At 52.0% G+C, this 62,303-nt stretch overlaps 2 protein-coding genes and 1 long non-coding RNA gene across 6 annotated transcripts; 1 reads left to right on the top strand and 2 right to left on the bottom strand.

Annotated features, from left to right (window-relative positions):
- Positions 1 to 1,943: 1,943 nt before the first annotated feature.
- PCID2 (PCI domain containing 2) lies at positions 1,944 to 17,178 on the bottom strand. 4 transcript variants are annotated; one of them, XM_070380695.1, is made up of 14 exons: positions 17,043 to 17,178; positions 14,654 to 14,743; positions 13,189 to 13,262; positions 12,123 to 12,188; positions 10,981 to 11,022; positions 9,827 to 9,881; positions 7,714 to 7,817; positions 7,108 to 7,183; positions 6,375 to 6,516; positions 4,951 to 5,051; positions 3,962 to 4,035; positions 3,697 to 3,822; positions 2,573 to 2,723; positions 1,944 to 2,331 (listed from the first exon to the last, which is right to left on the bottom strand). In XM_070380695.1, the coding sequence occupies exons 1-14, from the start codon at positions 17,076 to 17,078 to the stop codon at positions 2,242 to 2,244; spliced, it is 1,227 nt and encodes a 408-aa protein (XP_070236796.1). In that variant the 5' UTR covers positions 17,079 to 17,178; the 3' UTR covers positions 1,944 to 2,241. The 4 variants fall into 4 exon arrangements, with proteins under 4 accessions (XP_070236796.1, XP_070236799.1, XP_070236797.1 ...); XM_070380698.1 differs by having other exon boundaries at positions 2,569 to 2,696; XM_070380696.1 differs by having other exon boundaries at positions 2,573 to 2,696.
- A 370-nt stretch (positions 17,179 to 17,548) lies between these two features.
- Positions 17,549 to 45,020, top strand: CUL4A (cullin 4A). The gene is made up of 19 exons (XM_070380694.1): positions 17,549 to 17,713; positions 18,304 to 18,419; positions 27,692 to 27,796; positions 28,543 to 28,611; positions 29,490 to 29,563; positions 30,433 to 30,595; positions 30,818 to 30,907; positions 31,893 to 31,975; positions 33,579 to 33,646; positions 34,098 to 34,216; positions 35,678 to 35,870; positions 37,038 to 37,142; positions 37,379 to 37,489; positions 37,565 to 37,650; positions 38,198 to 38,305; positions 39,503 to 39,616; positions 40,292 to 40,570; positions 42,675 to 42,827; positions 43,603 to 45,020. Exons 1-19 carry the CDS (start codon positions 17,560 to 17,562, stop codon positions 43,696 to 43,698), a joined length of 2,286 nt encoding a protein of 761 aa, XP_070236795.1. The 5' UTR covers positions 17,549 to 17,559; the 3' UTR covers positions 43,699 to 45,020.
- Positions 45,021 to 45,436: 416 nt separating this feature from the next.
- Positions 45,437 to 56,843, bottom strand: LOC138990224 (uncharacterized). Its single transcript, XR_011466342.1, has 3 exons — positions 53,033 to 56,843; positions 50,194 to 50,329; positions 45,437 to 49,984 (listed from the first exon to the last, which is right to left on the bottom strand). It is a non-coding gene; the product is annotated as an uncharacterized lncRNA (long non-coding RNA).
- Between the last annotated feature and the right edge of the window lie 5,460 nt (positions 56,844 to 62,303).

Below are 62,303 nucleotides of genomic sequence, written 5' to 3'. Positions count from 1 at the left end.
TTTCTCCTTTGCTTTTCACTTCTCTTCTTTTCACAGCTATTTGTAAGGCCTCCCCAGACAGCCATTTTGCTTTTTTGCATTTCTTTTCCATGGGGATGGTCTTGATCCCTGTCTCCTGTACAATGTCACGAACCTCATTCCATAGTTCATCAGGCACTCTATCAGATCTAGTCTCTTAAATCTATTTCTCACTTCCACTGTATAATCATAAGGGATTTGATTTAGGTCATACCTGAATGGTCTAGTGGTTTTCCCTACTTTCTTCAATTTAAGTCTGAATTTGGTAATGAGTTCATGATGAATCCTGCAAAAATGTCTGCAGTCTTGCTGCTGACACTAGTTTGCCATACAATCTGTATCTGCTGGAGGAGAAACCCTATCTGGAAATCATGGCAAACAGCGCGGGCAGACACAGGCCTCTCCCTGCAGCATTTACGGGCTGTGCTTCCTGGTGGCTCAGACGGTGAAGAATCTGCCTGCGGTACAGGAGACCTGGGTCGGGGAGATTCCCTGGAGAAAGGAATGGCTACCCACTCAAGTACTCTTGCCTGGAGAATTTCATGGACAGAGGAGCCTGGCGGGCTACAGTCTATGGGGTCACAGAGAGTCAGACACGACTGAGGGACTAACATTTTCACTTCCACTAAACACAAAGTCCACTGCTGAGAACACTGCAGGCCTGCAGGGCAGCTGAGACACAGAATGGAAGCTGCTCATCCACCACGTGTTAACCTGATAAAATGGTTACAAATCAGGTGAGGCAAGCAAATCAAAACAATAAAACTCGAGAAAAGGGAATGTGATTAGACGGCAGAGACTGTCTGCTTCTTTGGCATCAGTGTTCTCAAGGCCAGGCCAACACTCTGCACGGGCTTCCAGACCGGTGGGAACGCAGCACACACATGCCTGAGGTTGTTTCTTTCATCGTTTTGCCAAGTACGACGCTGACCTCATGTTATCGTTTGTTGGAACTCCTTGGTTTTCAGTGTCACTACTTACTGGTCAAGAAAGTACCTGCGAGTGTGGAGAACACCCAGCTTTCCACACTACGAGATGCAGGCACATTCACAGAAGTCCAGGGTCCCCCTACAGGTAGGACGCGGCTCTCATCCATGCTGGAGGCTGCTCCCGACTCTGAGGAGCAGGGATGCTGTGAGGACAGCACATCAGAAAACACGGAGCTACTGTCCCAGCCCAGCGTCTGCGCCTCCCCCAGGCCACGCTCTCCTGCTCAGGGGACTGGTGGGACCGGGGAGGCTGGTGGCCAGACACCGCGGCAGGCCGTCCCCAGCACGCCCCATCCCCACACCCGAGTCTGGACATGCCCAGGGCGGAGGTGACACTGTGACTCAGGAGACCGGCTCAGAGTGGATCCAGCTCCACTTGGTTCTTTGGGGTCCTTGCTCTTGGAACCTGGCTCCATCAGCCTGGAGAGGCCACCAAACACCAGGTGAGAGCCCGGAGCTGACACGCCTTCAGGGTGGGTCACACAGCACCGAAGAGCCCTCCAGATGGGCCAGACGGGCTGCATGGAGAAGCCGAGGACACGCTGCAGACTTCAGAGCAAACCGGGATGCGCGGTCTGGCTTCTGGAGGGGCAGACGCGGGGGCACAGACAGCAGGCCTCGGGCAGGCCTCAGGGACGGGGGTCTGTGTCCCACAGTGGCCCCTCTCCACACAAAGGCCACAGCCCCCTCCACACTCGGCACCTTTGCAAAGATGAGCCATTCTAGTCCATGAAGTTTTCTTCTTTAGTAAGTTTTGCATAAACAGAGGAAACGTGTGTAATCTGAAAAAAAAAATAGCTATAGTACCTGGAAAATTTAAATCAAATTCAGCTTGTAAAAAGAAATATTAAATTAACCAAACATTTTGATCACACAAAGTTTCAAATTTAACATAAAATTAAATGTATCCTGGATAATACAATAAAGAATACGCCATCTGTATAAACACTTTTAATAGAAACAATTACAAAGACGCCTTCACAAACAGTCCTCTTGAGAAGTAAACAGCAGCTGCCTGGGAGATGGAGTGGCCTTCGGGGGGTGTCACCAGCAGCCCGGCCAGCTGAGGCAGCAGCACTGAGGGCGAGTCCCAGGCCTTGGTGACGGGACGCTCATCAGCCGAGATGCCAGCAACATCATTCCCGGGACAAGACCCAAGAGGCTCCGCTGCAGAGCACGCGCTCCGGGCAGGAGGAGGACCAGGATCAGCCTGCTCTGTCCTCGGGCCGGGCCGTCAGCACACCGTGGACAGCGGGGGGAAAGGGTTCTGCTTGCTGACAACCAGCTTCTGGTGCTGGTGTGAGATATAGCCTTTGATGTGACCCTGGGGGACGGGAGAGACGGGGGCTTATGACTCTGAAGGTCAAGGCTGTCAGGGTGAATGAACTGGAGCCGGGGCACAGCACCCCCCACCCCCACCGCCCCAGCTATGGTGCGGTCAGCTCGCTGAGAGGACAACGAGCGTGTACACACACACACACACACACACACACACACCAGCCCCACCATGGCCTCTGGGGACACGGCGGGTACCAGATCCCCCAGCCTGGACGGAGCCCACACACCATGTAGATGAGGTTGGCCAGGATGCACTGGACCTCAGCGATGTCCACGTCCTCCACCTGCATGAACTTCAAGGCCACCAGGAATGCGTCCAGGGACAGCTGGTGGGTCTTGAGCAGCAAGTATCTGGAAGAGGCAGAGCTCAGGCTGTTGCTGGCGGGACACAAGGAGCAAGTGGGCAGGAGAACTTCTGCTCAGGAACACAGCATCTCCCGCCCGCCAGGAGCCTCAGAAAACAAAGCTTCCGGGTGTAACTGACTTTCCCATTTAAAGAGCCACCAATACAAGCACACTTGACTGAGTATTTCCTTGAATCTCAGATGCTTCCATTCTCACATTTCAACACCGCTCAAGTGGGGATGCGCCTGACAGGGACTGTCAGGGGTCTGATGACCTGCAGGCCTTGCTAACCTGGACCAGAAGTCTGACCGAGATCCTGCTGCGACCAGGCCTCGGACAAGAGCCCACTTCCGAGTTCCACAAAGAGACGAACAACTCCTGACGCACAGGAGAGGCGGGAGGGTCAGCAGGTCGGGAGTAACGGGAGAGGCGGGGAGGGTCACAGGAGAGGAGAGCGGGAGGGTCAGCAGGCAGGGAGTAACGGAGACGCAGGAGAGGCGCGGGAGGGTCAGCGGGCGGGAGTAACGGACGCACAGGAGAGGCGGGAGGGTCAGCGGGTCGGGAGTAACGGAACGCACAGGAGAGGCGGGAGGGTCAGCGGGCCGGGAGTAACGGAACGCACAGGAGAGGCGGGAGGGTCAGCGGGCCGGGAGTAACGGAACGCACAGGAGAGGCGGGAGGGTCAGCGGGCCAGGAGTAACGGAGACAGGCAGCAGTGCCACGCTCTGACCATCGTGTAGGTGCTTGCTCAGGGCTGGTGTCAGAACTCCTGCCAGAGTCCTCTCTTCACACAGCCTGAGCTTCTGCCCCCACTCCCTCAGCCTCACCTGCGTGCTCCCTCACCAGGAACTGTGCGCTCCTTCACCTGGGTGCGCCCTCGCCTGGGCCCTGGGCCACCCCTCCCTCATCTGGACCCTGTGCCCTCCCCCTGGACAGCACCAGCACCAAGGCCCAGGGCTGCAGATCAACTTCATCCCACGGAATCAGGAAGGAAGGCTGTGCTCACACTTTCTTAAAGAGATTCCTGTAGGTGATGATCTTCAGCTTCTCGAGGATGAGGAAGATGCCGCAGCGGATGAAGAAGGTCTCATGCGCGGCCAGGGCCTCGTTCAGAAGGAGGAGGTTCCCTTCGCTGGGCCACAGAGACGTGCAGACACAGGCAGGGCACCGCCCAGGACAGGAGACAGGACCCCATTAGTTCCCTCGCAACACGCGGGCCTCCGCACAGACTTTATATTCTAAGCGGTCCCCAGGGAAAGAGAAGAAACTACCTCACAGCTCGGGTCACCTCCGCAAACTGCATGAGATGGTACTTCCTCAGAAGCTCAATGGTTGGCATGTGGCCCTGAGACAGAGTAATTTTCCAGAGTAAGAACCTTCTCATTTTTAACAGAACTGTCTTTGATAAAACCCTTACCAAGTTTTAAAAACTTTTAACCTGTGTTTCTCAGACTTTCTTCCAAAGTAACTGAACAAAAAATGCTTCCTAGTCAACTGGAAACAAACAAACGCCGGTCCAGACATCAGAACACCTGGACCAACGCAGCTCTGCCGACAGTGACCTGTGACCCTGACCTCGACCTTCTTGTTCGCGATCACAGAGCAGTGGCCCCTGCGGGAACACCAGGCTAGGACTTAGGGATTCAGACCCAGCTTCCAGAACAACGAGCCGAAAGCCCGAGACTGGCTGTTCCACGAAGTCGGTGAGCCCTGGGGAGGGCTGTGCACCCTCTCCTCCCGCCACGCGCTGTCCGAGCTGGGCGAGCTTCCGCCGCGCCTGCTGCTTCGGTAGTTTTAGGGACTTGAGCGGAGGAAGGGGCTCTGTCACTGCTAGTCAGTTCACTTGCGAGTTACGTGTTTTTTTATACAAATACCAAAACAACCTTCAGTGAGCAAGTGAGACACCCAGACAGGCTGGAATGACCTTCTCTCTCTTGGTTAATCCAGCTCTATTATTCTAGGTTTTCAGGAGTAACAGACATAACATGCGTATTTTACCTGTCTCACGTATGTTAAACCTTTGAGTGAGGTAATCGTAGGAAAAAGGAAACAAAACCAGTCAAGTCTTTCCAGAAGGATCTGGAAATGTCAGTCACGGAGACAGTGGTTCGGGTCACACCTGAGGCTTGTTCCTCCTCTATTCTGGGGGTGCTCTCACATGTGGCTCTGTGCGAGACCCACCACACATGGGCTACGCTGTGAAATGACTACGCACTCCTTGTAGGGGACAGGCCCCCAGAGAGCTGGACAGACCACTTACCAGGAGCATCTTCACAGGAAGCAGGTAAATGAGGACCATTCTTTTGTTCTTCTGGCTGGAACGATGGCAGTGCTCAAAAGCAAAGGACAGGTACTCCTCAGCTGCAGAGTCAGCCACAGACATGGTCAGCCGTCCCCACCCTGTGCCTGGCGCCACACCCACCCTTACACAAGGGCCCAAAGGTTTCAGGGGCAACAGTGTCTCCCATCAACATTAACAGATCATTTTCCACAGGGTCGGCTATTCAAAAACATACAAGAGAGCACTCAGCGAAGATTCAGAGGAGAAGCAAACCAATGCCTTCTGAGACTTAACCGAGTGTACAGCCAACCTGAACGGGGCAGGTCTGCTCTGCACGGGTGCCCCGCACATGGGTGCTCTCAATGGGAAACACCACGATATCGCTCCGTCTGTGACTGCTGATCACAAATGCAGAGTAACCAAGGACACAGGACCGACCACGAGTCAACTGTGGATTAACTCTCTCGCTGTTCAGCTATTCCAACGCTTCATATTTTAGGGGAGAGAAAAAGGTAGGGGACCGATCAAGGAAAGTCCTCTTTCAAAAGTTATACGTATTGAAGGCAAGCTCTGGGACTTGGTGATGGACAGGAAAGCCTGGCATGCTGCACTTCATGGGGTCGCAAAGTTGGACACGACTGGGCGACTGAACTGAACTGATGTATTGAAAACTCTGTGAAAGGAAATGAAAAGTTGGTCTGCACAACCCCACGGAATAAGAAAACAGAGCTCTCATTATGAAAGAGCTGTTCTTTCTGTCATCAGAGCCTCTGTGGCTATTGACACGTGGAGTGAAAAGGCTCTTACGTCTCATATGGTGCCTGAAGTCACGTGGCTTCGCGTGTGAATAACTGTCAAGGAAGTGAGTTTTAAAAGTCTGATCTGAGAATAAGAGAAGAATCATAAAGGACCACCACATACTGGCCACTCCAAACTTTCAGAAAAATAAAATAAACAGCCTCCTGATCTTGAGAAAGAGAAGGACACAAACCACATAACGTGGTTTCGTGAAGGGGCAGCTCGGATGTGGCACTGATCCGCTGCCCCCAGCCACAGGCGCTGAGGCTGACACCAGCACAAGGGCACGTCCCCCGAGGCTGGAGCCGAGCCGCGAGCAGCCCAGCCCCCACGTGCTGTGCCGCCAGGACCCGCCGAGGCCGCAGGGAAGCACGGAGCACAGCCCACACGTGGGACAGACGTGCGTGGGTCCCTCCCCCAGGAAAGGACACAGCGGTGACGGGCTCGGACCTGGTGCCAAGCAAGAAACGCAAACGGGATTTTCCTTTATGAACCGACTTGGTGTCGGAGCAACGCTGCTTGGACGCGGTGGACACCACGTCCGCCTCCGCACCAGAAGGCGGGCAGGTGCTCTGGGCCCCCAGCTGCTGGCGGCAGTCACGCACCTTGCTTGAAGTCGCTGTCGAACATGGCCTTGCGCCCCACGTAGTACCTGTAGGTCACCCTCTGGGCAGTGCTGTAGTCGTCCTTCAGGTTGGAGCTGTCGATGGCTCTGATGAGCGGTTTACACAGATGGAGCTTGTTGATCTAGAACAAGCAAGAATCTACTCCAGACGGTCTTCCAGATAAACAGGCAGGACAGCCATCAACCCCTGGTCGCTAAGGACACGCCTCCTGAGGTGGGTTCACATGATCAGAACTGAGAGCTCACTAAGGACACAGCACACCGCTGCTCCGTCCAGGCCAGGCCACAGGGGACGCCCACCTGCAGGGGGCTGACTGGACACGCTCCCCACCTGACCACACCATCGTCACACCCGGACCTGCGTGAGGTGCCAGCACTTGGCTCCCTGGAGCCGTCCAGGCCAGGCCACAGGGGACGCCAACCTGCAGGGGGCTGACCAGACACGCTCCCCACCTGACCACACCATCGTCACACCCGGACCTGCGTGACGTGCCAGCACTTGGCTCCCTGGAGCCTCAGAGGGCGGAGGTGAACAGAGATGACGCATGCAGAGCACTGACAACAGTCCCTGCACCCAGAGGCCCTCAACCAACACCAGCCCCAGGACTGTGTGTGGCCAGTGGGGACTGACTCTCAAGCCAGGCCTGGCAGGCCGGCTGACAAGGGACAGAAACGCTCTCTGGGAAGACAGGCAGAATTCAAGCAGACTTTACCTTAAAATAAATCTTGAATAACTGATTCACCAGAAATAGCATTCCCCACTTCTTGGAATCCTCTATACCAGCACGACTGCAGGGAAAATAATGTTTTAAAGGTTACACAGGAAACAAAAATTTTATGTGCAAATCACAAAGCAAACTTCCAAAACGAATTCGCATCCTGAGATAAAACCCCACAGTTCAAGTCAAATTCATGAAAGAACCTAACACTACAAAAGAAGGCGTGTCCTCCGACAGGCAAACATGGAGAGATGCCCAGGAGTTCTGACACTGGCTGAGCATCTGGCGGGCGGCAGAGGAAAACTGCTCGGTCTGCAGCGATGCTGTGTAAGAGCGGACGGTTATCAAGCATTTGTGACACGTGGTGAAAGTACTTTCTCTTGTCATTACAACATCATGAACCACTGAGACACAACACACGAATTTCAGAAAGCTGAGACCCAGCGCGCCGGCCGTGTGGGCCCAGAGGTGCGGTGCCCGATGTGTGCTGAGCATGAGAGACGATTCTTTTCTCTTATCCCTTACCAAGCAACGGATTATTCAAAGCAGAAACGTCCGTGGCCGTGGGGTTACAGCCGCGGCCGCCCGCCCCAGACTCACGTGTCGCTGGCGCAGACGCGGAAGCAGCCCATCAGCAGCTCGGCCGCCTTCTCCAGCATGTCCCCCAGCTTGCTCTTCCCCTTCTTCACCAGCTGCTGGTCTGCCTGACAGGAAGCAGAAGCCTTCACTTTTCATCTCCTCTTGATTCTTAATTAGAAAGAAAATCACCACACAGCCAGAAGTGGAAACGGACAACCTAGGGGCAGCCCCCAGGCTCTGAAGAGACCCCCAGGCTGTGCTGCAGCTTCTCAAAACCGTGGTGTCTACTGCTCGTTCCAACTTCCTACAGGCCAAACCGCTCTTCAACCAGTCAAACCAGTGCACTGGTCACCGAGCTTTTAAGCCTGTGTTGCCCAAGCCACGTGCTGCTAAGAAGCCTTTTCTTACTTGTTACAAACGCCCTGACGACAGACGACACGGAGGGGGCGGCACAGAGAAGGCAGCAGGAGGCCTTGTGGGCACCCTCCCGCGGCCCCACCGCAGCTTGCCCGCTGCGTCCGCAGCACGCAGGCCTGCGTCCCCCTCCACCGACCAGCACAGCGAGCGTCTCTTCAGAGTCCGTGACGATGCAGTGAACGTGTCAGTGAGTCTTGGTCCCTGAATACTCACGTGGTGTTAGTGCTCCTCGTGATGAAGCAGGAAGCATGCACACAGCAAGTCTGCTTTTTAAGGTAAAGCGCCAGGGCCACTGTTTGGCCTGCGAGCTGGATGGGGAACAGACAGCCGTAGAGCCTGGCCGGCCAGCGTGGGCCCCCAGCCAGCACAAGTCTCTGGAAGGTGAAGGAAACAGGCCTGTCCCCCAGGAAACACTGACAGTACTTGCCAATGACAACATCTGCACTTTCAAGAACAACTTAGACTTTTGGAACACTCGTACTGACCACCAAGAGCCTGGCAGCTTTTCGTTATTTCAAAACGTCTCTGAGGAGGTCACGGGAGAGACTGACAAGTGTAGAGTTTTCCTGGCTTCTGTTTTTTACATAATGAAATACGTCAACATTTGGAATGTCTGAGCAGCTCAGTGACTGAAATGTTTCCAGACGATCAGCCTTGGACATCACAAAATCGGGCAGGGCTGGAAGATCCATCTGCACCGCTGGGGTTGGAGGTCACACTGCCGGCCTCAGAGGCCACACCATGACCAGCAGTAAAAACCACTCCTGGCACCTGAACAGGTGCCGCTCAGCCAAAGACGTCAGCCATCACCTGGAAAGGCTATCAGAACAGGCCTCTCGCTTCCACCCACGTCTGTGTGGAGCAGTCTGGCTTCACACACTCAACCACAACGATGCCCGGCACAGGGACCGCAGAAGCAGATGCGAGAATCCGAGTGGCTCCTTTCTATTTAGGAAGTCAGTGATGTTACGTGTAAAAGGTTCATCACTTGAGGGGTGTGAGTACACTAGAGACTGATGTGAACTACACAAGCAGCAGCTCTGGGCACCCTTGACGGTTTCTGTGTGCCTCCCTTCAGCTCCACGGCTTCCATTCGGGGCCGTTTTACACCTTCCATTTCTCTGCGGAGACGTCTGTTTCAGCACTTGCACTTGCTCCAGGGGTTTTACCACAAGATGGCTGGCGTGGAATCCCATCTGGGACCCGGCCCGCTGTTCCTGGACCCAGGACGCCCAGAAGACAAGAAGGACATGCAGGGAGCTCGCTGCTCTGCCCCTCTAACCTCTCAGAGCCTCACCGGCCTCAAGTTCCCAGCAGCGGGGAGAGGAAACACGTGCCTACACCCACGTGTCCAGAACCGGAAGTCAGCAACAGCCTTTGAAACGGTAAAGGGCTGTGAGGACCAAAGAGTTAAGAACTGCTGCTCCCTGAGCGGCTGATGCTGCCAGGAAATGGACACGTCAAGTCCAGGCCTTTGCCTCCTCGCAGCAGAGGCCCTTGGCTCCCCCGAGTCCGCCAAGGCGGCACCGGGCACGTCCTCACAGTAGACGAGGACAGGTCCTCAGCAGCGAGCCGAGCCGCCCCACTTTTGCTGCTCTGCACCAGGCGTATCTCGACCCCACGCATCCCTCAAAACTTGTGGGAAGAGTGACGTAAAATTAAGCAACAGGTACAGTGAGTCTGGGTTTAAAGCAACGGTGACAGAAACTGCACTTACATTATTGGCAAATATGCGAAGGTCCAGCGCCACCGCGTACATGACGGGCAGAGCCCTGTGGGGCAGAAACAGGTGTGAGAGGCTCTGAGGGCAGAGGCTCCCTCACCAGAGCTGGGGACACCCAGGGCCCCCACCCGCGACAGAGGTCCCCACCCCCGCGGCGCCGTGGTCCTCCCCTCCCCTTCCTTCCAGGAGCCACGGCCCCTCCTGGTCTGTGCGTCTGGCTGCAAGAGCTCCGCACCCGCTGACCCAGCCTCCCCAGAGGCCAGGGGCTCAGCCCTGACTGCCCCCCACCCCACGCTGGGCCAGGAATTCTCCTTCCCCCCACCACCACCTAAACGGCTCCATGAAAACAAGACCCGTGGTTCAGAATGATCTCCTAACAGAGCCCAAGGCGTGGAGCAGACAGATGTCGTCAAAAGACTTCTAGAATCTAGCTGGCAGTGTCAGCTTCATGTGTAAGACAGATCTTCAGTCAAAACTTTTTTTTTTGTAAAAGGTATCTGTAAGCCTTCAGTTACTTTAGTATAAACAAAATTTCAGTATTTACCAAGACTTTTAATAAATCATAAGACAGTTTAAGATAACCCAAATATTCTATATCTGTCATCCCAAATGGACTGTAGTTGATCTACATCTTTTATCCAAGTTTAAAACCGAAAAGTGAAAGTGAAGGTTGCTCAGTCGTGTCCGACCTTTTGCAACCCCAAGGACTTCTCCAGGCCAGAAGACTGGAGTGGGTAGCCGTTCCCTCCTTCAAGGGATCTTCCCAACTGAGGGTTCAAACCCAGGTTTCCCACATTGCAGGTCGATTCTTTACCAGCTGAGCCACCAGGGAAGCCCAAGTAAGATCAAAATTGACAAAGGAAAAAAAGTAGATTTAATACATATCTGGGGGCATGGAATGGCTGAAATAATACTTCATATTTACAGGAAAACATTGGAAATAATCTGGCTGACCTGCCATTTAAGTTTACACTGACTATTAAAATTCCAGTATCTGTGTTGGTATCATCCTATGTCAACACACAATATCAAATACCAACACAGAAAACACAATACATATTTATTTACAGCAAATCTTTTAAGAACTTCTGCTTTTGATAAAGAAGAAAGCCATTAGCTCATTTCCAGCTCTATCTATTCGTACTTACCAGTTTTCTTCTTTGTGGGCCTGAAATGCTCGCAGGAATGATGTGCTATGTTAAGGAAGGGCCTACATAAAAAGCTCAGGTGGTGCTACAAGTGAAAGGATGGCGAGCGCACGTTCTGCACCGTGAGGGCTCCCGCGCCCCTCAGGAGGTTATGTGCCACAGCAGCGGGTTCTCGAAGGGGAGAAACACACGCGCCCACGTTATAGACACCTAAGTGTCATTCACGGTAAGTAAATACACTGACTTTACACAGCTTTTCCCCAAAGGAAGACAAAACACTGTTGTCTGAAGATTTTTTAAACTGGCAGTTTCACACATTTTATTTGGTTTCTCTGAGTCCCGATCATCCTAAGTTACATATAACGTGGTTAGGATCTCTAGTATAAAGCCTATTTCGTTGATTACAAAATTCTTTAATTCAAACAAGACTCAGTTGGTCAGTAACCAATTCTGTTCTGTGCATACCAGACAAGACGACTGAAGAGCAAGTGGCTGGAGGGATTCCCCGTTGGCCCAGCGGTTGGGGCTCGGTACCTTCACTGCCGGGACCTGGGTTCCATCCCTGGTCAGGAAACAAGGCTCCCACAAACCATGCAGTGAGGCCAAAAAAACCAACTAAAGTCTGGAGAGGCACATAACATGACCAGATGTGACCCACTGGCCACAGCCGCAGCCAGGAGACATCCCTGCAGTGATGAGGGCCAGAGCCGCCTGACCAAGGCCTCGGCAGGGTCCACTCCTCCCTGGGCCCGCCTGGATCTGGGAGATCTTCCATTTCCACAAGGGGACTAACCCATCCCTTAACTACACGCAGTTGCTTTAAAGGCAACAAAATACCATTCCTCACAATAGAATTAGATAAAACTCCTAACCATAACCAAGGTTCTTCCCTACTATGCAAGTGGCTGGACACCAGTGTGGAAACTCACACTAAATTTAAGTACCTGAGTGGAGCAGCTAAATGAGTTTCTCTTCCAAAAGGTTTTAATTCTCCCTGATTAAAGGTATGACTCAGTGCTCGCTTCGGCAGCACATATACTAAAAGGTATGACTCAAACTGGTCTGATGTTTCGAGATCTCAGCCCCCACGTAACCGCTGCATCTGTCCCACACCGAACAGTAACGCACACGACAAAAGATATTGGACGATGACGGTCTGGCACTTGTACGCCTCGATGAAGTCGTGGTTCCCCACCGCATACGTGCACCTGCAGAGGGGGCAGCGGGGACTGAGGACGAGCGGCAGAGTGCCAAGAACCGGGTGCAAGCCACGCGGCCACACCGCTCATGGCCACCACAGATGCCCTGCCCTCTACGGGCCCAGAGTGAAGCCGGAGCTCCTGCTAGCAGATCACAGAGAGGCTCACAGGAGGCCACTGGCTGAAAAAGGAAACCTCTCAAGTCCCAGAAGGAGAAGCTGGGCTGCAGAGGTTCCGCTGTTAACGTGCCAGTGGCCCTTCCCGGGCGTCAGGGGGCGAGGCTGTTGCACCCAGACGCCCGCTGGCAGCATCAGCATCAGTCAGTCCCTCCCCAAGCCCGAGCCTCAGCGCACACGGCACGGATCTAGGAAGACGCTTCAGGAACACAGTGGTGCTCCAACTCGTCCAGAGGTCTCAGGGGGCCAGGCCTGCTCCGCCCCTGCAGTCCTGTGCCGGAGACGCTGGCGGGCCATGTTGGCAGGAGGGCAGTCCAGACTACATGGTTTAGGACCCACGGCTTGGCCTGAATCGAGGCTTCAGAAGTGAAAATAGCAGACATGACGTGTAAATAAAAAGCAAAATTTCATTTGCTCCGCTCTGATCCAGTTTCTTTTCCAGTTCAAGGCAAAGAGGTTAAAAACCGGGCATTTCCATGAAAAACGCCAAGTCAATGGTGGGCTGTACACCGTTCTGAATAAATGCCCACCACCCAGCCAGTGGAATGAGCATCAAATGCTTCTTCGAGCATCACAGAGAAGACACACAGACACACGATCACCATTTCACTAACTTTTAAAACACACATGGTCCCTGAGATGGAAAAGTTTATTAAATTTTAAAGTCTTTTAAGCTTCACAAGATTTTCACAGGTTTTACCAAAGTGCAATTACAAACATACTTTTCTACTTTTTCAAAGGAAATTTTTCAATGCTTCAAGATGGTGTAAAACCCCCCTAATCAAGCCAGCAACCTCCAGACTGGCTTGTTTCCTACCTCACCCACGGCTTACCTTAAGTGAGCTGCAAACATTTCGTCATAAGGGGGCTCTAAGACTTGTTGACACTTCTCTTCTGGAGAGGCCATCTGCATGCCAGTAAGAAGAACGGTAAAAAGAAACTTAACTGGGACAGAAAGAATGCAATGCGAAGGAAGAGATTCAGACAAACCTTTGTTTCAAGAGGATTTACACCTTATAGTTGTAGAAGCTCTTCACACATTAGCAATTCAAAAAGCCGTTCATTACCTCCACACGCCTATCAAGCCCGACCTGCATGCAGGAGATGCACATGGTCTGCTTTGTCTACCATAGGTCAGGAAGCACTCCAGGCATGCTCACAGATGGCTCTGTGTATTTATTAAGCAGATACTGCGTGCCTAACAAAGGTAAGTAGGTCATGTGAGGTCGAAGGAGATGGAGACGATGCCTGGGGAGAGGGGAGATGGGGGGGTCCTCACCTCCTGCTGACAGACTGCCCACTCAGGAGTCCTGGGAGATGGCAGACACTCACCTGTCACCTGCCCTCTCCTCTCAGTGGCCAGATTTTCGATAATGTGTAACAGGACGGCTTACACAACAAGAAAGGGACTCGGGGACGCTACTCCGGCACCGTAACTATACTTGCATATCTATGTCACCAAATCTGAGAGGGGTGATGACATCACAGGAAAGGTCACCGCTCCACAATCTCTGACAAAACGACTGGGTGGACAAAGGCTGCCAGTAAGGGGAGCTGCTGATGGGAGGTTAGGCAGAGTTTTGTAATGAAGGGATCAGCCTCAGGTCACATATGGGCCAGCAGATGTGTTCCAGGGGCTACCTGCCAGCAAGCTGAACCTGAGACCCACCAAGACTCCACACACTTTCTTTCAAAAGAAAAGTTTAGCTCCTGGATAGAACACAATCCGATGCGTAATGGCAATCGACGAGGAAGTGGGCATTACTTCAACAAGGTTTCAACAGTGCTTTCCACAGAAGCTTCTACTCGGATACCATCTATCATCCGAATCAAGGATGCTTACATTTGAGAGCAGAGGCTGGCAGACATTCACATAAAGAGCCAGCCAGGAAATGCTGCAGGCTCTGTGGGCCCAGGTCTGCCTCCATAGCCACAGGAGGCGTAAAACCTCCCTGGTAGCACCACCGCACAGCTGTGGGCTTCAGGGACAGACAGGCCTGCCCGAGCCCGAGCCCACGGCCTGTCCGCTGATCACCCCGTGACCCTGCTGCGCTTCTCTGAGCCCGGGAGAGTCCTGCGGCAATTACAGGCAGGAAGAAGCACAAACCTCAACACGGGCTCTGAGGCACAGTGCTCCATTAATGTTCAATCAATGAACTGAAATTAGGTAAATTGCGAAGGAACCCGGCGATTTTCAAATAAGAGCGGCACCAGTACCCTTCCCATTCACGCCCTAAGCTTAGGAAGGTGGTGGCCCAGGGACCCTCCAGACACGTGCGTGCGTGGCCCCCCACCTACCTGAAGCCGTGGGTTCGCAACATGAGGATGCTTGAAAGACACCAGCTCTGCAAGGGACGCCCCATCTCTGGTGTCAATGGCTTCACAGACCTGAAGCATTTGGAGAGAAAAGAGCTGTTACGTGGAAAGTGAAACGCTTAACCCAGAAGAACCGAGGCAACACGCTGCAGCACTGCCCCTGCTGTGAGAGGGCTGGAGGCATAACCAGCACCCGCCACAGCGACCAGACAAGCACTGTATCTCAAAATGAGATCTTCTGGAGGCAAACAGGTGACGTACCGTTAAAAACAGTGAAAAAGCGGAATCAGCCAGTGGTTTATTATTTGCTTACTAAAGAGGGTTAATTAGTCCAGTTTACTCAGTCATACTAATAAACATTTGAAGATCCACTTATACAGCTTACAAAAAAGAAAAGCTTGAAGATCACATATGTCCAAAACGGAAAGGAACTGCATGTGTTCTGCCAGCATCCAAGAAACGAACAGATCTTATGAGCTTATGAAGGTGAAATCAAACCCCAGACCCAAAAGCCAATGGAAGTTATCAGAGACCACGGGAAACGCAAGATGTACAACTTGTCCACAGGTGGCCCCGGCCAAGGAGGCTGCAAAGGTGTGAATTAAGTCCAAGCTGTCAGGGTCACTGAAATTCAAGATACAATAAACTTTGGAAGCAAAGGAATAGGCAGGTTCTGACTGAGACAAGAAATGGGTGAAACCTGGGCTAACAGAGACAGTGAGCCTGGTGTCAGAGCATGGACTCTGGGGCCAGGATTCCTGGTCTGACTGTATCACCTACTTGCCCAGTGACCCTAGAGAGTCACTTAAGCTGCTCTGTGAAGTGGGACTTGTAATGGATCGACCTCCTAGGAAAATAGTGATGGTGGCAAGCTACCTCCCCCAACTCTGCAGTTAGGTGTGGGCAAGAAAATTGTGAGAAATATAAAAATGTACAGAAAATAAATGTTTATATACAAAAGATAAGATATAAAAAAGCATAAACTTCTAGAGAGATTCTATATCCACATTGGTTTTCCAATGTCTGTGTTCTTATTCAACTTTATATAAAAACTGATATTGAAAAATGTTAACTCTGCAAAGATAAGGCCAAAGTAGACATATCCTTAAAGAAAAAGTCTTAGGCATCAACCAGAAGACTGCAAACGAATGTATTATATTTGCAAGCTTTAAGTTAAAACAAAAACAAAAGCATGTATTTGTATTTTCATGATTCTTGTTTTAATCAGTTTTCTCAATGAACCATTAACCATTAAGTTAACGGTTCCAATCTTGTTATACTATATTCAACTGCCAACTAGGTATCTTTGCCTGGTTGTCAGCAAACACCTCCAACACAACATGTCCAGAATAATTTATTTTTACTTCCAAATCGGTTCTGCTCATCTACTGTCAAGCTAGAAACCTGGGAATCAGTCTTGATTCCTTCCGGTGCCCCAAACACATACCTTTCCTAAGTCCTGGCAGTCTTCGGATATTTTTTAAAGTCCAGGCACCGCGCGCCCCGCCCCCGCCCCCCCCCCCCCCCGCCGCCCCGCGCCTTTCCTTAATCCTATTACCAGGTTTCTAGCCCTGCGAATTAGCATAGCTCAGAGGAAAGGCTGTGTTAGTCGTTCAGTCGTGTCCTAGTTTTGGCGACCCCATGGGCTGTAGCCTGCCAGATCCCTCTGACCATGATTCTCCAAGCAAGAATACTGGAGTGGGCTGCCATTCCCTTCTCCAGCGGATCTCCCTGAACCAGGGATCAAACCTGGGTCTCCTGCATTGCAGGTGGATTCTTGACTGTCTGAGCCACCAGGGAAGCCGTTACAGTGTTTATGCTATGCTGTGCTTAGTTGCTCAGTCGTGTCTGAGTCTTTGGGACCCTATGGACAGTAGCCCACCAGGCTCCTCTGTCCACGGGATTCTCTAGGCCAGAATACTGGAGTGGGTTGCCATGCCCTCCTCCAGGGGATCTTCCCCACACAGGGATCGAACCTGGGTTTCCTGCATCGCAGGCGGATTCTTTACTGTCTGAGCTATCAGGGAAGCCCTGCTTCCAGCAAAGACTGTATGCTTTGAATCTGTCGATGCCTGTGTTCGCGCTGTGCTCCTGCGTTTACAGGCTGTGTGGACACAGCCCTGAGGGACACAATTACCGAAGGACGCAAGTCCGCTTGCAGGCGGACCCCAGCTGTCTCCGTCCCCAGCTCCCACCGCCCCTACACCGAGGGCGCGGCCGGCCCCCGGGACACACATCGGGTCTGCCTGCCGCCCGGTGGCCAACGGCGCGGGCGCAGCCGGCGAAAAGACCCCCCAAGCTCCCACTGCAGGGCACAAGGAAAGGCAGCGGGCGGGCAGGCGGCAGGCAGTCCGCAGACCGGGAACCTTACCTGCTGCAGGTACTGGTTGATGGTGATGTGCGCCATGGTCGCGCCCGCCGCCGCCGCCGCGCGTCACTTCCGGGCCGCGGTCCGGACCCGACCCCGCGCCCCCGGCCCCGCCTTCCGCGCGCGTTGGTTCCGGAGGCGGTGTGTGCGCCGGAACGCGAGCCCCGGGCCGGCATGGCGGCGCGCCCGGGCTGAGGACGGCCGGGGGCTGCGCTGCGACTCCCTTCCCCCCTCGCGCGACCGCCTCATTGGCGTGCGGGTGCCCGGCCCCGCCGCTCCCTCGGCTGCTGCGGGTTCCTCACGGACCGCGGCGGACGCGGACTGCGGCGCCAGCGCGCTTGCGGCCGGGTCGGGCCGGGTCGGTTCGGGTCGGGGTCCGGCGCGCTCCGGGGCCTGAGGCGCGGGGTCGGGCCGGGCGGGTAGAGCGGGCGAGCCGGGCGGCGGTTGGGCCGGGCCGGGCCGAGGGAGGCCGGGGCGGAGGCCGGGCCGGGCGGGCGGCGGACGGGCGGAGGCCGCGGCCATGGCTGACGAGACCCCCCGGAAGGGCAGCTTCTCGGCGCTCGTCGGACACACCAACGGCCTCACCAAGCCTGCGTCCCTCGCCGCGGCCGCCGTCACCGCCAAGCCCGGCGGCGCCGGCGGCTCCAAGAAGCTCGTGATCAAGAATTTCCGAGGTGGGTGCGGGGCCGGCGGGCGAGCCGGGGGCGCCCTCGGCCGCCGCCCCGCGCTCCGCGGTCGCCCGGTCGGGGCGGGCCGGGCCAGGCCGGGCCGGGCGCGGCGGGACCGGAGCTCTCGGCGGGGCGGCGTGGTCACCCCCTCCGCTCGCCCCGGCCCTGCGGCGGCGCGGCCCCCAAGCCCGCGCCTCTGGCCGGTCAGGAGCTCCCGCCTTAGCGTCCTCCCAACTGGGGGCAGTTTCGGGCAACTTCCAGTGTTGAGTAGAGTGTAACTATTCCGCGTCCTTCCGTTTGGGAAGTCCACTCGTTAAGTAAAAGAACAACAAGATTTTTATGTTTTCTACATCCGCTTACACTGGTCATCAGTATTCGATGTGTTTACTTAGCAAAACGAAGGTGGGATGGTTGCAGAGTCTGTAACCCGAGAGGTTTATAAACACGGTACCTTGTACTGGGAAAACAATGTCCTGGGTTCCTTAGCTGTACTTTTGAAGCTGCCTTTGAAGTACTTTTTTTGTAGAACGGTTTTTTGAAGACGTGTGATTGTTGGCATTGGTGCCGTTACCTACTGACTCTGTCTGCACTTACAGACAGACCTAAATTGCCTGATAACTACACTCAGGACACCTGGCAGAAGCTTCATGAAGCGGTGAGAGCCATACAGAGCAGCACCTCCATCCGCTACAACCTGGAGGAGCTCTACCAGGTAGGTCCACAGGCGGCTAAGAGCAGAGCTTTACCGAAGGCTCACTGAGACGGAAACCTTCCCTTCCCTTCGAGTGCGGGCATCCTGTTTCCCACTCACCTGACTTTTTTATGGTGGTCTAAATAGCGTAACAGTCCAGCTCGGGTGAAACGTGACGCAGCCATGGGTTTTGTGGTCCCCAGTGTTTCAGAGACAATAGAGAAGGAGGTAATAGAATCCGAGTATCTGCCTCCAACAGGAACAGTAGGAGTTCTGCGGCATCCTGTCCCGAGTCAAGGAATGTTTTCTGGTTTTGGTGGTTGTGGGATTTTATTTCATTTTCAGGCTTAAGCTGTTGAAAGGTAAATTTAACCCATTTATAGGAGAGAAATGTGTTTCTAAGAGCCATAAGACTTTTAACATTTTCCAAATATGCAGCAAATTATTATCCATTATGTTATATATGAAACTCTTACCTACGTTTTAGGTAATAGAATAGCATTTCTATTAATATATAGCTTTTCTATTAAGAGACTTGAGTTTAAATTTTTTTTCTAGGAGGGTTTGGGGGAGAGTGGATACATGTGTATGTGTGGCTAAGTCCCTTTGCTGTTAACCTGAAACTCCAACAGCGTCATTAACTGGCTGTACCCCAATATGGAGGAAAAAGCTTAACGTTCGATAATTGTAAAAAATAAATAATAAAACCTTTTCATGTTTACATAAGCAATTATGTTATAAAAATGATGAAAACTGCAAAAAGTGCATTGAAGAAAATGAAAATCCCCGATATTTCTACCACCCAAAGAAGACTGCTGTTGAATTTGATGAACATATGTGCCTTCTTTGTCTTAAGTTTAAGTCTGTTGTGTTTTAACCACTTTGTTAAGATAAGGAATGTGTCCTTGAGTAAGTTTTAACAGATGTGTCCACTTGTAGAACATTCTGTCACCACAGACAGTGCCCAGAGGCCCCTGTGTGGCCAGCCACCCCTCCTCACTCCCAGCCCTTGGCAATCACTGGCTTGCTGTTGGCACCTTCTGCCGTTTCTCGAGCCTCCTCTGAATGGAACTGTGCCCCTTGCAGTCTCTCGTACCTGGCTGCTTCCACCTAGGGTACTGCTTCTGCATTCGGTGTGGGCCTTTGACAGTAACTGGTTTCTTTGTCGCTGAATACTCTGGGTACCACGGTTGGTTATCGTGAGTTAATGAATGTCTGGGTTTCATAAGACATTTCATAGCTTTTTCAAAGCGGTGTCATGATTTTTTGTCTCTGCCAGTGGCATGTGAGAGTTTAAGATGCTCCATGTCTATGCCAATGTCTGGTATTGTCAGTCTTTAATTCTTGCTGTTCTAGTTTGGTATGTAGCAGAATTTCACCTTGGTTTTAATTTGCAATTCCCTAATGATATTAAGTATCTTTTCTTGTGCCCATTGCCATTCCTTATACCTGCTTTACTGAAGTGTGTGTTCACATCTTCTGCTCATTTTTTATGGTCTTGTTTATTTTCTTACCATCGAGTGTTTGGGGTTATTATGTATTCTGGGTACATATCTTATTTCAGATATTTGCCTTGCACTTCTGTTCTCCCAGTTTACAACTTGCCTTTTGAGTCTCTTAGCTATGGCTTTCAGAGAGCAGAAGTTTTAAATTCTGATGAAGTCTTTGTATCAGTTTGGTCTTTTATGGATTGTGCTTGTAGTGTCTGTCTGAGAGTCTTTGCCTAGTCTAAGGTGGTGTGGATTCTCTCTTATTTCTTTGTGGACATGTTAGGGTTTTCAGTTCCACACTTAGTGTATTGTCTATTTGCAGGTGAGTAGTTGTATCTCTTGTGGGCTGCACATCCAAGCTCATTGTCCTCCCTGTGGATGTCCGCTTGGCCCAGCGCCGCGTGGCGAGGCGTCTGGGCTTCCCCCAGCGAGCTGCTCTGTCCCTTCGTCAGAAATGGCTGTCGGGATGAGAGCCTGAAGCCTCAAAGTCTGGAGCACTGGCCCTCCAGCTTTATCCTTTTTTAGATAAATTTGTTTTGGCTCTTCTAGGTCCATTGTATTTCTGTATGAATTTTAGAATCTGTTTGCCAGTTTCTCAGAAAGCGTTCTAGGATTTTAGGTGGGATTCTGTGGAATTCTAGGTGAGCGTGGGGAGAGTTGTATCTTGACAACACTGACCCCAGCTGCTCACAAGGGCAGCTCTCGCTTAGTTGGGTCTCAACAGTGTGTTCTAGTTCCATTGCACAGGTCTTGTGAAATTTATCCCTAAAAGCGGCTCATATTTTTATAGTGTTATAAAAGGTGGTATAAATTTTAATTTCTCAATAGTGTGTATAAATACAGATGATTTTGTGCATTGATCTTTTGTGCTGTGTCTTGCTGATTGCACTTTTTTCTGGTAGTTTTTTTTGTAGGTAACGTTGGATTTTCCATACTGACAGTCACATCACCTATGAATAGAAATAACTTCCCTTCTCCCTTTCTGATCTACATTCATTTTATTTCCTTTTCTTGCCTGATTACACTGAGTAGAGCCTCTGATAGTTAATAGGAATGTGAAGAGCAGGTACACTTGTTTTGTTCTCGGTCTTGGGAAAAAAAGCTGTTAGTCTTTCATCATTTAACATCATGCGATGCTAGCTGTGGGTTTTTCCAGAATACGCATTATCAAGTTGAGGAAGTTCCTCTCTGTTCCTATTTTGCTGAGCACTTTTATCAGAAATACATGTTGGATTTTGATAAATTCTTCTGTGACTGTCGAGGTGGTCGTCTGATTTTTGTATTTTAGTTTGCTAATTACATTGATTGATTTTTCAAATCTTAGACTGGTCTTTCATTCTGGAATAAATCCTGCTTGGTCATGAGTATTATCTTTTTTTATGTATTGTTAGATTCAGCCTGCCAACCGTTTGTTAATTTTTGTATCTGTGATAACAGAGGATATTGATGTATTATTTTCATGTAATGTCTGTGTCTGATTTTGGTGTCAGAGTAATGTTTGCCTCAAAAAATGAATCGGAAATATTCCCTCCTTTACATTTTCTGGAAGACTTTGTATAGAGTTGATATTATTTCTTCTTAAATGTTTGAGAGAATTCCCCAGGGAAGCCATCTTGGCTTCCTTGGTGGAAGGATTTTCAATTACAGGTTTCCTTAGTGGATATGAACTGTTCAGTTTACTCACCTGTTTGAGTTCACTCTTCTGCTGCGGCGTCTAGTCTGCCGTTAGTGCCATCCAGTGTGATTTTCCCTTGCGTTGTTCTCTCTAGGTGTTCAGTTTGAATCTGGTTTGTATCTTCTCTGTCTCTACTCAACTCTTTTGGCGTGTGGACGTGGTTCCATCTCCTCTGCATCCTCATCTGCCAAGCCTTCATTCCGGCTGCTTGGCATGGTTGCTTTTTCTCTCCAGTGAGTTGTGTTCCTCCCTTTGGCCTGTGCGGCAGCTCTGATTGGATGCAGACACTGTGGGTTCTGACTTGTGTGCTGGATGCTTAGTGTTTCTGTGAACATTCTTGAGTTTTGTTCCCGACTTGGTTAATTTATCTGGAGTCAGTTTGACCTTTTAGACTGTTGCCTGTAGGTGTGCCAGGCAGGACTAGAGCATGGTTTTGTCCGGGACTAACCACCCCGCTGCCAACGCAGAACCTTCCTGAGTCCTCAGCTCAGGGCGCCCGCTCTGCAGCCTGGACACTGGACGCCCGAGTGGCCAGTGCTTGTCTGTCTTCTGTCTGCCGAGGTCACTGCCTCTCAGAACCCAGTGTGCAGTGCTTTGAAAACTGCAGTTTTGTGTATTATTTCAGTAGCAGGGTGAGGCTTGTTCTTTTGCTTTGTCTGGGCCAGAAACAAGTGTCCCACCACGTGCCCAAACTCAGGGGCTTTTAATTTAGTAAAATATTACATCTTCTACCTAGGGCTCATTATTGCTCTTTTCCTGGAGATTTGACTGTCTGGTATCAATTGCCCAGCATTTTCTTGGCTGGACTTTTACCCAGGATGTGTTTCATCGTGGTTACCTTGGATACCATCACAGATGGTGTTTCCAGGTGTCCTGGTGGTGTGTCTTGGGACCTTGAAGCTCGGGGTGCTCCCCCCACAGTGGCACCACTCCTCCTGGGGGCGTCTCTGGAGGGCCTGAGGGATCAGTGGCTGCCGTTTGGAGGCAGGTGCGCGGGTGGGCACCTGGCCGCTCAGAACTTGGGAGTGGTGTGTGTCTACAGAGTGAGCCGCTCAGGTCCTGTGGTGTAGGTTGGGGGGAGAGTCGGTGGCGTGGCGGGGAGGTTACCCTGGCCTCCGGCGGCGTGGACGGTGCTCGCCTTGGGGCCTCAGCATAGAGCCCCAGCTTCTGTGCTGGGGTGGGACGCACTTTGCCAGAACTCTTTTGTTTGATAACAGTCCTCACCAGAGCTTGCAAGGTTGATTCTGTTTGAGGAGGTTTTCGGGATGTTGGAGGGAGCACCTCTTGTTTTGATGTTGACCAGTTTCCCCAGAGCAGCTCTGGCCTCCCCCTCGCAGGCAGCCAGGCCTGCAGAGGCCTCTGCAGAGGCCGAGGGCAGCTTCAGCCCGCCTGCTGCTCCTCGCTTGGCTCTTGTTTGCTGGGAAGGGATGTTCTGACCATGATGATGAGCCAGTAGATCCACACCCCACTCAGTTCCTCCTGTGACGTGAGGAGGAGGAGGAGAGTTTGAATACATAGATCTTCTCTGAACTTCGGTGTGAAATCCCAGCTCACTGGAGAAAGTGTATCTGGGTGTCTGTGTCTTAGACCTACCTGTCAGCTCAGTGAAACCGCGGGAACCTGAACATTTTCAAGAAGAGTTTCAGGGGAAGGCTATGTGCTGATTTCAGACTAGATTTTTGTTTTGCTTTTGATTTTTAAAAAATTGAAGTATTGTTGACTTACAGTGCTGTGCCAGTCTCTGCAGTACAGCGCAGTGAGTCAGTTTTACATACACGTTCTTATATTTTATGTATATGTTCTTATATATACACACATGTATAACACATATATTCTTTTTTTTTTTTTTTAACTTTCCAATATTGTATTAGTTTTGCCAAATATCGAAATGAATCCGCCACAGGTGTACCTGTGTTTAACATTTATATTCTTAATGTTTTTTCACTTGTGGTCTGGCCCAGGAGGTTGGCTCTGGCTCCCTCCACCGCGGCCCTTGTTGCTCATCCATCCTAAGTGTAAGAGTTTGCATCTGCCGACCGCCAGCTCCCAGGCATCCCTCTCATCCCCCCTCCCCCTCTGCAACCTTAAGTCTGATCTCTGTGGATTTCAGGCTGGTTTTGATGCTCAGACTCAAACCTGTCACAGGGAACTTGCACTTGAGAAAAGCCACGCTGCTGGTGCTGAGTCCTGGGGTAAAGTCTCCGTGACCCCTGTACCTGCTGAGCTTGGGGAAGGAGAGTGGGGTGGACTTGGGTGCTGGTGTATCCACAAGGTGGATTCGAGAGAGCAAGGGAGCCTGGAAAGTGGGAGATGGGTGGACACTTTATTTGATGGCCTGTTGGAGAGCGTGAAGTAATGGAGAGTGAGTTTAGTGCACGAGTTACTCAGAAACGCAGTATTCAAGTTCACATAGCTTAGGCTTAACAGCAAGGATTCTGTAATTCAGCAACTTGGTCACTCCTGGAAGTCAGTCTTCTGTATGAGGGAATCACATCCCGGCTTGGGACTGGGGCTGGGAGGGTGGGCGTCCTGTCCCCTTGGAGTTTCCTGGGCCTCCCTATCCTTCGCTCCATACTCAGGCCCATTTTTGCGCTGCTCTTCACTGGTTTCTCGTGGGCAGGAACCTGGGGAGACAGCATCCCGTGCGGTGGGCTTGTAGAGTTCAGACACGCCTGGCACCCACTCCGGTGACCAGGGCGGGGCGGCTGGAGGAGGCAGCTCGCCGCCGAGGCCAAGGGCAAGGCCTGGCCGCTCTGTCCGTGGAAGGGCGGGGGGCGCGGTCTCCCCCTGGCCGCTCCGTCCTGTGGAAGGGCCGGGGGTGCAGTCTCCCCGGCTGCTCCTTCCGTGCAAGGGTCGGGGGCGCAGTCTCCCCCGGGCCTGGAGGGCGGTGTTTGTTTTTCACTTTTCCCCCTTCCCGCTGGTTTGCTCCTGGATGTGGGAGGCGCTCTCTCAAGGGCAGTGTTTTGCTGGGACACTCGTCTGTCCTGACACAGATAAGCTTGTGCAGAGCGGGTGTGGCGCTGTGGGGAGGGAGGCAGGGCTGGGAGATTGACGGGCCGCCCAGCTGACCGAGGAAAACCCCTTTGGTCTGCTGCCCGTGGGACCCAGGTCCTGCTCTCCCTCTCTGGGCGCTGCGTCCCCTAGACCCCTGTGCTGCCCACGTGGCCCCACGGGGGGGGCTTCGTGCACCCAGAGAGGGATTTCTAGATCTCCGAGTGTGACTAAACCTCCTGAACTAGTTCTGGGGAGAAGGGCCTGCAGTGTCCCTGCCCCGCCGGCCCCCCCTGCGGGGGCAGAGCAGGTGACAGGGCTCCTGTAACACGAAGACGCCAGCAGTGACTCAGCAGAGGCTGAATGACGGCACCCGGCCCGCCTGGTGCCTCGGGGCTTGGCTCCAGATTCCAAGTTAAAAACAGTCTCAGTGGACTTTATGCAAATAGTGAGCACATGCCAAACAGGGCACATACGAGGGGGAGCTGGTTACAGAATTCACCACAAAGCTCCTAGCCTGGAAAAGGTGGTTTTGAGGACACTGACACTTGCCTCAGGAACTGGAGCATTCAGAAAATGCTTCTGATAAGATGTTCTTCTTTGAAGGACACACACCACTGAGTGTATCTTGATTTTTACCAAAGGATATATGTTTTCTTCATGTATTATAGTAAAAACTTAATTTGTAATAATTATATTTGTAAACCCAGGCTTCAGCAATATGTGAACTGTGAACTTCCTGATGTTTAAGCTGGTTTTAGAAAAGGTAGAGGAACCAGAGATCAAATTGCCAACATCTGCTGGATCATGGAAAAAGCAAGAGAGTTCCAGAAAAACATCTATTTCTGCTTTATTGACTATGCCAAAGCCTTTGACTGTGTGGATCACAATAAACTGTGGAAAATTCTGAAAGAGATGGGAATACCAGACCACCTGACCTGCCTCTTGAGAAATCTATATGCAGGTCAGGAAGCAACAGTTAGAACTGGACATGGAACAACAGACTGGTTCCAAATAGGAAAAGCAGTACGCCAAGGCTGTATATTGTCACCCTGCTTATTTAACTTCTATGCAGAGTACATCATGAGAAACGCTGGACTGGAAGAAACACAAACTGGAATCAAGATTGCCAGGAGAAACATCAATAACCTCAGATACACAGATGACACCACCCTTATGGCAGAAAGTGAAGAGGAACTAAAAAGCCTCTTGATGAAAGTAAAAGTGGAGAGTGAAAAAGTTGGCTTAAAGCTCAACATTCAGAAAACGAAGATCATGGCATCCAGTCCCATCACTTCATGGGAAATAGATGGGGAAACAGTGGAAACAGTGTCAGACTTTATTTTTGGGGGCTCCAAAATCACTGCAGATGGTGACTGCAGCCATGAAATTAAAAGACGCTTACTCCTTGGAAGGAAAGTTATGACCAACCTAGATAGCGTATTCAAAAGCAGAGACATTACTTTGCCAACAAAGGTTCGTCTAGTCAAGGCTATGGTTTTTCCTGTGGTCATGTATGGATGTGAGAGTTGGACTGTGAAGAAGGCTGAGCACTGAAGAATTGATGCTTTTGAACTGTGGTGTTGGAGAAGACTCTTGAGAGTCCCTTGGACTGCAAGGAGATCCAACCAGTCCATTCTGAAGGAGATCAGCCCTGGGATTTCTTTGGAAGGAATGATGCTAAAGCTGAAATTCCAGTACTTCGGCCACCTCATGCGAAGAGTTGACTCATTGGAAAAGACTCTGATGCTGGGAGGGATTGGGGGCAAGAGGAGAAGGGGACGCCAGAGGATGAGATGGCTGGATGGCATCACTGACTCGGTGGACGTGAGTCTGAGTGAACTCCAGGAGTTGGTGATGGACAGGGAGGCCTGGCGTGCTGCGATTCATGGGGTCGCAAAGAGTCGGACACGACTGAGTGACTGAACTGAATGACTAACTACTGGAACAAAAGTCTTTGTTAGGACAGTATACCCCCTTTTTTTTTTAAGAGGGAAAAGGACAGTAGATCTTGGAGTGAATTATAAAACCATTAAGTTTGAGAAAGGAAGTGAAGGATATAGAAAGAAAACGTGGATGGGAACCCGTTGTTCTCATTAACACACAGAATGTAAGGGAAAGGTATTCTTGTTTTCTTATTTCATGTTCTCTTTTGAACCTTATAAGTATGCATGTGTTTTGTATATTATGTATTTCTTTACATAATTATTTTCTTTATCACTATAAAAACGTAAGTTGCCGTTATATTTGAGTAAAGATTCTAAAATGTGTCCGTTCTGTATATCCCACATACTTTTTTAAACTGTTCAGAAATAGGCAGTAGAAACACTGCATTTCTCTTTATAGTATTTCATATTTGGATTGGATCAGATGCTGATTTTGTACATGAGATTTGAAAGAAAATTTTATTAGAACTGGTAAGAATATACAAGTATTATTTCTTTGAAGTGGAGCGATAATATTCTATGAAAATTGTTTCCGCCACAAACACTTGTTTCTTCATTAATTTAAGCCAAGTTTGAGGGTCACCCCACACGTGGGGCCTTGGTTCCTGAGCTGCTTTTGGACCGTCACCCACTCGGGAGCCTGAAGGGCCCTGGGTCTCCTGTCCGCTCCCCTGTCAGGGTGGTCTCAGAGTCTGGAGCCCTGGCTCTCCTGCCCCCTCCCCTGCCGTGGGTGGTCTCAGAGTCTGGAGCAGGTGTTTCTGGCCGGTTTCACATTGTGATCCTCGGGGTCGGCTCACTCCTCCCTGCAGCCCCACCGCAGACAAGGGCCCATGGGCTCAGGCCCATTTTGGTCCTCAAGTGAGTGGAGTGCAGCCAGGATCAGAGGCTGCTCAGCAGGGAGCCTGGGGGAGTCTGGAGAAGCCTGGCCTGGGCGCGCCCCTCGGGGCTCCATCCTCGGGCAGGCGTCGGGGCGCCGTCGCGTCCGTGCTCTGGGTCCCTGCTGTTGTGGGCCACTCCGCTGGTCTCTGGTGTTCCAGCAGCGGTGGCCCTGAGTCACTGTGAGGGTGTAGCCTGTGTGCGTGGTGGAGGGGCGCCTTTCTGTTGCGATTATAGCTGTTTGCACAAATACACTTTTTTAAAGAACAAGTTTGTCATTCGTAGCGAATAACTGGTTATTCCTTTTGTCTTCAGGCTGTTGAAAACCTTTGTTCCCACAAAGTGTCCCCCACGCTCTACCAGCAGCTGCGCCAGGCCTGCGAAGGCCACGTCCAAGCACAGATCCTTCAGTTCAGAGAATATCCTTTTTTTATTTAGGCGATTCCTGTTCATTACCTAAATATTTTGAAAGTGAACGTTAATAGAATAAAGAATAAACGAATATCCTTAATATTAAAACAAAAACTTTTAAAATTCTCTTTTATTTATGGAAACAAAACCTTGCACTTATATCATACAACCCAACAAAACAGATTTTTTTGAAGTGGAATTTTTTTACCTTTAAACTTCTTTGCTGATAAAGTGAAAGTGTCTGTTTCTTAAGACTGGTTTGAAGTATTTAGGAAACATTCTGAAAAATATCTTAAAGTTTGAGTTCTGCTATTCTTTATTCTTGTTCTTAAAACTCTTGTTGGTTTTCTGTGGCTTATAACCGGTTGCCACAAACTTGGCCACATGAAGCAACCCTTGCCTGTCTACTCACAGTGTGCAGCTGGGAGCTCAGTGGTTTTCAGCTCAGGGCCTCGCTGCCTGAAACCATCCTGGGCCTTTGCTGTTGGCAGCAGGCCCACTTCCTCTGGGTCCGGACCCGGGCAGGGGAGGGACGGGTACAGGGCAGGCGCGAAGGGATGAGGCAGGTGCATCACACTTCGCAGGGGCGTGTGGGGACTCAGAAACCACACTTGTGGCTTCTGAGCTTCTGGTCTTTCAGTAATCTGAGTACTAAATAGATGCGGTAGTCTGTGGTGAAGAGAGCTGAAATTAAGAGGTAAAAACTGCAGTAAATGAGCCTGTGTTTCGGAAGCTTTCCTTAGCAGCCCTGCACAGACTCGCTAGACAGTGTGTTGTTTCTCAAGAAGATGAACACGTGCTGGCAGGATCACTGCAGACAGATGGTGAGCTTGCCAACGGCCTCTGCGGTGCTGGCGGCCTGGGCGCCTCCTCCCTGTGCCAGCCTCGGTGCACGGGCAGGGCAGGGCAGGCGGGTCGTGAGCGGGGCTTGGGGTCTGTCCTATTCAGGGCCTTCAGACCACACACACAGGTAGCCCCGGGCCTGGGACTCCTGGTGAGCCTCTGAAGTTTTCCTCGATCTCAGTTTGTGCCTGAGAATCAAGCCCGAGTCCCAGAGCTTCCCAGTGCCTATGGACAGGAGGCTTAGACTTAGTGGCTGTGCTGATTCTAGTTTGGCTTCATGTGTGTGAGTTTTCAGGGTGGCCTGGCTGAGTCAGGAGAGGGGGAGCAAAGGCAGTGTCAGTAGCTCTCCCGAGTGCGTCGGATGCTTTTGTTTCCTAACGGAGGTAAGTGGTGACAGCAAGAGAGTCTCTTCCAGGCCAAGCACCGCGTGAGTGATAGAAACAGGCGAATGTCCGTCAGGAAGGTTCTGTTTACTTGTGTGAGCAAAGCTCCTGGACAGAGTCTGGGGAGCTCCCTGAGAGGAGAGTCCTGGGCCCCCACACCCCCTGAGCCTGCAGAGCCAATTGAGGGCTGCGTGCCCATGTGCCCACATGCCAGGAAGGAATGCTGGAGCCCAGGCTAAGGGCATTGAGCACATCAGTGAGGAAGGGACTGAGCTCACATGTGTCTCGGAGGCTGAGTGCTGTGAAATCGCTCGTCAGGTTTTCTGGATGAAAGAGGAAAAGCCAGCACCAAGGGGAACAATTAGATTCAGGGATGTCTATCCTGAGGGTCTTGGTGAGGCAGCCGTGTTAGATCTGAGACAGCAGCATGACCGCTCAGAGGCCTGGGGTGGACTGACTTGGCCCTCTGCCCCCAGATCATGATCCGGAGTATCTTCCTGTTCTTGGACCGCACGTACGTGCTGCAGAACTCCACGCTGCCCTCCATCTGGTGAGTGTCTGCGCTGCGGCTGCCACGCATGCCCAACCGTCTGTCTGTCCTCCGTGCCCACCGGGCCCCTTGGTGGACCTCAGCCCGGGGCATCCATCTCTGAGGGGTGGCCACCGAGCTGGCAGCTGGCAGTCCCACGTGGTCTCCTGCAGGCGATGGAGTCCCGGGACGGGGCCCGGCGGGCTCAGTTTCCGCCACTCACTCTCCTCTGGGGGTGCTGAGCGCGGGAGCCTGGCTTCCCCCTGCTCCCCACGCGGGGCCTTGGGGGCCGTGTGAGCGGACCCTGCGCCCCTGTGCCTCCTGAGCAGCTCAGCCTGTGCGGGAGCCTGCCCCGGCTCACCCGCAGCCCTCCTGGCCTCCATCCACACGGACAGTCACTCCTGATTCGGGTGCTGTGCCCGGGTCACATGGCTTGTGGGCGGCAGAGGGGGTGAGGGCGTGTCCTGCTGGCTGAGTGGGAGCTGCTGGAGCCCGAGCTGACATATCAGCTTCCAGAAGAGGGTGCCTGCGGCCATGGCCAAACTTCCTCCTGGATCCTTGGGCAGCGGGCTGAGGATGGGCGGTGGGCTCCGCTTTGCATCCTCGTTCTGTGGTCCCGCAGCACAGACATACGCAGCAGCTGGAGCACGGGCTGGGGGGACACCGAGGACGGAGACCCCAGGCCCTGGGCAGGGTGGGGGACCCACTGATTCACGCAGGAAACAGGCCGCCTGGATGAGGGAAGAAGCACAAGGTGTGCCAGACTGTCAAAGAGGAAAATTAAAAAAAAAAAGTTGACATTTCCCCAACGAGTTAGCAAGTAAGTGTGTCTGGAGCTTCACCCCAAATTTGTAAAGAGTGAACCTAACACGTTTTTTCTGTTTGTGCAGGGATATGGGGTTAGAGCTGTTTAGAAACCACATCATCAGTGATAAAATGGTCCAGACGAAAACCATTGATGGCATCCTGCTGCTGATCGAGCGGGAGCGGAGCGGCGAGGCGGTGGACCGCAGCCTGCTGCGGAGCCTGCTGGGCATGCTGTCCGACCTCCAGGTGGGCCCAGCCGCCAACCCCCCGCCACAGACGGGGTCAGACCTCGGTGGAGACCACACCGTCCACGCGTTGGCTGAAAATGCAGGAGTGTTTTCCCTCTCCACCCAGGGCGAGAAGGGAGCCACCCCCAAGCAGGTGGCAGCCAGCCGCCCTCGCCGTGGGGTCAGCCTTCAGGATGAGAGGCTTTGCTATAATTGGCCAGTAACTCTGCTCATTTTTTAGGTATATAAAGACTCATTTGAACTGAAATTTTTGGAAGAAACGAATTGTTTATATGCTGCAGAAGGCCAAAGGTTAATGCAAGAAAGAGAGGTGAGTCGCCGAGACATTTGTGAAGCGCCTTACTTCGTTTTCACAGATGTGTATCCAGGTGTGATTTCTAAGCATCTGTCTTTTCACACAGGCGAACATTCCACTGAAAATCTTCTGAAAGCTACAATCTAGTTTCAATTCCCAGTAATGAGGTTCTTTCTTAGTATTTTGAGGGTTTAATTCCCCCCTTTAGAAACTTTTCCATTGTTGTCCCCCCATTAAAAAAGCCAGAAAAGCAGCTTCTGATGTACATAAAGGAGCTCAAGATGAAAGAGTATGACAAAAGATAATTGTGTGTGTGTGTGTGTGTGTTGGGGGGCGGGGTGCCTGTGCTAAGCCGTTTGCGGGATCTTAGTTCCCAGACCAAGGATTGAACCGTGCCCCCTGCAGTGGAAGCGTGGAGTCCTAACCACTGGACCGCCAGGGATTCTCTAAAGATAATGCTTAAATATGAAAGATAAACCCGATATGTTAACAATTTTCGTCTGTGTGAGACATTGAAAAAAATGACCCTAAAAGCCATGGGGGAATACCAGGTGACGGTAATCAAACCCCAGAACCTCTCTAGTTTCTCGGGTCTTAGAGCCCAACCCAAAAGGAAGCCCGGGGGCCAGCACAGGCTGCGGGGCAGTTCACGTCCGCGGGCCAGGGCCTCAGGGACCCTGCCACGGCCCCTGCTGTGCAGGCAGGTGGCAGCACGGGCGCCCGTCACCCCGGAAACTCAGAGTGGGGTTTGAGATCTCCTGCAGCCACCCTGGGCCTCTGCAGAAAGCGTGTGATTGGCGTTCGCTGGCCGCGCCGTGCGTGGATGGGGTGCTGTGACCTAGCCCAGGCCCCGCGTCCCTTCCCCACTCCCATCAGTCGGTATTCCAGTTTGGCTTGTGTGCAATTCTGCTTTTTCTTTTACTAAAGCAATGTTTGAACTTCTTGGGTCACATGAAGAATGTGTTTTGTTGCTGATGTGTTTCAATGTTCTTTCTGGAAGGTTCCAGAGTATCTTGACCACGTGAGTAAGCGCTTGGAGGAGGAGGCGGACCGCGTGATCACATACCTGGATCACAGCACACAGTGAGTGCGGCTCCGGGCTCCATCTGGTGGCCTCCTGGGGACGATGTCCCCTCCACTTCCCGACACACAGGTGTCTCACAGACTCGCTCGCTGCTCTCTGACCCTGGACGTATTTTTGGTCCTCGAGCAGCTTATTACTCGTGATTATTCAGCAGTCGTAAGTCACGCTGACCAAGTTGCCTGTCTTGAGTTCCTGTCCAGAGGAGTGATTCGGGCAGAGATACTTCGTGTCTCTTTACCATTTTTAATTTACGTTATGAATCTGTCATTTATAAAAATGTTAATGGGGTATCACTGAATGTAGGCAGTTTTGGTTGTAAACTTTGGTTGGACATCTGATGTACTGATGTAGCTGTAATTTTGCTACTCAGTCCCATTATCTTCTCATTTCATTTAATTTTTTTGTCTAAATCGATGCGTATCTAGGGAGAAGTTCAAGGGAGAGTTTTTTGAGTGTCTGTGTCAGGCACATAATGTTTATTCAAGTGAGGAAGGTCCGAGCAGAAACGTGGGAGATGGAAGAGAGAGATGTCCTAAGAGGGGAAAGCGCTGAACTGTGCGGGTCGTGGTGGCTGGTGGGGGCGGGGGCGGCGAAAGGGAGGGACAGTGTGACGGCTCGAGAGGACAGTGGGCCGGAGCAGAAGCGCTGCCCCCACACGCGGAGCTGGAGGTGCCACGGGGACCTCGGGGGTGGCTGCAGCAAGACAGAAGACTGTCTGGCGGGACGCCTCAGCCTGCAGCGCCTGGTGCCCGGCCCCGTGGCTGCTCCTGCTGCTCAGGCGCCCCTGGGTGCAAGTGCTGCAGAAGAGCCCACCTCCCGTCTCACCGAGAAGTGACCGCAGGCTAAGCAGAGGACTTGTAGAGGAGGGCGGTTCCCTGGCTTAGGGTTTTGAGGAGCACTGAGGTGGCTTCTGCAGCGTCAGATGACTCAAAGGTCATCGAGTAAAAGGTGATTTTCAGAGAAAGCAGACTCAAGAGGCCAGTAAACGAGCCCGGGCTGCCGCCCCCTCCCCAAGGCATCAGCACAGCTCGAAGCTGAGCCCTCGGTGCCCGGAGCCCAGGTGGCTGCCGGCCTCTGGGGCTGCCATGAGGGCCACTCGAGGTGGTGCAGGGAGAAGTCCCTCGAGTGGGCCCAAGGTTAGTAGTCCTGGGAGTGCAGTAGGGCTCTGATCTCTGAGAGCAGAGCTCAGCGAGCAGAGGCCTGGACCCCAGAAGGGCGCCGTGTCCCCGTGTGCAGGGGACAGCCCACACGCCCGCCTCCAGGATGTCAGGTTCTCTGTTGAGCGTGACACTCCCAGACTCTGTAGGGAGTCAAGTTTTGATGTGTGATCCTGGGATGACGCAGGTGGAAGTGAGAACAGGGGCCGCTGGGGTGGCGGGGGGGCTGTGGGACCCAGTGGGGCGGGACTGAGGGCAGCGGTCCAGGAGCCCCAGGGACTGGAGCTCAGCTGGCCGGAGCGCGAGGGCCGCCGGCAGCCCCTCTGTGCGTGGGCGCCCCGTCTGCTGCCGCCCTCCTCGCTGGACTCAGCAGCCCGAGGCCGGGTCAGCGCTGGCGTGGTCCCGTCCCTCCTGGTTGATGGGCTCCTTGTGCACCACCCCCCAGGAAACCACTGATCGCCTGTGTGGAGAAGCAGCTCTTGGGAGAACATTTAACAGCAATTCTGCAGAAAGGTAGATTTCCCACCACTTGTGTGCGCACTGACCGCTTGTCCTGCGTTCAGTAAGAGGGTTGGAGCAGCGCTGTGACACCATAGGGCCGTTGGCTGTAACACAGTCACTATGAGTCACCGAAGGGGGTGGCCCTCAGCCCGTGGGGGGGATTGGTTACTAGCTGTGTTGAAGGAGTGGGCAGGGAGCACAGACGGTTTGGGCTAAAGTCACAGGAGTCTGTTGGGGCTGAAAGACCCCAGCCTCTGGTGGGCAGACAGCCTCGCTGTGCTCAGGCCTGGGCTGACCACGAGCGTGGACGTGTGGCGGACAGCCAACGGGCCGGAGGGCTGCCCCCTGCCTGCGCGGTGGTCCCGGGGAGCGAGCAGACCTGGCCGCATGCCCTGGGCTGGCGGTGCGGGTTCAGTGCCCCCGTCCGCCTGCCGCCAGAGCTAACACTGCCGTGTGATTTCAGGGCTGGACCACCTGCTGGACGAGAACCGAGTGCCGGACCTCACGCAGATGTACCAGCTGTTCAGCCGCGTGCGGGGTGGCCAGCAGGCGCTGCTGCAGCACTGGAGCGATTACATCAAGGTGTGTGTGCCCCTGGGCGGGTGGGGCTTGTGGGGCCACCTGGGCCCCGGGCCACAGAGCTGCCTTGGCTCCTTCAAGGTCAGGGGGGCCTAGCTGGACCTGCCCATCGCCTTCTGGGTCCCTTGAGCACATGGTCTTGGGGATAAATAGCATCCAGGTGTGAACGTTTTAAAAGTTGCTGTTTGGCCGTTTGTTGTCAGCATAAGTACTAGCGGAGTGCTGTAGTTGTGATTTTCAAAAAGTTGCCTTTGTGAATCTACTGTTGAAACATGATTTCATGCTTGGCTCAGTGGGAACTGTTACACAGTTTGGTATGTCTGGGTAGGGTGTATGCGGCTTTGTTTCCTAGAAATCCAGGATTTATGCATGTTTTGGTTATAAAAAGGCAACAGGAGTGATCTGTGTGGTGCTGGGCTTGGGTGGTGCACACCCGGCGAGGTGTAGGTGAACTTGTGGTCCATCTGGATGAGCAGACATGAACTGTGTCAGGGCCGGGGTCCTGGTTGTGCTGCTGCTCGGTTGGGGCCTGTGTGTCAGCGTCAGGGACCAGGCTGAGCACACAGGCACACGTTCACTCTTCTCGCGGCACGTGGGTCTGTAACCATCAGGAAGAAGCTTCAACTCAGTAAGAAAGACGACAGGAACAGTCGGGCCTGCGCGTGGAAAGCTTGTACACACACACGCACCCCCAAGATCTTGTGCCGCTGTATTGAGCTGAGAGGCAGAAGTGACTCAGGCCGGGCCAGCGCTGGGCTTTATGCCAGGAGAGGCCATGGGCGTCGAGGGTTCTGCCGCCCAGGGGTCCTGAAAGAGCGGGCACGGGTCCTGACACAGGAGGGCAGCTTTGCAGCATCCAGTCTGGGCAGGAGACGTTGGACCGTGAACCTGCCCGAGTGTCTGCTGAGGATGAGCTGTGACACTCCCCCCCCCTGCAGGCCGCGCCAGGCCCTCTCCCGAAGCCTCTGTGCCGCTTCACCTGGGCCTTCCCGCCAGTGTCTGCCCCCACGTGCACCTCTGACGTGGAGCTCCTTGCGTGTCCTGCGGAAGCCAGCAGTTTGTGTGGTCAGATAGCCAGCTGTTATTGTCATCCAGACTTCTAGTCGTGTTTAAATAGCCATTCTTAAATAAAAATGCAGGCTGAAAAGCAGAGTCTAAACCACAGTTAGAAGTGAAAGAGAAAGAACTGTAGTTAGAAAGTCCAAATAGGTGTAGACGGTTAAGAGAATTAATTTCTGTTTGAGGGAGTTACAAGTAAAAGTTCTTCCAGAAGCAGAATTGTAACCCTAAAGGTTAGTTGGCATACCCACTAAATTTTTAGAATGTGGACTAAATTTGTGAAACTTCTGGAGTGATTCAGCATTAAATACTGGAAGTGATTAATTTGTTAAGCATCGTGATTGTTTGATAGCAGGAGAGAAACTGCTGTATCAGAGCCCTGCTGCTGACCTCTGTGTTTTGCAGACTTTTGGGACAACGATCGTCATCAACCCTGAAAAGGACAAAGACATGGTGCAGGACCTGCTGGACTTCAAGGACCGCGTGGACCACGTGATAGACGTGTGCTTCCAGCGGAGCGAGAAGTTCGTCAACCTGATGAAAGAGTCCTTCGAGACGTTCATCAACAAGCGGCCCAATAAGCCTGCGGAGCTGATTGGTAGGAAAGCACAACTCATGCAGAGGCTTCCCCAAGAGCAGGCGCCTCGCGAGGAGGACGGCCCGCGCCTTAAAAGGACAGCCTTTCCGAAAACCGCAGGCACCAGCGTGTGCTCTGTGTGTCGGATCCGCATGTGAGCGCGTGGCGTGTCCATTGGGAGCGTGTGGTGGTAGTTTCGTGACAACACGGAGTCTGACATCACAGGAGCGGGACGAGACGAGCAGCTTTATCCTTGCCTGCACGGTCCCGGCCCCAGAGCTCCTCTTGCCCAGAAACTGGCCTGGGTTTGTCGTGTAGGAATGTTAGGAGGGTAACTGTTGACCTCTCGATAGCGTGTGATAGGAGATAGCTATTCAGTCCCGACCTTGTATCCTCCAGTCAGTGTAAAATGTGGTGGGATTGATTGGCATCTCTTTTAAATGATCCCTTTGTATACTTATTTCATGATAGCATCAAAATATACTCAGGATTCATAGAGTCTCATCAGTGAAGCAGTTTTTTTGGAGTTGTCCAGAGGCGGCGGGCAGGGAGGTGTGAGGCAGTGGTGCAGGGCTGTTGAGGTGCCCGGTGGGAAAGCGGAGGGCACAGTACAAGTGTGCACGTTTGCGACATTCAGGATGGAGAACGATAAGGGGCAGAGCTAAGAAGAGCCAGCGGGAGGAGACGCTCAAAGGCACCTGTTTGATTTGGCCTTTGGCCACTTTATAGACTCTGGTTTCTCTAAAGACACATTCAGACCCTCGGGAGCTCGGATTCTCCCTTCCTTCGGGCAGGTCGAGGTGGCCTGTGCGTCTCAAAAGCAGGAGGGCAGGCAGAGCCACTCTGTCCCTGCGGGGTCGGCCCTGAGAGGAGTGCTTCCGCGTAAGGAAGCCTTGCCCGCGTCTCAGCACATCCTGCTGGCGGGCTGCTCTGGTTTCTGGAGCAGTCGTGTGCCAAGAAGCTCCAGTGTGGGACCACGGGGTGTGTTCTCAGGTGCCTTGAAAGCACAGATCTTAGAACATCAGGTGTTTGCCTTTTTGTTACATAATAACATGTCATTTTGGGAAAGTTCCAAGTGTTATGTTCAGTTTTTTCTTGGAGAAATGAAAGATCTTCCTTTTTGTATTTAGAATATATATTGTATTGCATAGTGAATGCTTATTTTTCAAATAACTTCATCTCTTACAGCAAAGCACGTAGACTCAAAACTGAGAGCAGGGAATAAGGAGGCGACAGACGAGGAGCTGGAGCGGATGTTGGACAAGGTCATGATCCTGTTCCGGTTCATCCACGGTGAGCTGGGCTCCAGGCGTGCATCCGCAGTGCCCCGCCAGCCCGTCTCTTCCCTGCCCATCGACACAGGACCAGGGTGGCGGCTGCTGTGGACGGAGCAAGGGTGTTTGTGGGGATTCAGCAGGAAGAGCTGGCTCACACGTGTGTGTGGTCGCCTCTTGGGCTGAGTCAGCCGCTGAGGTGAACATTTTCACGGCAGCTGTCAAATGTCTTACGTGGTTCTTGCTTATAAATAGGTAAAGACGTGTTTGAAGCATTTTACAAAAAAGATTTAGCAAAAAGACTCCTGGTTGGAAAAAGTGCCTCCGTCGATGCTGAAAAATCTATGTTGTCGAAGCTGAAGCACGGTAAGCGCCTGGGGGTGGGGTGAGCGCCCGCACGCAGGGCCTCCCTGATCCTCACCCACCATCCGCTTTGTCCAGAGTGTGGGGCCGCGTTCACCAGCAAGCTGGAGGGCATGTTTAAGGACATGGAGCTCTCCAAGGACATCATGGTTCATTTCAAGCAGGCAAGTTGTGTTCAAGTGTAACAGCTTTTTAAAAAATACGCTATTTTAAATTCTGTGAAATGATTTTGTACTTAAGTATGTGAACTATGTAAAATCCTTGTCTTTAAAAATTACACTGTTAATGTTTCACATATTCGAAACACTTCAAAATGAAACATAACCCCTGGGGATTCCCTGTCGGTGCAGTGGTTAGGACCCCAGGCTTCCACTGCTGAGTGCCCAGACTCAATCCTCGGTCTGGGAACTAGGGTCCTGCCAGCTGTGTGATGCAGTTGGAAAAAAAGAAAAGAAAAGTAATTCCTAAAAGTGCACTTGAAACTCTGGCTTAAATGAGTTTAATGACCCATATTTGAGACAAAGTTAAAGAAAAACTTTGCCGGTGGCTTAGAGCAGGGTGTGCGGCTCCAGTGGACTGTGTTCCAGGGACTCAGACAAGTGAAAGCACGAGGTGAGCGTAGCCTGGAAACGGGTCACTCAGTGTCTAGAGGTTAATTCTTTCGGGTGCTCTTCTAAAGTGACCATCTGTCTTGGTTTCTTGTGTTTGCAGTACATGCAGAATCAGAGTGACCCAGGCTCCATAGACCTGACTGTGAACATACTGACCATGGGCTACTGGCCGACATACACACCCATGGAGGTACACCTGACTCCAGAGGTGAGCGCTCTCAAGAACCAGCAGCCTGGTTTTCACACACTAGTGCTCCAGGGCCCCACGCACCTCGGGGAGTGTTGAAATCACACGCTCGCTGAAAACCCTGACCATCTGTGTCGTCTCTGGGAGCAGCGTTCACAGTGGACGCTCCTCGTCTCTGTCCGCCGGCTGCCTGTCACGAAGGCGCTGGTTTACCTCCTGTGTGGGAGCCTCGGGCTTCCTTGGCTGATGCTCCCACCCGACATACCAGAGCCAGGCCCTGAGAGGGCAGGGACAGCGTGTGTGTGGCTGACATGGGCCCTCTGAGGGGGATGGGGTGTGTCTGCCGGCGTGGGCCCAGGGCCTCCAGGGAGGACAGCTGGGCCCAGGGCCCGGGCACCCGGGCAGACGTGCTGCTGCCTGGATTCGCCCTTCCTGTTCCCAGGGCAGAGTCTCCTGGAGTCTCCCGCTTCTGGCCCTCTAGCCAGTGTCTTGTTGCGTCCTCTCCTCCGTTTCCTCTTGCCTGCACCCCGAATGCACATGTTCCCCGGAAGCCCCAGCTCCATCCCTCTCAGCCTCCAGCCTGTGTCTCGAGTCCTCCCACCCCAGGACTGTCGCGGCTGTCCCAGACTCAGCGCCCCCTCCCACATCTCCCCACGCGATGGGACGGGTCTGCACCCCTCCCCACACTCAGCCCGGCGCTCTCACACTCCCGGGGCTGGTGTGACCCTGCAAGTAGACGCTCTTCCCTGGAAAACCTCCACGCCCCGTCTGTCCCTGCTGGTTGACACTCGTCTCTCCCCCCTCCCTCCGCCCAGGGCATGCCTGCGCATGCGGGCGCTGCAGGAGTGGTCAGGCATGGAGGGGTGGCAGGGACGGGCCAGAGTCCCAGGGCCTCCCTGGGACAGGAGGAGCTGCAGCAAGGGTCATCCCACCAGACGTGGCCGGACAAGAGCACGGGCTCTGGCCACGCCTGGGCACAGAGGCTGCAGGGGGGCCAAGGGAGCCTGCAGGGCTCGGGAGCGGGTGCAGGCCCCACCGCCCCTGGAAGGAGTTGTTGAAATGACGGCAGCACAGGGCCGCGTGCAGGTGGGCCGCTGTCAGTACACGGAGCAGGCCTCATTCGGCCCAGCAGTGGCTTAGGAACTTGCACACTGAACCGATGGTAGTGTCAGAGTAAGCGTGTGCAGCATAATCACACTCGTTTTCCTTTGCTGACAGATGATCAAGCTCCAGGAAGTGTTTAAGACGTTTTATCTGGGGAAGCACAGTGGGCGGAAGCTTCAGTGGCAGACGACGCTGGGCCACGCGGTGCTGAAAGCGGAGTTCAAGGAGGCAAGTCCTGTGTCTGTCACTTTTTATGTTTTTGAAGCACATTTATGAAAAGAATGTTTTTATATTGCCATTAGACTTTGGTAGAAAGGTAGAAAGGAAGGGATTATTCAATATAACTCAACACTGGCTTTTCAAAGTCAGTAAAATGAAGTGGTCGAAGGGCTAATACTTTAATCAATAAAATTAATGATGTATTCTCACCTGATGACTAGTTAGGAGTGTCTCAGCACGCTCGCACACAGGCTAATCAGGATGTCTTCTCACCTGGTTTCTAGTTAGGAGTGTTTTAGCACGTCCACGCACAGGCTTGTCAGGGCATTTCCTCCCCTGGTAACTAGTCAGTAACTATCTCAGCACACCGCACGCAGGCTCGTCAGGGCATCTCCTCCCCTGGTGACTAGTCAGTACCGTCTTAGCACACCGCACGCAGGCTCGTCAGGGCGTCTCCTCCCCTGGTGACTAGTCAATAACCGTCTCAGCACACTGCACGCAGGCTCGTGAAGGCGTCTCCTCCCCTGGTGACTAGTCAATAACTGTCTCAGCACACTGCACCTAGGCTCGTCAGGGCGCCTCCTCTCCTGGTGACTAGTCAGTACCGTCCCAGCACGCCCGCAGGCAGGCTTGTCAGGTGTCCGCAGGCTGGCAGACACACTTGCGTGGCTCCTGCTCTTTCAGGGGAAGAAGGAGTTCCAGGTGTCCCTGTTCCAGACGCTGGTGCTGCTCATGTTCAACGAAGGGGACGGCTTCAGCTTCGAGGACATCAGGATGGCCACAGGCATAGAGGACAGCGAGCTGCGGAGGACGCTGCAGTCCCTGGCCTGCGGCAAAGCTCGTGTCCTCCTCAAGAGCCCCAAAGGGAAGGAGGTGGAGGATGGAGACAAGTTCCTCTTCAACGCAGAGTTCAAGCACAAGCTCTTTCGCATAAAGATCAACCAGATTCAGATGAAGGAGACAGTACGTATGCACTTCCCCCGCGTTCCCCGCTCACAGGGGACTGTAGGCTGTAAGAACTTCTCGCCCTTGTTACACGCTTGTGTCTGTGAGATGCTTTAGTGTAGCCGTTACTACTTTAACACTCAGGAGTGAGACTCAGAAGGATACGCGTCTAACAGTTAACTTCCTGTCTGCACAAACGTGTCCTGTTGAGGTCTTTGTAGCCCACCTTCTGTCCGCGTAGGGAGCACCTCATTCCAAACCTGGTGACCTGTCCTAACAGCTCTGCCCACCCCCCGCAATCGTCTCAGCCTCGCCACTGGGCTCTGTGTTCAGGCCGAGCGTCTGTACCTTTGATCAGGCTCCCCAGCGTCACGGCTCCAGGCCGCTGCCCTCGGGCACCCTGCTGCAGGAGCCCTCGCACCTCAGGGCTGTGGTCCAGCAGACGGGCACCGTGGCCTTGTCGGGAAGCAGCTCTGTCCAGAGGGAGTGCCGGCTCTGACTGCACGGGCCTCACAGCCGCTCCCGCAGCTGCAGTGGGCCGGGGGTGCTGCCCCCCGGGTGCTCTGTGCTGCCCAGTTGGGAGTACGTTCAGAGCACATGGAGCAAAATGTTCTTTGTGTTTTTATTTTTGAGCGATGTTTGGGCTGGTGTGGAGATTGTGTGGGTGACCTGAGTTGCCTGTCACGGGTGCCCTCAGCCTTTTCCAGCTTCCTCACGACTGAGTCACGCAGAAGGACCAGGGGGTGGCGGGCGCTCGAGCGGCCTTCCCGGGTGGCCTGCCTGTCACCTCCGTGCTCCACAGCTGGCTGTCCTGGAGTTGGCAGCTTTTTCCTCCGCTGCACACGCATAAACTCTTCTTCTTGGGATCGTGCCCTGTAACGTTCACGCACACAGTTTTTAAGCTGGGCCTCCTCCCAGGTCAGGACTGGGATTTTACGTGTGCAGAGTCGCACGTCGTGTGACTTGACTCTGAGAGCGTGGAGCCCTGTGCAGAGCCTGGCAGCGCCTCTGGCCCGGCCTTCCTTCGGCTGAGGTGCCCGCCCAGCCGCACTCTTGCTTTCAGCTCCTGGCTTGGCTGTCTCGAGTCTCAGCTCCTCACCCTGGACTCGCCGGGTCAGAGGACGTGAGCTTTGCTGACATGAGCACGCGCCAAACTCCAGTCTCCAGCTCCTGGGGGTCCTGACCTTCCCACCTGCCTGCGTCCTCTCCCCCGGGGGGCACAGGAGTGGTTCATGGCCAAGTTAGTGCGACTATCTTTGAGTCCCCTGAGCATCTTTATGCCATTTAGAAGCTCGTACAAATTAGGTGGCCGTCCCAATCCTCAGTTCTTCATCTTTTAACGTGGCCATATCAGCACTACGGGGATGAGACTGGAGAGGAAGTGCCCGCATCCCTCTCGGCCGCCCGCCCGCAGCGCTCCACTGGCCCTGCCCTGCTCGCTCGGGGTCACCGCTGGTGCTTTTCGTCTTTTTAATGAACTGCTTGGTCTCGAGTCCCTGGCACGTTTATTGTAATATTCCCTCTGGCTTGTAGGGAGTGCTCTGTTTGCATTGAGGGGAGGGGACTGGTGGCAGGTGGCTCTGTCACTCTGGGAGGGTTCTCCCCATGTGAGTACAGTGGGAGCTTCAATCTGTTCCTCTGCAGTTTCTGACTTGAGGGTCAGCTTAAGGAAGACCTTCCTCTGACCCACATTTTAAAGAACATTTACTTCTATTGTTCCAATAGTCTGTATGTTTCAAATTTCCCCTGAAATAGTTCTCTGAGCAGCTAGAAGTTATCTTAGCATCAAGAAAGCGTTCCAGCCACCCTCCTATTTTAAAACGTGAGTGGGTTCTCTCACAACTTACTAAACTGTCAGTTTTGTTAGAAATCAGGGTCACGTGTTACCGGGCAGTTTCTCGTTTCTGCTTTTAAGCTCCGTTTCAAAGCAGCGCCCACGGCCTTGTAATTGGTGTCACTGTTCCCGTAAATTCACTGATTGTGGTGAAGTTCAGTGGTCTCACTGGGACAAAGCGGCAGAGCAGAACAGGCCCCGCAGTCTGGCTTGCCCTCTGCCCGGAGCTCAGCAGCCCCCACAGAGGCGGCACCGGCGCTGAGACGGGCGGCGGGCCCTCTCCTGCAGGTGGAGGAGCAGGTCAGCACCACGGAGCGTGTGTTCCAGGACCGGCAGTACCAGATCGATGCCGCCATCGTCAGGATCATGAAGATGAGGAAGACGCTGGGCCACAACCTGCTCGTCTCCGAGCTGTACAATCAGCTCAAGTTCCCAGTCAAGGTAAGTGGGCATCGGCTTGTCGAGTTGCTGCGTTTGCATACCCTTGGCACCGTGCGTCCCTCTCTCACGGCTTCTGGAGTCGGCTGTCTGTCCCCCGACGTCGCTGGTCACTCGCCACAGAGGCCTCCCTCTGAGTGCGGAGAGAGAGCAGCTTCCCCGGTGCCCCGGTGGCTGCAGCGCCCTCCCTCCTCCCGCCGTGGTCCCGGCCCCAGGCTCTCTGCCTCGGGAGTTTCCCCAGTGCCAGCATCTTGGGGCTCCCAGCGGGCGTCTGGTTCTCTGTGACTGTGGCGTCGAGCTCAGGTGGACCAGGCCGTGGACGGGCCAGCAGGGCCGTGTGTTCCCCCAGGTTCCGCAGGCCCAGGGCGGGTGGGAGGGGCCGGGGCCCCCTGCCCAGGAGACCCAGACGTCCAGCAGAGGCCACAGGGCAAGGCCTGCAGCTGTCGGGGCGGAGCGCTGCGCCCTGAGGGCCAGGCCTCCCCTTCTCGCAGGGGGACAGCGTGCACCGGGCTGAGTGTGGTGTCCCCCGGTGATGAGAGCACAGCATGGGGCGCAGTCTCCTCATAGGACGCTCTGCAGGCTGAGGGCCCCCAACAGCTGCCTGCTCGGAAGACATCGGCTCGCGCTACGATGTTGATGTTGTCTTTGAAGCAGGGAGCCTTGTCCGAGTCGTTCTGTCGTGAGCTTCTGGTCCTGCCCAGATGTATAGGCGTGTGCCCTGACCCACTCGCTCGAGGGGAGCTGGACGCCCTGTGACGGGGCCCTTGTTCTTTTCCAGCCTGGAGATCTGAAGAAGCGGATCGAGTCTCTCATAGACAGGGACTACATGGAGAGGGACAAAGACAGCCCGAACCAGTACCACTACGTGGCCTGAGGCCCGCCCGCGCCCGGGACACACAGGACGCCCCTTCAGGGAGAAGCCCGCTCCGCTGCGCCCAGGCCCCGGGGCCGAGCCGCGCGGCCGCTCGGGGATGCTCGGAGAGGGCGGTCCTTGGACCACTTTCGGGGCCCCGGGACTCGCAGGTGGCGTGTCTTCCCTCCAGTGCTTCCTCCTGTTCCTTTAGGCGTTTGAGGATTTCCAGGGCTCCGCAGAGTGGCTGAGGTTGGGCGGGCAGGCAGTCTCCTTTGTAAGCAGTGTTCTTGTGCCAGAGCCGATGTCCTGTGTGTGTGCGTGTGTGTGTGCGCGTGTGCAGGCGTGAGACCCTCCGTGCTGCTTCCCGTCGCTGCAGGACCACTGTGCGCTCCCGACACAAGCTCTTAGGCCCAGAGCGGGCGCCCCTGACTGGTGGACGGGGAGAACCTGCAGTGTCCCAGCTGATGAATTCCGCAGCCGCACAGTGGCTTCTGTTCGTTTCTTTGCACCCAGTTTTAACCTGTGAGGCCTGGTTTCTGGACGAGGCTCCTCGCGAGCCCTCTGCTTCGTGGAGAGGAGGTCGTTCCGGCCCCGTCTCCGTCTCATTCCCACTGCGTTGCTTGGGTCCCCTCCCTGCGCGGGTTTAGCGGGAGCGTTGTGTCTTTGCCGCCCTGAGGCTGCATCTGGCAGCCCCTGTTCTTGGCCCAGGGGCGACTGCTGTTTTACTTTTTCTAACCGCGTGTTTGTACGATGGCGACAGTCAAGTTTGGTTCTGTTTTCGCGGCCCTGGGCGGCGGCTGTCCTCCATGTGACCACGTCAGCGCCTCGAGGAGAGCGACGCGGCGCAGAGGTGGCCCCGTGGGCCCCGCCGTCACGCGTGTGCATAGGGGACCCACGCCGCGGACGCTGGTTCATGTGGGAACCACAACAAAGATACTTTTGCGAGAACATTTAAAAGTACTTTATATTTTACATAATAGCATGTTTCGTTTTGATTAAAAGCTACCAAAGGAATTTTGATCATGGTGTAAGTGTTGAAAGCAATATTTTCTGGAATATACCAAGTTTATATCATTTGATTTTTGTGCTAAATTATTAAAAGATTCTCCCTTTTTGAAACATGCGTGTTTAAAATATGACATCTCACGGGTTTCCAGATGAAAACCCTCGCTCTTTGCGTGTCTTCTTTCCCTCTTTGTACATTTTCAGTTGTGAGTTCATCACACGTGGTTCATCAGAGACCAGTAGCTTCTGCTTCTTACACTTTTAAGTTCAATGTCTCTCAATTGTTGATACTGTAATTTAATGTAGACTTACTCTGAATAAAAGTAGTTTCAATTGGCCTTAAAATCACATTAATAAAGCTGTGGTATGCACCTGACATATTGCTCCCCGCCCTTCAGCCCCTAAAGCCCCCTCCAGGACAGACGCGGCACCCGGCGCCTCCGCCCGAGCTCAGTCTCGCCCGCGGTGCCCCGCGTCTGGCCCTGTCTTACTGTACTTACAGGCCAGCGAAGTGAAACACACAGAGGAAATGATTGAGAAGGGAAAGGCAGGCAGAAAACCCCCTGAACTCGAAGGAAGGTGTCCCCTTTAAAACAGATTCGGTAGGACGTCCCGGTGGGGGCCAGAGGCTGAGACTCCTGAAGTGGGGGCCCGGCTCAGTCCCTGCTCAGAACTAGATCGTGCATGCCGCAGCAGAGATCACATGCTGAGACGGAGACCCCAGGCAGCCAGATAATGTTTTTTAAGAAAGACCGCCCCTTTAAAAAGACATGATGATTCCCAAGTTACAGCAGGAAATAAACTGGATATGGAATAAGAAAATCTGGGGTGCATCTTATTTGGAGTGGAAAAAAACCTAATGACTTACAAGATCCCTCTTTTAAAAAACAAAGGTAAATGGCATTCTTAAAAATCTACATGGGGAAAAGCTTTTAAGTAAAAATTGGCAAATTTGAGAGTAAAAATAAGGCAGTGCCGAATATTTCAGTGTGCACAGAACTACAAGCCAGCCCGGTGTGATGGTGAACCAGGAGGGGCTGGCAGGTGGGCGCTCCTGGAGGGCTCAAGGCATGAAGAGGCTGGTCTGGGGGGCGCTCCTGGGGCGCAGGTGTGCAGGGGCTGGTCTGGAGCGGGAGCCGAAACGCGGTCCGAGCTGGAGGCCGCGCCAGAGGGGTCAGGAGGAGGAGGACCCCGAGCTCAAGGCATGAAGAGGCTGGTCTGGGGGGCGCTCCTGGGGCGCAGGTGTGCAGGGGCTGGTCTGGAGCGGGAGCTGAAACGCGGTCCGAGCTGGAGGCCGCGCCGGAGGGGTCAGGAGGAGGAGGACCCCGAGCGCCCGTGCTGCCCCTGACTCCGGTGCCTGGCCCGCAGCCACCAGGGTGACGGTCCCTCAGGGAAACCGACCAGCACCGTGTTCCAGGATGCCTGTGTCTCTGACCCCAAGTCCACATCCCCGCGATGCCCTGACACTTGCGGGGAGGGAGTTCTGATGCCAGAACAGCACATACAGAAAAAAGTCCTGAATGTCCTTTGACAGGACGCAAAGGAGTGTGGTGCCGTGTCCCCGGACGGGTCCAGACGTGATGGGGCGGATGTCACAGCCACTGTGACGGGAGGGCTGTGAAGGGGGCAGAGCACCCCTGCACACGTGTGTGTGTGTGCGTGTGTGCAGAGTCACGTGTGTGTAACAGCAGCTGTGCCCCACAGTGGATTTGCAAAGCCAAGGGAAGCTGTTGACTGCACACCCTTTCATACCTCCTGCATTTTTTTGTCAAAACAACATCCGTAAATAAAATTAATCACGAATTGTTGAGAAAAACAGAATGAGCCCACCGGCCACACCCTGCCCTGGGAGGTGCGGGTCGGCCCACGCCAGGGAGCCCAGGGCCCCCAACCCAGCCAGCTGTGTCCTCCCTGCTTGCTTCACAGGAATCTTTATCATGAGTCATACAAACCTCCGTCTTCTTGGCTCATGAACTTACTGTTTTTCAAGAACGTCTGCTCTGAAAATGAAGAAATGAAGGCTCACGCTCTTCCCCATGATTCCTCCCTTCCAGTTTCCGACAGCTCATCAGACTGTATATACAATAGACTTTGCACGTCTGGTCTCAAAGCTGCAAACACACAGACGGCGTCTGTGGCCTGTTAACTCCCCTGGAGCCCAGGAGTGAAGTGCTGTTCTGACTCGGGACAGCTGAGGCTCTGGGCACAGAGACGAGTGGGTCTCCTCCCAAACACCGGCAGACATGCCAAGTTCTTGTCACGTGTTAATTTGCTTTATATTCAGACTGTTGTCCAGCCTTTTGTCTTCCCTGGACATTTTAAAATAAAAACACAGCAATTTTTAATGCTATTGTTAACAACAACAACAAAAAACCCACAGAACTTTGTCTTATCACCGTGATCAGCAATTTTCTTATTAAACGATCTGCACAAACCCAGCTCCTTCTTGAAGACCTTTTCCTCAGAACTCCCTCCATGCGACCCTCCCTCCTCGGCTGGGATCCCCCTCCCCGAACCCCAGCCTGCCTTCCCCTTGTCTTCCTGGTTCGTTACGCTGAGGTGGCCCTTCCAGGGCTTATCGGCCGGAAGGCATGAGAGGACGGCATCCTGAATCGCTGCTCGTCTGGTTTGCTGGCCGCTGCACTTGATCTGAGAGCGGGCTGCCCGTGAAGCTCCCGCTGAAGCCCTGACCCTCAGCACGCAGAAGGCCTGGCTCCCCGGCCTGCTGGCCTCCAGCTCTGAGGCTGGCTGCGTGGTGTAACCTGGGCTTTTCCCAGAACTTTTGAAATCCTGCCCCAAGTTTCTCTGTTTCACAAGACGCCAGTGGGCTTGTTTCCCTTTGTGCCGACAGGGCTCAGTGAAGACTCCTGACTCACGTCCTGCCAGGCACCGTCCCCACCACCGCCCTGCTCTCACTTTCTGTAAGAGGAATCTGTGCGGCCCATGGGTCAGGAGATCCTGAATGGAAAACCACAGGCCTGCCCGCCCGCCGCCTCCGCTCCGTGAACTTCCCACTGTTTCTGGTCAGCCTTCCCCGCAGTGGCCTCTAGATCAGGGTGTCATTTCCTGTTTTCTGGCTGCTGTTCTTCAGCTGCTAAGTCCTGTCTCTCTGCAAACCCAATGACTGCTGCACACCAGGCTCCTCTGTCCTCCCGTCTCCCAGAGCTCGCTCAAACTCGTGTCCGTCGAGTCGATGATGCCATCCAACCATCGCATCCTCTGCCACCCCCTTCTCTTCCCGCCTTCAGTCTTTCCCAGCATCAGGGGCTTTTCCAGTGAGCCAGCTCTGTCCTGGTGCTCACAGTTTTAATAAGACTGTTGTTTTGTTTTCTTTCTTTTTTTTTTTTATGGCTATGATACTTTCTTGAAGTTCTGAGGGCACTAATCCATGTGTCTGGAGTCCTCTCCTCTTTCACCGAGTACAGGGCAGGTTGTAACTTTTTGTGTGAAGAGAGAGACAGTAAAGAGCTCCTGCTTCGTGAGCTGTCTGGAGTCAGTTACTTGCTGTCTGTTATTTTTAAAAAACTTTACATAAAAGCCATCCTTCGTTCTTCCACGGCCACTGTGTGCTGAGGCTTTACCAACCCTCTCTGGAATTGGGTGGGTGGTCCTGTGCATCCCCCCTGGCTGCCAGCACAGGATGCCCCCACGTCTCCTGGTTGCTGCAGTACCTGTGACTGGTGTGTATTTGTATATCTGCATGTACGCGAGTGTGTGTGTCTGAGTGTGTGTGTATGTACTCATGGTGTTAACCTGTGTGCCTGTATGTGTTCCTGCAAAGACAGGAGGGCAGTGTATAAAAGTAGGTGTGGACACAGACACATGGGAAGCTGCGAGATAAAAAGCTGAGGAAGTTTTTAAGGGCCCCTACTGAGGAATCAACGCTCTGCAAATGGCGACCGAGCTGCACAGGCCGCCAGCCTCCCACACGGAGGCCCCAGGGTGGCAGAGAGCAGGGGTCACGGGCTGGGGCTGCTGGCTGAGGTGGCCCAGGGGTCAAGCCTGGCTCTGCTCCATCTGGTGCCCTTAAGAAAACTACTCCTGTGCTCTCACCCTTAATTTTCTTATCTTCTAAAAGATAATAACGCTTCTTGTGGGGTCGTTCCAGTCAGCACAATGGCGCTTGCCACAGAGCCACCGGCCAACGGACGGGACGGACACTGGCCGTTCCTGGGTAAGAAGAACAAATTTGGTATAAATCTTAAATCTGCCCAAAGTGGACCAGGAAAGTGGGAGAACAGGAATAATGAACAAATCACATCATCTAAACACGTCAGTTAAAAGACAAAGGCTTTCAGACCGGATAGAAAATTAAGACCCAGACAGGTATACGTTACTACAAGAAAGTCATTTAACACATAAAGACAGATGGGTTCAAAGTAAAAGGTGAAAAAAGCTTTACCATGAGAGCTAATCACGTGAAATCGCACACAGAAAGCAAGAGCACACACATGCAGGCAGCTGTGCAAACGCACACACAAACGCCCACAGGCACACGCACCCCGCGAAGCCGAGCGGCTAGCCACACGCAGCCCGCAGAGCTGAGTGTAGCCACACGCAGCCCGCGAAGCTTGGTCCCCAGCAGCCTTCAGCGTTAGGCAGTCAGTGCAGAAGTTAGAGCCTGGCTCTTCCTCTAGTTTCCGTTTCAATTCCAGGTCTCACACACAAACGTTTTTGGCTCCACTGGCCTAAAGCTGCATTTCTTTCAGCTCCTACACATTCAGAGGAACGGCTTCCTGGTCTGCAGGGTCGTAAAACCTTCAGACCCAGGACAAGACAATCATCAACTGCTGTCCAGTTTATCAAGGAGAGAAACTCCTGGTGGATCGTCAGCTCTTAAACATGCAGATCAGATCAGATCAGATCAGTCGCTCAGTCGTGTCCGACTCTTTGCGACCCCGTGAATTGCAGCACGCCAGGCTCCTAAATAACGGTGTGTGGTCCTGAGAAAGGGTCAAGGGGTGGCGTCACTATGTCTGGAGAAAGTGAGGAACTGGGACCCAAAAGAGAGCCATAAAGACAACAAACTGGACGTCACGCTTACACTCACGGGTCAGAAATCACAGGCGTCGGGCCCCGGGCCAGCCAAGGACGGACAGGTCGAGTCTGACGAGGACAGAAAAGCTGCCGCTGTTCCCGCCTCTGGGGGCTCTTCGCCCGCTCTCAGAGTCTATGCTGAGGGCTTTGTAGCTCTATCCTTTGAAATAAACTTTGCCTGCTTGAATGTTTGCGAGTTTGCGGAGTCCATTCTTCCGCTCTGTGAACAGAGCTCGGTTCCCCGTCTCATCAGGACACGGAGTGTCTGCAGAGACAAAGAAGGCATTTCATAAAGACAGGCGCTCGTCAGAGCGTGCCTAAGACCGTAGACCTCCGGTGACGGAGCTTCCCAGCACAGGCGAGAGCGAGGGAGGCAGCAGACAGCCCAGCAACAGCCAAGGTTTCAACACTCTCCCTTCAGTGGCTGATAAGGAGACAGAAAAACGGGAAGGACGTGAAACATCGTCAACCGACCTGACCTCGGTAACTGCAGGACGTTACACTGAACAGCGCTCTTCAAATGGTGCGGGGACTGTCACCCAGGGGAGCACGCGGTGTCACAGAGCCAGGCTCGCTGCAGCAAGAGGGCTGAAGTTATGCAGAACGTGTCCTAGATCACAATGACAGTCAGGGAGAAACCCAGCAGGGAGCTAAGTGGTGAGGAACTTAAGCCAGGCACTTTAAATAAATAATCCAATAATTCTGACATAAACAGATAATATAAACAACACATTTACATATCTATGAGTCAAAGAAAAATCACAAGGAAGATTAGAACATATTTTGAATTGAATGAATAAGAAAACAGCAGACCCAAAATCTGTACGATACAGCTTAAGAAGTGCCTAGGGGATAGTCATAGCTTCAGGTGCTTACATTTTAAAAGATGAAAGTTTTAAATACAATGACCTAAGCCTGAAAAAGCTAGAAAAAGGAGGGCAAGGTGAATTCAAAGTAAATAGAAGAAAGAAAAATAAAGGTGAAAGACGAGATCAAAGCAGAAAAAGGGCAAATCGATGAAACCAAAACTGGTTGTTTGAGAAGACCAACAAAACCGATAAACCTTTAGCTAGACTAATTATAAAGAGAAAAAAAAATCAATATCAGGAATGAGAGGAGAAGACAGCAGATCCTACTGAGAACTTTATGAATCGATTTACGCCAATAACTGTACAACTTACATCACATGGTCAAATTCCACAACATCTGCAAATTGTCCAAGTGGACGCAATAAGAAATAGAAAATAAAAATAGATCCATATCCATTAAAGATATTGAATTTGTCATTTTAAACCTTTCCACCAAGAAAACTCCAGAGACCACACTGGTGAATTCCATTTAACTGTCAAGAAAGAGAATCTCACACAGCCTTTCAGAAACTGAAGAGGGACTAGCTCACAACTACTGAGCCCAGCGTCACCCTGATTGAAAAATCAGACAAAAATATCACAAGAAAATACAGACCAATATCCTTCAATCAAATATTAGCAATTTGAATACAGCAATATATAAAATCAATAATATACCAAAACAAGTGAAGTTTTCCTCTAGAATGCAAGATTGGCTTAACATTTGAAAATCTAAAAAAGAAAGAAGCAAAATGTAAAATCATCTCAATAGATTAAGATTTTGATGAAATTCAACACTTGTTGATTTTAAAAATGACGCTCAGGAAAGTGGGAATAGAAGGGAATTTCCTTAACTTGAGAAAGGACATTTACAGTCAGGAAGACCCCCTGGAGGAGGGCATGCAACCCACTCCAGCCTTCTTGCCTGGAGAATCCCATGGACAGAGGAGCCCGGTGGGCTACAGTCCATGGCGTCACAAAGAGTTGGACATGACTGAGCGACTAAGCACAGCATCAGTTCAGTTTCAGTTCAGTTGCTCAGTCGTGTCTGACTCTTTGCAACCCCGTGGACTGCAGCACACCAGGCCTCCCTGTCCATCACCAACTCCCGGAGTTTACTCAAACTCATGTCCATTGAGTTGGTGATGCCATCCAGCCATCTCATCCTCTGTCGTCCCCTTCTCCTCCTGCCTTCAATCTTTTCTAGCATCAGGGTCAGCTTCAGCATCCAGGAATCCTTCCAATGAATATTCAGGACTGATTTCCTTTAGGATGGACTGGTTGGATCTCCTTGCAGTCCAAGGGACTCTCAAGAGCCTTCTCCAACACCACAGTTCAAAAGCATCAATTCTTCAGTGCTCAGCTTTCTTTAGAACCCAACTCTCACACCCATACATGACTACTGGAAAAACCGTAGCTTTGACTAGATGGACCTTTGTTGGCAAAGTAATGTCTTTTATTGGCAAACTAATGTCTCTGCTTTTTAATGCTTATGGAATAAGCATAATTATGGAATTATGCTTATGGAACAATGCTTATGAATTATGGAAGTGCTTATGGAATTATGGAAAATGATTATGGAAATTCAAATAGCAAAAGCAATTTTTTACAAGAACAGTTGGAGAACTTACTCTACCTAATTTCAAGACTTGGATCATACGGCTACAGTAGTGAAGACGCCGTGGTGTTGGTGACATGAGGACACGTCGTCTGAGTGGAGCAGGGAGCGTCCGGGACATCCACTCGTTTTCAACAGAGATGCCAAGTGACTTAGTAGGTTAAGAAAAGTCTTTTCATTCATCACACGGGGAGAATGAACAGTAACTCTTATCTCACACTACCTTCAAAATTTAATTTGATCATATGCCTAACCGTAGAAGCTAAAACCATGAACCTTCTAGAAAAAAAATGACAGAAAAATATTTATGATGTTGGGATACGCAAACATTTCTTAGGATACAAAAAGCATGAAGCATAAAAAATACTGATAAACTGAGTTTTCATTAAATGTAAAGCTTTTTAAAAGGTACTATTTCTATTTAAAAATAAAAAGGCAAGCCATATAATGGGGTAAATATTTACAATACGTCAAAGTATCTGTATCCAGAATATATAAGAACACTTGTAATTCAATAACAAGAAAACCAGTAACCTATTTTTAAAAACAGGAGAAAGTTTGAATATTTACCCAAAGAAGGTATGTGAATTAATAGGCACAAGAAAAGACCCATGACTTCAGTAATCATCAAGAAAATGCAAATCACAGTCACGATGAGATAGCATTAGACAACTATCAGAATGTTAAAATGCTGTTGTTTAGTCACGACGTCATGTCCAGCTCTTTTGCAACCCCATGGACTGTGGCCCTCCAAGCTCCTGTGTCCACGGGATTTTCTAGGCAAGAATACTGGAGTGGGTTGCCATTTCCTTCTCCAATTCTTTAAAATTTAAAAGACTAATCATACCAAGTATCGGCAAGGATGTGGAGCCACTCTTGCTGGGAACTTACGAACACAGTGTAAAGTCGCTTTGGAAAAGCACGGAGAGTTTGTTTTTAAAGCTAAACGTACAGCGAGCACGTCACCCAGCCGCTCCTTTCTGAGGTATAACACCAGCAACCACTGGGAACAACCAAAGTCCTTCCACAGGTGAACGGGTAGGAGACTGGCAGATCCTTCTGGAATAAGCCGCTGTCAGCAACGAGAGGAATGAACTAGTGGTTCACGCAGCGCAGACGGATCCAGGTATGGAAAAAGAGAGACCGCGTGATTCCATCTGCGTGAAAGTCTGCAACGCACACGCCTGATGAACAGTGGCAGAAGCGGACAAGCATGTGGGGACAGGAGGGCCTCTGGGTGAAGAAGGCGCTTTCTGTCTTGACTAGGGTGCTGGTTTCATGGGCGTCTGCTGTCGACCAAGAAACCGCAGGAGGTTTACAGGCGCAGAAAGTCACAAGGTTGCTCAGCACGAGTTAGGGCTGACTCTGACAGAAGAAGGAAGGGCGTGTCTGTGAGCGATCGGCTGTCACAGGTCATTCAGGGTGGGCGTTCATGAGTGTCCTGAGTTTCTGGAACCTTGTGCAGATGTTCTGGAGGCCTGTGTCAAGACCAGGACAGGTCAGAGTTCAGACCCCATTGGGGCTGAGACGAGCGCAAGCTCCCCTTCCTCCCAGGCCTCCAGTCCATTGGAGGCTCTCCTGGCAAGACTGGAGCCATTCTGACTTCCTTTCACAGGGCATTTGTCAAAACTCATCAAACCGCACATCTAAAGTGGTTCGTGTATTTCATATACCCTAATTTTCAAAAAGTTGATTTGAAAAAGCAGAGGTTACAAGGAAAAAGGAAATGAATGAGTCACCTTCAGCTGGCTCCACCTGGAGAAACAAAAGGCATCAGCACCCTGGCCTTAGGCTTCTTTTTAGATGGAATCATGGTCTTTTCTTACATAAATTCTTGCTAATTTTATTTTCAAGTCTTGGTAATGTGTAGAAACACCCAACTATCCGTGTTAACTACCTTTTGTCATGGAAGGAGACAGGGATTTGTCTTCACTATGTTTCATCTTTTTTGATTAGTGGGGTTTTTTAGCTGCACTGTGAGGCCTGTGGGAACCCACTTCCTCAACCAAGGATTGAACCCATGCTTCCTGCAGTGGACATGCAGAGTCTCAACCACTGCACTTCCAGAGAAGTCCCTGGTCACTGTGATATTAAGGTTTCCATCTTGGTCCTAACCTTCCCTTTCGTCATTAAGAGCAGATAGCGCTGGATTAGCTGGTTGATACAATCACCTTCTGAAGGATCTTTCCAGGTGACTCAGTAAAGAGTATGCCTGTAATCAGGAAACCCTGGTTTGATCCCTGGGTGGGGAAGGTTCCCTGGAGGAGGGCATGACAGCCCACTCCAGTATTTTTGCCTGGAGAATCCCATGGACAAAGGAGCCTGGCGGGCTACAGTCCATGGGGTTGCAGAGTTGGACACAACTGCCTGACTGATGCTTTCAGAAGGACAGTGGGCATCTGTCTGGAACGCGAGCTCTCCCCAAGGCTCCGGGGCCACACCCTCTCCCACAGTCAGCCCTCCCGGCCACCGTGCTGCAGACTGGCCTCACAGAACCGATGTGAGTTAAAATCAGGAGTTACAAGCACAGAAGCGACTTCACATGGACTTCGGCTCCCGACCTGTGGTGTCCGTGACTAGGAAGAGGCCCTGGGAGGCCATGTCTCGTTTCTGAAACAAGCTGAGGCTCGAGGCCCGCCCACTGAGACCAGGGGCATGGAACTGGAAACCCGCTGTGACTGGAGCCACACACGTTCTCTGCTGCAGACGACCTGGGACTGCTGGACTGAATCTGCTTTCTAAGAAAGCAAGTTTTGGTTCTTTTTCAGGAGAGTTCCTCTTTTGTAACTGTCTAAAAGGAAGCCTACCATGCTTGAAAAATTTCAAGGGATCCATCGAAAAGAAGTTCTCTGAGAGGCACCCGGGATGTGTCCAGAAGACGCTCTCACTGCATTAGGCAGAGAGCAGGTGTGAGCGCCCGGAGCAGCCCCAAGCAGAGGCGGGTGTTTAAAGGATCTCGGGGTGGGAGTCTTACCTCTTTCCCGCTTGTTAGCATAGCTTTGAGCTGAAAGCGGTTTGCTCTTTTTCTGACGTGTTATTCATTAACACTAATCTCACATCTAGCAGCCCCAAGTCTCTTGCCTTTTATCAGATCAGATCAGATCAGATCAGTCGCTCGGTTGTGTCCGACTCTTTGTGACCCCATGAACCGCAGCACGCCAGGCCTCCCTGTCCATCACCAACTCCCAGAGTTCACCCAGACTCACGTCCATCGAGTCAGTGATGCCATCCAGCCATCTCATCCTCTGGCATCCCCTTCTCCTCTTGCCCCCAAATCCCTCCCAGCATCAGAGTCTTTTCCAATGAGTCAACTCTTTGCATGAGGTGGCTGAAGTACTGGAGTTTCAACTTTAGCATCATTCCTTCCAAAGAAATCCCAGGGCTGATCTCCTTCAGAATGGACTGGTTGGATCTCCTGCAGTCCAAGGGACTCTCAAGAGTCTTCTCCAACACCACAGTTCAAAAGCATCAATTCTTCGGCGCTGAGCCTTCTTCACAGTCCAACTCTCACATCCATACATGACCACAGGAAAAGCCATAGCCTTGACTAGACGAACCTTTGTTGGCAAAGTAATGTCTCTGCTTTTGAATACGCTATCTAGGTTGGTCATAACCTTCCTTCCAAGGAGTAAGCGTCTTTTAATTTCATGGCTGCAGTCACCATCTGCAGTGATTTTGGAGCCCCCAAAAATAAAGTCTGACACTGTTTCCACTGTTTCCCCATCTATTTCCCATGAAGTGATGGGACCGGACGCCATGATCTTCATTTTCTGAATGTTGAGCTTTAAGCCAACTTTTTCACTCTCCACTTTCACCTTCATCAAGAGGCTTTTTAGTTCCTCTTAACTTTCTGCCATAAGGGTGGTGTCATCTGCATATCTGAGGTTATTGATATTTCTCCCGGCAATCTTGATTCCAGCTTGTGTTTCTTCCAGTCCAGCGTTTCTCATGATGTACTCTGCATAGAAGTTAAATAAGCAGGGTGACAACATACAGCCTTGACGTACTCCTTTTCCTATTTGGAACCAGTCTGTTGTTCCATGTCCAATTCTAACTGTTGCTTCCTGACCTGCATATAGATTTCTCAAGAGGCAGGTCAGGTGGTCTGGTATTCCCATTTCTTTCAGAATTTTCCACAGTTTATTGTGATCCACACAGGCAAAGGCTTTGGCATAGTCAATAAAGCAGAAATAGATGTTTTTCTGGAACTCTCTTGCTTTTTCCATGATCCAGCGGATGTTGGCAATTTGATCTGTGGTTCCTCTGCCTTTTCTAAAACCAGCTTGAACATCAGGAAGTTCACGGTTCACATATTGCTGAAGCCTGGCTTGGAGAATTTTGAGCATTACTTTACTAGCGTGTGAGATGAGTGCAATTGTGTGGTAGTTTGAGCATTCTTTGGCATTGCCTTTCTTTGGGATCAGAATGAAAACTGACCTTTTCCAGTCCTGTGGCCACTGCTGAGTTTTCCAAATTTGCTGGCATATTGAGTGCAGCACTTACACAGCATCATCTTTCAGGCTTTGGAATAGCTCAACTGGAATTCCATCACCTCCACGTAGTGATGCTTTGTAAGGCCCACTTGACTTCACATTCTAGGATGTCTGGCTCTAGGTCAGTGATCACACCATCGTGATTATCTGGGTTGTGAAGATCTTTTTTGTACAGTTCTTCTGTGTATTCTTGCCATCTCTTCTTAATATCTTCTGCTTCTGTTAGGTCCATACCATTTCTGTCCTTTATCAAGCCCATCTTTGCATGAAATGTTCCTTTGGTATCTATGATTTTCTTGAAGAGATCTCTAGTCTTTCCCATTCTGTTGTTTTCCTCTATTTCTTTGCATTGATTGCTGAAGAAGGCTTTCTTATCTCTTCTTGCTATTCTTTGGAACTCTGCATTCAGATGTTTATATCTAAATGCAGAGTTTACATATGATATAAACATCAACATCTGAATGCCTTTTATCAATGAACCAAAATTAAACATTCCTGAGGTAAGTGGGCAGGAGAACTGGAGAAGTGAGAAATCTCGGTCTCTGGGGTGTCGAGCAGGCCAGGCCTCCCTTGGGCCACGCCGACTGAGCGCCAGGGGCCCTGGATTCTCCTGTCGCGGCTCCATGCCGGGCAGCTCTGTGGCACCAGGTCCAAGGCTGGGAATCCTAACGTCTGTGAGCAGTGGTCCCTTCCGAGGGGACCTCCCAGGGAGCTCTTGGGCCAAGCAAAAATGTGGGTAGCTTGAGTGCAATAGAAACACGAGCACAAGATTCACCCCCTGATGGCAGCAAAGGGAGGAATGACTGGTGCAGCCTGTTCACAATCGCGGGGCGTGCACACAGGTGGGCACACACTGAACACCACTGCTTCTTACCCAGTCAGTGTAATCTGAAAGAAAAGTCAATCTCAGAGAAAATCATAAACAGGTAACTCATCGTCAAGATATTTGCCATAGTATTTGTGAGATAACAGAAGACACACGTTATTAGTCTCAGGCCCTGGCTTCTGGTCCAAGGCTCCGGAAGCCCTGGAACGTCCTGATGAGACCCCTGGGAGCGCTCTTGCTTTATGTGTGTACTCGGCTGCCTCAGGGCTCGGTTACGACGTCTTTGTCGCGTCACCTGGGATCTGTTTTGCTGTGGCGAGCAGGCTCTGGAATGGCTCCATGGCACGTGGGATCTTAGTTCCCCAACCAGGGGTCAAACGGGGGCCCCTGCATTGCCAGTCAGATTCCTAACTGCCGGACCACCGGGGAAACCCCAGCGTCCTTCAACACCAGGTCTCTGACCCTATCCCTGACGCATACTTCCTAAACCCCTTGCAAGTTCCTGGATGGTAAGAGCTTCTTCTCTTCTCACAAGGTGACTCTAGGGGAGTTCCTGATGGCTCCTGGTCACCGTGGATTAGAAGCCATGATTAGAAGCTTGGACTTTCAGCCCCACCCCAGCCTCGGGAAGTAAAGAGGAGCTGGTGATGGAGTCAACCATCACCTGTGCCTCTGTGACGAAACCTCCAGAAGGCCCCAACAGCATGCGGTTCAGAGGGTGTCCAGGGTGGTGACCGCACGTGGCAGCCCAACTCCAGGAGACAGAAGCCTGGGACTCCAGACGCTGGGGACCCACCCCAGGGCTTCTCACCCCCCAGTTCCCCTGTGTCCTTCACCAAACCCCTCCCCACAGAAGGAACCAGGGAACACAAGGAGAGCTCCTGCGAGCTCTGCAAGCCCTGCTAGCAAGTTAAAGGAGGCTGAATCGGGGTGGGGACATGCGTTTCTAACAAGTCAGACAGAAGATGTGGGCCACCTGGGGATGCTCTTCTGGTGACCGGCTTCTGACGGGTGGGGCTGAGCCCCTGACCTGCGGGACGCTGGGCCCAAGTCCCGGCAGTGGCTGGCGTGGTGTCGGAGATGCTGTGAGTGGGGCCGGGATGGAAGCAGAGACACGGGAGCTGTGAGGATTTCCTACAGCGTTCCTTATATTTAGCAGGGAAGCTATCATTAAGTAAAACATTACACCAAATGATGTTACATTAATTATTACTAAATGTGTTTTTATAGATTTTTTAATAGCATGAGAAAGTACTGGTTACAGATGAAAAAAGAATACAGAATATGACAATAATTTAAAAAATAGTTATTTGGCTGTACTGGGTCTTAAAGAGTTTGCAAGATCTCTAATTTTAATGCAACATATGAACTCTTGGTTGCAGAATACAGGCTCTAGGTCCCTGACCAGGGATCGAACCCCAGGCCCCTTTACTAGGAGCACAGAGTCCTAACCACTGGGCCAGCAGGGGGGTCCAAACAACTGTATTTTTTAGAGCATTTTTAGGTTCACAGCAAAATTGCAAATACAGACTTTCATTACCCTCTGCCAGCCTGGACACACACTGCCTCCCTCACCAATGGCCCACCGGGGGGCAGTCCCCGCTGAGGAGCTCACACGGAGGTGCCACCACCACGCAGAGAGCTTGGTTCACATTTGGAAGCTGCTCTGGGTCTGAGTTATTGCTCTGAAAACAGACAAAAGAATCACCAATCAGGCACGGATCTAACCTTCCTGCACAGACGGTGTTTTGGAATAAGTAATGGATCCGTGAAGGAAAATCTCCTTGCAGGCCTGCTCCAGCTGGAAAACACAACAGGGAAGACAGAATGAGGAATGGCCGGGGAACTCCTCAGCAGTCCAGTGGTTAAGATTCCACGCTTCCGCTGGAGGGGCCCGGGTTAGACCCCTGGTCAGGGAACTAAGATCCTAAAGAAAGAAAACAAACCACCAATCCGCCAGGCCCACCGGAATCACAGACCTACTGACCCACCAGGAAGCCGTGAAGTCAGAGGTCTGAGGCTGGCAGGGACCCAGCATGGCTGCAGCCCTGGAGGAGGGGGCAGGGATTCTCGGGTCTCTGTGCGGCCTGCAGTGCAGGCTCTGGCTCGAGGGCCCAGGTGGGGCCTGAGACTCTGCATCTGGAACAGGCCAGGTGGCGCCAATGCCCCAGACCCTACTCCGCGGCGCCTGAAGAGGGAGAGATGGCCATTCACCAGCTCCCCAGGTCAACCCACAGTGTGGGGTGTCCTCCAGGACACCAACTAATCAATGGTGTGCAAAGGGGACAGGGCCCTGAGACACCTTCAGAGACAACATTCAGACCTCAGTGGAGCCACAGTGAGCAAACTGGCTGAAAAAAAAAAAATTCTTTTTGAACAACTGGGGAACTGTGAACATCAACCGGAAATTAATTACTAAGGAATTGTTACGTTTTGGCTTTATATTAGCTATAATAATGGCATTCTACTTATGCAAAAGCTTTACATAAAAAATAAGAGGTCCAGGGTTTGTTTTATAAAAATCAAGCTGAAAAACCAACCAAAACAGGAAGCAGTGAGGAGGGATGATAAACCATGAAAGTAACAGGCACCGCAGGGCTCACCACGTTCTCTTGTTTTTATTTAAGTTTTTAAAAAATTTTCGTAAAACAAGTCTGAAAAACTATAGCACTACGCAACGTGACTATTTCTGCTTAGCATACCTGAAGAAAAACTGTGTGTGTGCGCTTCAGTTCAGTTCAGTCGCTCAGTCGTGTCCAACTCTTTGCGACGCCATGAATCGCAGCACACCAGGCCTCCCTGTCCATCACCAACTCCCAGAGTTCACCCAGACTCACGTCCATCGAGTCAGTGATGCCATCCAGCCATCTCATCCTCTGGTGTCCCCTTCTCCTCCTGGCCCAAATCCCTCCCAACATCAGAGTCTTTTCCAATGAGTCAACTCTTCGCATGACGTGGCTGAAATACTGGAGTTTCAGCTTTAGCATCATTCCTTCCAAAGAATACCCAGGACTGATCTCCTTCAGAATGGACTGGTTGGATCTCCTTGTAGTCCAAGGGACTCTCAAGAGTCTTCTCCAACACCACAGTTCAAAAGCATCAATTCTTCAGCACTCAGCCTTCTTCACAGTCCAACTCTCACATCCATACATGACCACAGGAAAAACCACAGCCTTGACTAGACGGACCTTTGTTGGCAAAGTAATGTCTCTGCTTTTCAATATGCTATCTAGATTGGTCATAACCTTTCCTCCAAGGAGTAAGCGTCTTTTAATTTCATGGCTGCAGTCACCAACTGCAGTGATTTTGGAGCCCAAAAAATTAAGTGTGACACTGTTTCCACGTCTATTTCCCATGAAGTGATGGGACCAGATGCCACGATCTTAGTTTTCTGAATGTTGAGCTTTAAGCCAACTTTTTCACTCTCCTCTTTCACTTTCATCAACAGGCTTTTTAGTTCTTCTTCACTTTCTGCCATAAGGGTGGTGTCATCTGCATATCTGAAGTTAATGATATTTCTCCCGGCAATCTTGATTCCAGCTTGTGCTTCATCCAGCCCGGCATTTTGCATGATGTACTCTGCATACAAGTTAAATAAGCAGGGTGACAATATACAGCCTTAATGTACTGCTTTCCCAATTTGGAACCAGTCTGTTGTTCCATGTCCAGTTCTAATTGTTGCTTTCTGACCTGCATACAGGTTTCTCAAGAGGCAGGTCAGGTGGTCTGGTATTCCCACCTCCTTCAGAATTTTTTTTTTGACTGTGTGGATCACAATAAACTGTTCGTGCTTAGTTGTGTCCAACTCTTTGCGACCCCACGGACTGTAGCCGCCAGGCTCCTCTGTCCATGGGCTTCTCCAGGCAACAATACTGGAGTGGGTTGCCATGCTCTCCTCCAGGGGATCTTCCCACCCCAGGGATCAAAGCAGAGTCTCCTGCACTGGCAGGCAGATTCTTTACCCACTAGCACCACGTGGGAAGCTCAAGAAATAATATAGCCTAGAGCAAAAGAGAAAAAAGGCACAGATTCCACGTTCTGCGATTCCACGTTCTGCGATTCCACGTTCTTTCAACCATCGCTCCTCTCCTTCAGACATGGAACCCACATCTCCGGGAAACTGGCCCTCCCAGCGCTGGAGGCAGGTCATTTCACAGGTGAAGAGGCCCTGCCTTTCAGCTGGGAGCTTACATGCCTCATTGTTACCAAAGCCGATCCTTAAAGCCGATCCTTCATCCTGAGACTTCCCTCAGGTCCAGTGGTCAGGACCCTGTGCTTCCAATGCAGGGGGCCTGGGTTCGATCCCTGGTCAGGGAACTAGATCCTGCATGCTGCAACTAAGACCTGGTAGAGCCAAACAAATACTTTTTTAAAAATCACAAAAATAAAAAGGCTGTCTCCAAAAGAACTCACAAGGTGTGGAGTCCTTTGCGGTTTTCCACATCCTTCCTTCAACCAGAATAGATCAGAGCCCCTGACGGTGCACTGGTTAGGCCTCTGTGCGCCCACCGCGGGAGGCATGGGTGTGATCCCTAGTTGAGGAACTAAGATCCCAAGAGCCTCCGGCTCAGCCAGAAAGAAAAAAAAAACAGACCCAGCCCTAATTAAGGATTCAAACAAAAAACAATACCAAACAAGAAAATCCCTCCATATTATTTCCCACACTGTATAAAAAACATAGCATCATAGAATTTTTGACAAATCTTTCATTTTCTGCTGTTTTTAAAAGTTCTGTCCTTTTGCTGAAACAAACTTCTTTGGGTCTTTAAAAAGAGAAGATTTTAAACGCAGCATGTATT

This window comes from Bos mutus, chromosome 12 (genome assembly GCF_027580195.1).
Source record: "Bos mutus isolate GX-2022 chromosome 12, NWIPB_WYAK_1.1, whole genome shotgun sequence".
Taxonomy (NCBI): Eukaryota; Metazoa; Chordata; class Mammalia; order Artiodactyla; family Bovidae; genus Bos; species Bos mutus.
The sequence above is the reverse complement of the archived record's forward strand: the minus strand, read 5'-3'. Positions and strand labels throughout refer to the sequence as shown.

Coding starts and splice junctions, on each gene's coding strand:
- PCID2 (XM_070380698.1), bottom strand. CDS start 17,078: ATGGCGCACATCACCATCAACCAGTACCTGCAGCAG. Junction 14,744..17,042: donor TCAACCAGTACCTGCAGCAG/GTAAGGTTCCCG, acceptor CAAATGCTTCAG/GTCTGTGAAGCCATTGACAC. Junction 2,332..2,568: donor CAACCTCATCTACATGGTGT/GTGGGCTCCGTC, acceptor CCCGTCCCCCAG/GGTCACATCAAAGGCTATAT.
- CUL4A (XM_070380694.1), top strand. CDS start 17,560: ATGGCTGACGAGACCCCCCGGAAGGGCAGCTTCTCGGCGCTCGTCGGA. Junction 28,612..29,489: donor AGGATCACTGCAGACAGATG/GTGAGCTTGCCA, acceptor CTCTGCCCCCAG/ATCATGATCCGGAGTATCTT. Junction 31,976..33,578: donor TACCTGGATCACAGCACACA/GTGAGTGCGGCT, acceptor ACCACCCCCCAG/GAAACCACTGATCGCCTGTG.